Source organism: Prosopis cineraria, unplaced genomic scaffold (genome assembly GCF_029017545.1).
Source record: "Prosopis cineraria cultivar Desert tree isolate PC_DT_omini unplaced genomic scaffold, ASM2901754v1 PC11, whole genome shotgun sequence".
Taxonomy (NCBI): Eukaryota; Viridiplantae; Streptophyta; class Magnoliopsida; order Fabales; family Fabaceae; genus Prosopis; species Prosopis cineraria.
In genome coordinates, this window is record NW_026555342.1 from 6,206,523 (window position 1) to 6,278,226 (window position 71,704).

Sequence of the window (71,704 nt, forward strand, 5' to 3'; positions counted from 1 at the left end):
ATCAATTAAATACAGTTTAAAATCTTAATTTCATTATAAACTCTTAAAAATACATGCACCTAATAAGAGAAGGAAAAATAAATATATTTAACGTGTAAAATAATAAGAAATAATTTTAAAATAAGCTTCATTAATTAATTATTATTTTTCTCAAAATATCCCATATTACAGAACATCAAATTGCTAAATAAAAAAACAATAAAATGGAAGGGATGTGATATATTGTCCGCTATCGTCCCTGATAAATTCTTGTACTACGAATGGCTTCAAAATTTTAATTTTATGCACGTTGTCCGCATGTTTTTGCCTTCCTGGTAGATGTTGCCGCCAAGAAAAATGTTCATGTAATTGTAATACTTTTTGTTTTACAATAAATTAATCACAAGTTTTATTCTTATTGTATTTGGGGTTCTAGAAGAGGGCGATATTTGAGAAAAAAGGCCAGGGAGGGCAATGTCGGAACTTTGCCGTGGACAATTGGACATCGTGTTTTGAATGTCTGACTCGTTCACCTTGCTCACACAAAAAAAAAAAAAAAAAAATCGCTGACTCCATCACGCGCTGGCGTTCCCACTTACTCCGTTTTGGAACCAGCGGCTGCAAGTTTTTCCGTCGGCTATCGCCTTTTTCCACCGTCCAAAAATTTACCGAAACTTACAAAATTACATTTTATTTTTGGCTCCTTTTACGTCATTTTCTCTCTTTTTTTTTTTATTTCAGGGAGGATGTCGTGTGTATATTGAAATTTGAAAAAGAATCAGCACATGTAAGTTCTATGAAATAAGTTGATTATATTATTGTAGTTTTTTCAGACTTTGCTGACAATAAATTTTATTATCAAATTATCATAAAGATCCTTTGCATGATAAGTAAAAATTAAAGTAGTCCTCGTTGGTGAACTTGTAGTGGTTTAAGTAATAATCATACTTATAAGTGTTCTATTGAATTTGTCATTGAACTTTAAGTAAACAGCCAAGCACTAATCCTAAAAGGGCATTTGGTTGGAGAAATTTGTCGTTATACTTTAAGTAACTGCTCTCCTTTTCTCATTTGGTTGAGATATTTTGGAGAGGAAGGAAGCCAGGATTTAATCTGCCCTTTTCTGACTAATGATATTCCATTAATGCCCATATGATAAACCACGCTTATGAGTGACCGTACCTTCACCGGAAATGTGCTTGGTGGAAAGAGCTCCTCAGTCTTCAATGGATCAGTTTTCGTAAACCACACTGAGGATTGTAAACTTCTCACTCACTCCTTTACCTCACATAGTGGTTTGTGGTGTCGCCATTGTAATGTTTGTGGCAAACCTCCGCGGCGATGGGGCAGCCATAGATTGTAGGTCCACACTTTTCCTCCCCAATCGGAACCCACTACCTCTCTTTCTCAAACAAAGCTACTGTGTCTTTTCCTGTTAGGCATTGGCAAACCAAAACTCAGATTCTCCACCACAAGAAAGCCGTTCTCATCTTCATCTAGCTCCGGTGGAACAACTTGCTGATTCAAAGAAACTGAAACCAATTCCATCAAAGCTAAATTCTCAAAGGCTTTTGATTTCAATATATTATTATATATTTAAGGGAGTTACTTTATTTTCTTATAAGAGATTGTTATTATTATAATTGGTTTATTGTTTTATATAACATCATAACAACATGAGTGTGAATTTTTTTGAACCACACAATTTAAATTAAGGTATAAAATTATTCTATGCAAGGAACAATTAAAAATTTTAAATAGTGTGCATGAATATAATAGTAAATTGATTATTATTTTTTCTCTCCTTCCTTTTCCTCCTAAATCAAATAAAGAATACAATGTAGAGAAAAGATGGAACCCACATATGAGATGAGCAACAAATATCTTTGCAATTTGCTAATTCTTGCAAGGAGTGGAATGAGAATTTCTTCATTTATACGGAGAATAGGAAGAAACAACTTCTTTATAGATTGGATGGTATATCAAGGGCTATTGCGAGGGGCCATAATGTTGACTATTTTGAAAACCTGCAATTGAAACTTTCGAAGGAACTTGAGGATGTTTTATTCAAGATTCTCTCCTTTGGGCTCAAAAAGCATGATTAAAGTGGCATGCACTTAGGGATTGGAACATATGGTTTTCCCTCTCTTATGCCAACTACAGACGTAGAACAAACAAGGCGGAAGCTTTGAAAAGTGAGGATGGAAACAGGTGCCATGATTCTAATATTATACATTAAACGCATCATTACCTCATTTTTCTCTTCCTTATTCCTATAAGACATTAATGACCAAGACCCACTTGTGTGTGACATCACTTACCCACAAGCGGACACCGATTTACTGGCATGGTGTGGTCCTGCTGTTGATGAAGTGGAAATAAAAGAAGCAATTTTTTATATGGGTCCCTAATCCCCTCAAATCACTAAGACCAAACAGGTTTAATGTTCTCTTTTTTCAACATCAATGGGATAGAGTCGGAAAGTCTATGGTGGAGTTTGATCAATTTATTTTTCAAAGTCCTCAAGCTATTGCAGGCATTAATGGTACGTTGATTGTACTGATTCCTACGAATAACCCATTGGAGCTAGTGAGAGACTTAAGACCTATTAGTTTGTGTAATGTTATTTATAAAATCATCACTAAAGTAATCTTCAAGAGGCTTAGAACATTCCTATCTCATTTTATCTCTCATAATTAATGTAGTTTTGTTTCCCAGAGACATGACTTAGACAATATTATTGTGGCTTAGAAAGTGATTTACTCTATGGGAAATATGAGAAGGAAAAAGGGCTTTATAGCTATCAAGATTGATCTTGAGAAATTGCATGATAGAGTGAATTGGAAACTTGCTAAACATTGCTTGCAGGAATTTAAACTCCCATCCGATGTGGTTCATATTATTTATGTAGTTATTTCTAGTATTAATATTCATATTTTTTGTAATGGTGCCAGAGAAGGCTTTCATCATTCAAGAGGAATTTAGCAAGGGGATCCTATGTCTCCTTATTTATTTGTTATTTGCATGGAGAAGCTAGCTCACATTATCTAATCTCACATGAATTTGGGATTGTGGAAGCCTATCTCACTAAAAAAAGGCCCCATATCTCTCTCTCTCTCTCTCTTTTTTTTTCCAGATGATATTATCATCTTTGCAGAGGCAAGTTTGTAGTAAGCTGAGTTTATTAAAAGTTTCTTATAGTCTTTTATCAGGCTTCAAGGCTCAAAGTTAACTTTACAAAGACCCTGATGCTTTTCTTGAATAATATCAACCACGACAGGTGTCCTAAAATAAGCTCTTATTTGGGCTTCACACGCGTAGCCAAACTAGGAAATAAACTCTTATTCAGTTAGGAAAAAAACATTAACTAGGGGCTGTTTTTCATTCCAACATAGATTAAGGCCTTCCAAAATGCTAGAAAGTTTAGTTGTTATTTGGTTGAAATTCAAGATATTTCAAAAAACTCTCTCGCCACATTCCTTGCATCGAATAAGATTTCACAAGAAGCAGCTCCGTTAAGATTAATTGAGAAATCCACATCCATTTCAACAAATCTTCTATGAGATGTGAACTATCTAGAATGTATATCTTGGTTGAAGTGACAAAACATTCATCTTTTACACGCCTGTAAGAAGCTCTATTGATATTGTTTATATATATATATATATATATATTTGCAAATAAAAGCAATATTTTTTTCGATAAAGCTATCTTTGAAATATATGAAGTTGCATCTAGCCTTTCACATGTTCTAGCATGCTAAGGAAAATAGTGTCAGTCATTTGATTTTCCATACATATGCGCTCCTTCTATTATCACATTTTGGATGTCATAATATTGGACTCAGCTTCCTTTTGTTGAGAGAAGCCTCTTCCATTTCTCCCTTGAGGGAAGACTTAATTTAGACCATCGATTTCTATATTTAATGTTTCTTTTTTTATTTTACATTTTTTAAAATAAAAAATTTATATAAATTAAAAAAATTAATAAATTTGTTCATCATTTTGGACAATCTAAATTTAATATGAATTATCTATATTTAATATTAAAAATTTTATAAATTTTTAGTATTAAATTTGGACCATTTATATTAAATTTGGATTATCCAGACTAGTTGAAAAATTATTAAAATTGTTTGTAATTTATATGAATTTTTTATTTTAATAAATACAAAATAAAAACATTAAAATTGGATTGTCCATCTTTAATCTGGACATTTCAAATTGAGGAGGAGTAGAGGAGGCTTCCCTCAGCCTCCCATAATATCAGTCTTGTAAGAATTTGTTATACAATTTCAATTTCAAAATATGGCTAATACAATAATTTTATATCAATCTAAGATGCAACTAGCTCACTTCATGACTTATTATATATTAATGGATAAATGTACAATTTTAATCATGAATTATTTTTTAAGCAAATTAACTATTTAAAATAAAGTGCTTAGCGCCTCCTATTGAATTCAAAATGACCATGTCCATTTCTCTTGCGAGGCCAACCCAGTTTTCACATGCACCACTCCCATCATTTAATGGTCCATTTCTTTTTTCAATCTCATCTACTTGCTCATCTCCTTATTGTCCCACACATTCTTCACGCATCAAATCTAAATGTTGAGGTAGTGAACAAAATTAACATGTCGATGTTGAATAAAGCTTGCAAAATGACATTGTTCTTTCCTATGTTTGGTTGTTTGAAAGGCAATGGTTCAAGGGATAGGAGATAGTGGAAGATAAGAGAATAGTGGAACTATAAGCATTGGTATAGAAGTAATGGATTCCTTCATTAGATCGGACAAAATCACTGTAAAGGAGGTTGCACCCTTTCAATGAGGAGCCAGCACATAATCCTTCTATGACGATCTTCTCAAATATTGATCTCTTTCTCCTACTTTTTGTCATTCTTTCCTCCGTCTTTTACCAAAACTAGCAAACAATGATGGGTTTGGATTTGTGTTATGATAAATTTTTGGGAAAACAATATGATAGGTCCTTATAGTTTCAAGTCATTTTGGTTTTAATCCCTGAAGTCTGTTTTTATTGTTCCATGTCCCTATAGTTTCATGTCATTTTGGTTTTACTCTTTGAAATTTGTTTTAGTCCTAATTACACCTCAAAAATACTGAGGTGTAATTAACACTGTTAATTATTATGCATGTGTTATTCTTATACTTGGTGGGCAATATGAGTTATTAGTCATTAAGTTTTGATTTTCCCCAGCCCATAAGATAAACTACAGATGTGAGTGAAGGATTGCTTCAAAGATGGATGCTTGACTACTTCAATTAGAAGATGCAACGAGAAGATACAGCCAGTGAACTTGGGAGGAAACACAGAGAGGATGGCTAGGGTAGAGGAGACGCTGCGATTGACTGTGTAAGGTTTCTTAATCGCATGTATGTGCCAACTTAGCAAAAAAATAACACATTTGAATGACAATTAACACCGTTAATTACACCTCAACATCTTTTAGGTGTAATTAGGGACTAAAATAAACTTCAAGGATTAAAATCAAAATGACATGAAATTATAGGGACCAAGAACAACGAAATCAAACTTCAAGGACTAAAACCAAAACGACGTGAAATTATAGGGACCTATCATAGTGTTTTTCCTAAATTTCCCTTTGTGCTGCATCAAACAAGCATAAATTTAATTTTATGAATTAATTAATAAGGAAAGGGACATTCGATTTTTATACAATAAACAAGCACAAGTTATTAGCACTCTCATTAGCTTTAGCTTGATCTCATTTTTGTTTTTTTTTTTTGTTCTATTCTTTAAATTCTCTCCCAAACTCTCAATCATTTGTTCACATGCACAAGTAATGATCATTAACCATTCTCTTTAATCTTCCCTTCATAGCTCTCTAAGATTTCTAGGTTTTTGGGGTTTTGCCTTTTAGGTATAAACTTTGCTTCCTACTCTTAGACATATTGTTTAAATTGGAATCGAAATTCCTTCTAGTTGCTGGTGTGAATGTTATAAGTTATAATCTTAGGAGTTATGAATTTCAACCTCTTAATTTCAAGTGTTGTATTTTCATATTGTTATATATATATATATACATATAGCTTTTTGTGTGTCATCAAGTCTTGATTCAAAGCCTTGAATTTTGCTGTGAAATTTCCTTGTATTTTTTGCCTTTATATGAGGACTTCAATCGATCTAAGTTAACTTGTTTAAATGAGTTTGTAATTTAACAAGAAAAACCATGTGAGGTATAAAATCCAAGATTCTGTCTTTTACTTCCAAAGCAATACATAAGGAGTTGTCGAAGGAGAAGTGAGAGGCAAAGTCCATGAGAGAGAGAAAGTTAAATGAATGTGAGTCCCATAAGTATGAAAATAAGCAGACATAGTGAAAAATAGAAGGAAAGAGTTTGGCGCTACGTTTTAAACAATTAATGATTTATTTTACACCATCTTATAATATGTGATATTAGATATTTTTTTAAAAATAATTTGTGGTTAAATTTATACCTTTACCCATATATTAATAAGTTAAAAGGGTATTTTTATCCTTCAATTATTTACTCAGGAGCGTTTCATATTCTAAACTTACAAGTGGTATAATTTTTCCTTTAACATTTTAAAAGGGTGTGGTAAGCATTTTATTATTAAAAAAGACTTTGACTATTAGTTAGTCCAAAAAAGTTATTAAAAAAACTTAAAAAATTATAAAAAAGACTCATAAAATTACAACTAATTATCCTATAGGAATTAATATCAATTAAGTTCTTATAGTAATGGTCGGTCAAAATCATATTTTAACCTTTTACATGTTAAAAAATAACATCTGTGTCATGTTATTTATATGTAATTTGAGAAACTTAATTGATACTAATTTTTTATAAGATATTTATGTGTAATTTTATGAATCTCTCCTTATAATTTTTTATATTTTTTTGTAATTCTTTAAGTTAATTAATAGTTGAAGTCAACAAAATTATAATTATAATATACTTCCTCCGTTAAAAAATGTGAGGTATTTTTAATTGAATTTCACCCTTTAATAAAATAGCTACATGCTTTCTAACTAACTCTATCTTTTTATATTTACTCCTATAAAATAACGTACAATAAATATAAAGTCATTAATCAATAGGGATATTTTTATCAAAAGGATAATGATCACACCTTAAAAAATTAAAAATACTTTATATTTTTAAATATATAACTTTTCAAAAAATATTTTATATTTTTAAAGGGAGTATAAAAATTAAAATATTATATCCTCTTACAGGCTTATAGCTGGAGGGTATGTATCCGTTGAACTTGAACCCTACATTAATTCCTTGTCACATTGGTCCTCCTGGGTCATTCTCGCTTGAATTTGAGACCGGTAACCCAGCCCAAAGAAAAAAACCTAGGAAGGAGATTTGGGCATGCAAAGGGAAATGGCGAGAAACTTGATTCACCGATCGTCCACCTTTCGCTGGGCATTAGAGAACAGACTCTGCCCCCGCTTTAACCATGTTCGTTCAGATTCATTCGGAACATTGATTTCTGCACCCACAACTATAGACCCATCTCCGCCGTCAAAGTCATTCACTAACTCTTCGTTTTCTGCCATCGCCACCATCACTCCTCCGCAACTCTCCGTTCTGCCGTCATTCCACCACTATCGTCGCTTTGGCTCCTCTTCAGGTGGGTCCCTTCGGCTTCTCCTATTCTTCAAATTATTCTTAAACATATCGCAAGGAAGAATTGAGCAGCCTTTAATATTACTTTTAACTTTTAATGTATCCTGGTACTGAGTGTGGATACATCACTGTGTCATACACTGGATATCTGCGCTTATTCCTACTTGCTTATTACCACATTGTTATGCAGCAATGTTAACTGGGTCAAACTTAAGTGCTCAACGGTCGATGGGTTTAGATACTTCAGCGGCTAAACACTTGTCAAGCAGAATGTTTAGTCAAGCTAAAAGGAGTGTGTTTGCATTACATGTTGCTGTCAAAGTAGTTGTTATGCTATAAGTCATCCTAGAATTAGTTTCGACAGAGTGTGAATTACGTGTGCATTTTCTAATCAATCAAAATCATTATAAATGGTTTTCGTTATATTTCTTTAACGAATGTACTCCTTCTGAAGTCTTTTTTTCTTTTTCTTTTTTTTTAAAAATATTTTCAGGTCCTTCACACATTGTCCTTGTTAAGACAGAGGAAGAGTTTAACAATATCCTTAGCAAAGTACAAGGTACGTGTTTTTATTAGGAAAATTATACTAGAGACTCTATTTTGGTGAGTTTAAGTAAGCCCCTTTGTGTAAATGTAATTTATATAAATCATATAATTATGATTACTGGGCTAGGTAGAACTGAAATCTTCTTTCTTGTGAAAATTCTCATATTAGATCAATCATTGCCTGCGATCTTCTATTTCACTGCAGTTTGGTGTGGACCATGTAAGTTTATCTCTCTCCCCTCTCTCATTCCCTCCCCCTTTGTGGACCAAGATCTTATCAATAAATTGTACTCTATTTTTCTTTCTTATTAATATTTGCTTGTTTAGATGTGCTTTAAGTTTAAAGAAATCTTTTTTCTTTAAAATTATATCTTAAATTAATCCAAATAATATAAATTAATATTCCTCTTATTGCATCGCTTGTTTCTCTAAATATGTATATTCTAGAAAGCATTTCTCTCAAAATTCTTCCTGTATATATTTTTGTATAGGCAGGTTTATTTCTCCTGTTATCGAGGATCTCAGTGGAAAATATCCTCATGTAACAACGTATAAAATTGATATCGATCAGGTACAGCCTTCATAGCATGTTTTCTGGTGTAATGCATTTTGTATCTTTTTAACTTTTTACATATAAATTCCCATTATATTTAACTGCTTATCGCTCTATCACTCATCTCATTTTTGAATTTTATATTAAGTTCTGTATTGAATAATTTTAATAATGTTTTCAAGATTTTATTGAATCCCCATCTCATTCTGCTCCTGGAAAAAATTGAAGCTTTGTTTGGCATGAGTAATACTTGTGCTGTGTCAACATTTTTAGGTCCCATTTAATTCACGCATAGCCAGCATTGGTATTACTTTGCATGAGTGGCCTTTAGAAGTGCTAGGCTAGGAAGAAATTTTTAGTACGGGATGTTTCATTTTGGTCATGCTGTATTGTTAAAGGTTTTCTAAACATGAGACTTTTTGAGCTCTTCCGCAATTAAATTTTAATTGGTTTCCTTGGGAATGAAGGATTTGCCTCGTGATCACTGTGGCACTGAAAAGGGAAGCGTGTGAATTAAGTTAGTAAAGATGCAATGATTGGGTAATTGACACCTTCGAATTTAGAAGTTGTCCTTGTTAAAGAATAGAAGTCCCATATCTGAAATTGATTAGAAAAATAGAAGGGAACAGCTTGTGCTATTTTGGTGGAATGGACAAACTCAAGCACTACCTCATACAAATAGTTAACATGGTATTAGAGCAATTCAAAAGAAAAAAGTCTCAACCATAGCAAGATCCTAGACCCATAAAATAGAATTTTAGGACCTCGGGCCTTTGAGACTTAACAGTACAAGGTCAATAAATGAAGAAAAATAAAGGACTTCCCTTGGGCCTCAAAGAACACAAGCTTAGGTATATAGAGTTCGATGCAATGATAATTGGGCGCAAGAATAGGGTGAGTCAACTGAGATACATTTGGGGGGGGGAGTGTTGGGGAATAGAAGTCCCATATCTAAAAGTGATAAGTAGCTTAAGCTCTTCTTTTGGGAGAAATGGACAAGCCCAAAAACTATGCATACAGAATTATTAACAGTCCTAAATCGGAAGGTTTACACATTTCAAATCACCGAGCATGTTTGGGTGATAGAAAGATTGAAAGAAAGCTTTGTGTGACTTATGTTGATTATAGAGAGGGAGAAGGGGTACTGTGTAGGTTGAATAATGAAAGAGAGTTATTTAGGCTTGTCACTGGGAGAACTTCACTGATTTTTAACGGAGCCTGCCTGCACCTCTTGGTCATGGCAACTACCATACATATAAAAATCCTTGACTATTGTTTTAATCCTCCATATCTTGTGCATTTTTTTTCTTTATCCACTTTCAATATTTTGGGAGAAGAAAGTAGTGAAACCTGTCTTCTAGTTATGCTATATTTGAGCATGGTTCTGCATATGGTTTAAGATAGGGAACATGAGGGTTTGAAACTGATTTTTTTCCCTCTTATCTGTTTTTGACTTTTTGTTTCCTTCTTGTTCTTTCTGTATCCTTTCCTGATGAATACATTTATATCAATGAAACAAGAAAGGTCTAGAGACTCTTTTCTTTGATGCAAGTGAGGAGGAAATACTTGTTAGCTTACTTAAATTGTAAATATACATTATTGGTGGATATGTAAAATTGATGCTTTAAATGTGGTTTGTAAGCATCAAAGACCATTTTCTTGTAGAACTAGGCAGAACAATTGTGTTTTAATTAGCCTCTTCCATTTGACGTAGGTTTTATCTTATCTTGAAAATTTTATTGCTTTGTTGCATCAATAAATTGCTATGCATGAAATTAGCTGAATTTGATACATTGTTCTCCTACTTATCCCAGGAAGCAATTCAAGGCACGTTGGGCAAATTAATGATCACATCTGTGGTAATGTCTCATTTTGTTGGAAAAATATGTTTTACATTTAGAATGCAATGGCTCAATTCCTTATATGTGACTGAGTTGACATCTGGAAATTTTCATTTATTAGTTCAGTTGATTTACTAAATTTGTTTTATGAAACGGTGCCTTGCAAATGTGGACCTGCTGTTCTCTGTGTCTCAGATTTATTTATTTGTTTCCATACAGCCAACGCTCCATTTCTTTCAGAATGGAAAAAAAGCTGATGAGCTTATCGGAGCTGATGTTGGGCGTCTGAACTATATTGTGGAGAAACTCTTCAAGTAATTCCTTAGAGTTCAACTTCATTATACAGTTTGTCAATTTGATGCAGGGACTGTAAGTTAAAAAGACTTAAAGCAAAGCCCATTTAAGTAGTGATATTGTCTAATGTTCCTGGTATTGTTAGTTATATATGACGGGCTGTTGTTTTTCAGTTACAGATTTTGAGTTGTACGCACACTAGGACACAATCACATGCTAAAATATTTGGTAAATGAAATTCTTTGCTTGGTTGTGCATGTAAAGAATAAAAGAATGCATTGTCTATGGTTGCAAAATTAGAAGTCCTATGATAGAGTTGGGGTAAAAAAATGCACATTAGTGGAAGGACTCAACTCTATCTGACATGGGACTTTTCCCATTTTTTCGCGTCAATTCAAGCACTCACTTGAAATCCTTATAACATATTGATTAAGTATTGTATTTTCTTGTGATTTGATTTTTGGTATTGGAGATACTATCCCAGCTTGCTTCAGCTTTTAGAACGATTTATGTTTAATCAATAATCCATGGAGCTGATAAACAATATGCAGATTTGGGATTGAATGGATAATTACTGTTTTATGTGTTTATTTTATATGCCTCCTTTTAATTTTCTTGAATCCATTGAGCTGCTTTGACTATACAATTCAGCTAACTGTCATGTTGTGTTTCAGGAAGGACTGACTAAGATTATGATGCGAGGATTAATCGGCTGATGAAGTGGTAAATGATAAAGCTTAATTACTTAAACTGATCTTTCTTGGTCCCAAAAAAAGAAAATGGATCTTTTGGGTTTCACAACCGCCTAGTTTATAGTTGGGGAACGTCTCCTTGTTAATAAAGATTGAAGTGGTGTTTCTGTGGGTCAAAACAATAAGTGATGTTTATATATGTGTTCACTATGCATGTTATATTTTAATGGAGAAAAGCAGAGTGAAAGGAAAAAATGTTTAATTTATATTTGGAGAACAAAAATTTTTAAATCAAGCATTTCCCCATTTATTTTCCCGTTTCTTCTATTTTCTTCAATCCTAGCATAGCTTTCCCTTGATTTTTTTTAGTGCTTACCTGATTTTAGTCATGTTTAAGAATTGGTGCAAGCAAAGGTCGTATCAAAAAGTGATTACAGTGCCATGATCAACATTGGGAGCGTTTGCTGTAATGAAATAAAATAAAATGAAATAATAAAATTGAAAAGATGGCTTTGGAGACGTAAGATATTATTTAAATGTTTGAGTAAAAAGATGAAGGCAATTATAATAAAGAATTGTATGTCTCGTAATATATGTGTGTGTGTATTATGAAAAAAGAATAAATATTAGCCCTTGCAATTTTCTTTGAAAATAAACCCTCTTTAAACTTGATGGTTGAGTATATTCTCCAAACTCAACCATCATGTGGGACATGCTTTGAAGCAGCATCATGTTCCAACAACCTCATGATGCTTTTTCGGCTGTGATGATGAGGAGGCTCTTGACCATATTTTTATGTTGTGCCCTTTTTCAAAGGCAGTTTGGTTCAACGCTATGGGTATTAAGGCAGATCTTTATCAACATAATGGGATTAAAGAATGGCTTCCAAAAATGATAAAAGATCTTCATGCAAATAGGAATCTTGAGCTAATTATGGAGATTATTACCTTGGTCAATCAGATTTGGTGGGCTAGAAATCATGCAATTCATAACAAAGGACATATCACTCCAGATGAGGTTATCAATGTCTTCCGGGAGAAAGTTCTGTTTAATAACACAATATGGAACAATTAGGACCTAGAACATAGAAGGCAGGGCGATAGACAAATTATCGTTAACTCACCATGGAACCCAACAATCATCCAACAGGCTTGGACTCTATGGATGAAGAAGAGAAAATTTATGGGAAGAAATAGATGGTTTTGTTTGGTCAGATGCTGTGGTTCCTTGATTCGAATCTTTCCCAATCCTCTAAGCTTCAAGCAAAATGATCGTGTAGAACTGACTTTCCTCCTAAGAGCAATTCTGAGCTAGATTAAAGGAGTAGTGGAAGACTAGAACCTGCAAAATCTACTGATTGGAATTATTGGTTACAGAAAGAGAGTATTTGTGGGGAATATGCAATGGGCCGGTGAAAAGAACAGAGACATAATACAAGAGGATATTTCGCATCTTTTTTCTAATTTCTCCAAAGTGTATTTTCTAGTGAGTGATGCCTTGTCTTATTTTAACTTTTCCTTCTCTCTTGATTCGCCACTTTGAGACCTCTATTTAGTGTAATCTTTTTACTGTGTTATTTATTGTAATGATTTTGAAAAAAAAAAAAACTTGATGGTTGATGTAACACATGCTTGCACACACTTGCAAAGATGTAAGGAGAATGGGAGAAGAAATAGAAAAAGAGAGTAGTAAGGAGAGGGATGAGAAAAGGGAGTAGGGGAGAAGAGGGACAGAAAAAAAGAGAGTGGAAAGAAAGAGAGAGAATATAGAACTTATAGGAGGAGGAAGAGAGAGAGACACATAGTTGAGAGCGAGAGCATTCACATAATCCAAAAATTCATCCATTCAAATCTAAACCAAGTAGTCACACACTTAGCAATTTAGACTAATTTAACCAACTATATAGTTTAGTAGCAACTAAGGTTATCCCCCAAAGAGGTGTTTAAAGACTAAATCTAGAGTTTCTTAATGCAATTAAGTTAAAATAAAAATCCCAAGAATTAATTGATTTTAATTGATTTAAATTAAATACTAATCAACCTAATTAAAACCTAAAGACCTAAGCTAATGAGTTTGTGAAAATGGGATGGAATAGGCTACTTGGAGTTAGATTAAGGCTCAAATCCTAACCACTTAGGAAATGTGAATTAATCACCTTTAATTCTTCTCTTCCTAACCAAATTATGAAGCCATTAGGATAATTCTCTCCAGCAACCTAACTTCATTAGGGACTCTAATTAAGTTTAGGATTCTAGAGCCCTATTCAACTTCCTAATTTAGTTTTAGGCTCAAGTTAGATGATGAATGGCAAATTCCAGCAAGCATGTTCAGCCCCTTACAACCCGAATGACCCTTAAAATTATGGTAGATCACAAGCAAGCCCAACAAATACTCCTCAAGATTATGATGAAGCATAAACTAAGTGAAAACACTTAAGAACATTTAAAATTATGACATATTCAAGGGTGGCTGAAATATATAGTTTAACATACCAAATAAAATTTAACAATAATCAAATCAATCTCCATACAAAAGTATCAACCAAAATTATGGTTGTAAAGCTAAGACATAGCAATCTAATATTATGATCTTACAAGTCTATTAATGAAAAAAATAAAAGGGTTACAAAATTGAAGACTCAAGTAATTCATTGAGCTTCCATTCTCCTCCAAGCATCCAAAATGATTTAGCCTTTAAAATTCTTCAAGTCCTCTATAAAAAAAATCAAGTTGGCCAAACCCTTTCATAAAACCAAGTAGAGATTAAAGCATGAAATGGATGATTAAGTGGTAGGGATATGTGGAGGGGAGTGAGAGGAAAAGAATGGGAGTGATTTGGTGATAATCCAATAGTTAGATGAAGAGAAATGAAGGAGAGAAGGGAGCTACCATGGCTGAAAAAAATGAAAAAAAATGAAGAATAAAAGAGAGAATGTAAAATAAAAATGAAAGAGATAGTGGGAGATGAGCGTGTGGTGGCTTGGGTTAATATTTTAAGTGAAAAATGGTTGAGAGAGGCATGCATTCCAATTGCCAAAATGGGAAAAAAATAAAACAAAAAGAAAAAGAAAAGGCTAGGGGTGAGCTACACACTTCCTACATGTTCAAATAAGTGGCCTCTTCTCATTAGTTTAAAGGGGAATATTTTAAGTGAGAATATTCTCATTTATTCCATCAAAGGATCTTATTATTCTCTCCCTTTTTCAGCCCCAAAATGATGCCACATTTTTCTTTTTTAACCCTCTTCTATGATCCTTGATCAATTGTAAAAGTCAAGTCCACATATGCCACCTAAGTCACAAAATAAACATAAAATCAAAGTCAAATATTTATGTGACCTAATAATTAAATTCTTTCACATGGAATTATTTAACTATCATGGGAGAACATTAATAAAGTATAATTCAAGGGTAATGACACGTGAAAGCTCATGCAAACACATAAAACCCTAATTCGATCAACAAAGTCAATAACTTTGAAATGTGATTTTTATTTTATAACTCCTCAACCAGATTAAATTTTAAAAAAATAATCTTATATTCATTCTTTTGGGAATAAAACTCATGTAACACAACATTAACCTAATTTTTCATAAAAAGTGCAATTTTAGACCAAAATATCTCCAGTACACAATTTTTTCCTTAGGTGATTTTCTTGCTTTTAATACCATAAATGTATCAAAATGAGAAATAAAACATTTAAAAAGAATCCTAAATGAATGGATAAAGTGTGTAAAATATGAGTCTTATCAATTCCAATAACCGACTTACATGTGTTGCATGGTGGCTTTTTATAGAAGCCACAACTAAAGTTTCCTTTTTATGAAGGAAACATAAGACAAAATAAAATATAAGGTTTCCTCTCACTTTAAGGAAATATCCACTTGTAGCGTATTCAATGAAATGATAAAACATCTCACTTACTAAATAAAGTCAAAAAAAGAAAGTAATAAAATATAAAATTAAGATAGATTTCTTTTTATAGAAGGTTTCTCCAAAATATTTTATTTTTATATTTTATCATTTCTACCTTGTTATTTTTATATTTCCCTGCTTGATGGAACTTTTCTCAAGAGAGTAAAGAAGTTAATGTAACTCCATTAAAGCACGATGCAGGGAATCCCTCTAAGTAATAACTAATTTGGAGATCTTTTTCACCATACAAGATAATGGAAAATGAGACTATGTGGAGAATAAACAGTTTGATTATAGTGATTTCAAAAGCCTTTCCAATGAACAAGGTAGTTTAGAGGTTGTTATCAAAGAGGAAAATGATATGTTCTTTCATAAACAAAACAACTTTTGTAGTAAATAGTGTAGCACATGGTTGATTGGAAGTAGGAACCTGACAAAGTTGAACATTCCTCTTATCAAGATCCCTAACTTGATAAATCTTTAAGGCTTGTGACTCGAGCTTTGGCCACCAATTTGAAACCTTGATTTAATTCAAGACTCATACCTTCATATTTCATGGAGATTGCCTTTGAATCAACCTCCTTTTATTTCTTAATAACATTTATGCTAGTCTCAGTTATTGCTTTAACTTCTTATATTGCTAAGCTTCCAATTTCAAGACCACTAGTACTGTTAGTATCCTTTTTTTGTGTAACTAACATAGGTGAAGGCTTGTTGATAAGGACATTATTTTCTAGAGCCATGAAAGCATCATAATCCTCTCTAGATCTTGAAAAGTTTTTTTTCATAACACATTGTTCATTAAAACACTTGAGAGCTCTTGAGATTTTACCAACCTTATTATTCATATACTCCTTTAACTCTTGAAATTTTTTATCCCCATGTTCCTTATGAGCCTCACGAGATTCCTCAAGGTAACTATTACTAATTTGAGACATAATAAACACAAACTAAACTCCGACAAATGATTTCTTGCACATAGAATAGGTCAACATAGCTTTAAAAGCCTAAAAGATGAAATTTTACCCCAATTCGACTTTAGATGATGATCTTGATCTCTCAAATTTCCAAACAGAGGAAACCTTGCAAAACATCTTAAAAAGCACAAAAAAAGGTTTTATAGGCTTTTGTATAGACAACAGATAGGAGCATGAATGCTAAGCGTATGGAGTTGTTATTGGCATGTTCGGCATATGAAGTCCACAAATAGAGAGCATCTTTGACGCATGATAAAGCATTTAGTAGCTAACAGTTGCAAGGCTTTTGGGGTTGACATGATTCTTCCTTCCGAGCATGATGTTGGTGGTTTTGGTTTTTGACTTCAGGAAGTGTGTTTTTTGTTTCAAGTAGTGTGAAAACAAAAGGTATAAGGGGTTTTTTTCTAGTGAGTCTCTTTGGTTTTTTTTTAGGCTTTAGAAGCAACCAAGGATGGTAGAAACACAGGTTTTGCTACCAAATTGATGTAACACACATTCACACACACTTGCAAAGATGTAAATAGAGGGAGAATGGGAGAAGAAATAGAAACAGAGAGTGGTAAGGAGAGGGATGGGAACATGGTGGTGCGGGAAAAGAGGGTTAGAAATAGAGAGAGTGGGAAGAAAGATAGAGAATGAAGAATTGATAGGGAAGGGAAACAGAGGGAAAGAGATGCAAAGTAGAGAAGGAGAGCATTCATATGACTTAGGAATTCATTTATTCAAATTTAAGAACCATCTTACATGTCACTAGTACAAAAAAAAGAATATAAAATAGTTATTTTTACTAATATTTAATAGTTTCAGACCATTGAGTAATTTGACGCTGAATATTTTAACTATTATTGAATGTTATTCTTTTATTCAACAAATTTAACCAAAACCATTGAATAAATGTTTGCATTTTTTATGTGGGTATTTGGGAGAGAAAATATTTAATGGTTCTGGGGTTAGAACTATTGAATATTCTTGAATTATTCAACAATTGTATCCATACAATTGCTAAATAGTTTTCACTATAGATTTGATTATAATATTTAATGATTTTTTATGATAACCATTGAATATTATAATCAAATTTTTTAAAATAAGGAGGTTGCATTTCTAGCAACTCCCTACATTATAAATTAATGTAGGGTAATGAATAATAGTATATATGAAAATGAACAACTTAAAGTAATAGACAAATAACTATCTTTTAGTAGGAACAGGCAGGTAATTCTTTAAACATTTTAATTTCACTGCAATACCCTTGGATTGCAATAAAATTTCAAAGTATATGGGCTTCTCTTTTTTATTAACTATCATTAATGGTTCTTTATTGAAAATTTTCCATTTTCACTTCTTTGCTTTTTTTTTTTCTCAGGCTCCCAAGTTTTCATTTTTCTCTTTTCCCTTTACAAGTACAATGCATTGATCCCTACTAAAATCCAACATCCATCTTTTAGATATCCAACTTTTAAAAAGCTCAAATTCTCATATAATTTGTTATAAAAGTTTTTTTAAAATTATACACGTGTCTTTCTTATGGAGATAATTTTACTTGAGACATTATCGATCACTACATATAAGAATATCTTTTAACAAAAAATTTAAACTTTGATTCATCACGTGCCACAGGTGACTAGTTTCTGTTGGTTGTTATCATAGCTTTGCTTTACTCTCTAAAACAAAATTTAAAAAAAAGGTCAATTTTTTTTTGTTTGCACCAATTATCAAAGCCCCTAGTATTAGTGTTCACCCCTTTCTAAAACCAAAATTTATTAAGGGCTTGTTTATTTAAGATTAAAAAATAAAAGATTTTTAAATGATTTAGATATTTATAAAAAGAGATTTATTTTATAGAGATTTTATAAAAAAATATATACAGTATTTTGTACTTGGTTACAATAATAAAAAAGTGATTATTCGTTAGTTATTTTTAAATTTTTTTAAATTTTTTTATGAAAATAATTTATTAATTTTTTATTTTAAAATTTTATGATATCTCTGTGTATCTCACATTTTTAAAATATTCTTTCTCATCTATTGGATCAGATTATTTTAAGAAGTTACTCTCAAAATATATTATTAAAATGATCAAATTTTTTTTTTTCAAATTCTAATTATTTTTAAAATTTTAAACAAATAATATAAAACTCACATAATGGATTTTTTTAAAATTTGTTCATAAAATAAACTGAAACAAATAACCCCTAAATTCTTAATGTATTTTTTCAGTTTTCTTTTTTGTTTTCATTCACTTCACGTGTATATACTATGTCCCTTATGCTAAATTTTATAAAATTAAAAATAAAAATTGAGTCATTCGTGTATCTTAAAAGTTCACTGAATAAATTATTGAATTAAAATTCACTCGTAAGGTATGGATTATTTGGAGAATAATCCCTACTAAATTAAATAGATAAGTGCATCTCTAATATGACGTCTTGGAAAATGAATGACTGTACCTTCAGATCAATTTATAGGAAACAAGTTATATTTAAAATTTAACTTGTTTTTATTGGTGAGCTTTGAAAGTAACATTATTTATAAATTGAAAATAAAGTAATGTATATTAATTAGACCATGGCTCTAATAATTCTCACAAGGTCTAAATAAGCAGCACGGTTAATAATGCAATGTTTTTATAAATTATCAATATTATCAATATCATCAATATCAATATCAATCAATCATTATCAATATGTATATAAATCTTGGAGAAGGTCACACTGATTGGTTAGAATTTTTTTGATGCTATTGGTCAGTTAATTTTGATTAAATTTAAATTCTTTTCATTCATTGGTTCAATTTATTTGTCATGTATCTTATTATTAAATTTTAAATATAAAATTTAAGTTTTACTCGGGCAATAACTCCATTCATCTCAGCTTTTTTATTTATCTCGCGTCTCTTAATATTTTTCAGTCTCTATCTTTAAGAATTTATGCATGTCATTATTAAATTTTAAATATAAAATTTAAGTTTTACGACAGCAGTAATTCCATTCATCTCAATTTTTTCATTTATCTCATGTCTCTCAATATTCTTCGGTCTCTATCTTTAATAATTCACGTATCTCATTATTAAATTTTAAATATAAAATTTAAGTTTTATGGGAACAGTAATTCTATCAGTTTCAGCTTTGCCAATGGCATGAATTTGAGTATCTAAGGAAGTTTGTTGTACCTCTTAGTGAGCATTTTTATTGTCACTTGTACTGGATGATAAAAAATTATCTTGTACTCCACTGCCACAAAATGGAATAAAAATATGTCAATTTGTAGAACTTTTTTATATTGTTGATGAGTGTTTATTTATATTACTTGGCTATATCTATATTATTACTTACAATTTTTTATTATCAAACTTTAGCAATTTACAAAGATTAATTCTCTCACTTTTAAGTTATTAGATATATAATTATATACAATTTCAATAAAAAACATTTGTTATAATTTTTCTGACAATACGCTATAAACATGAAATCAAAATAAGAAATATAATAATGTTTTATATATTTCAAATATAAAAAAGTATATAGTTCACATTTTTTGCATCATTTTAAAAAAAATAAAATAAAAGGATACCTATCCAAAAGTTTTGGTACCATAATCATATATAATGGAATCATAAAAAATTTGATCTTTTCAAACTACATTTGTAATTTATTATAGACTTGAGAAACAAAGACAAAATGTATAAGAACAAAATATTCAAAAATAAAAAAATAATTAAATAGATAAACTTTTAAAAATTTAACAATCTTAAATATGTTGATATAAATAATATTCAAGGTGTTTGTTTCAAATTTTTTAAATTTAACTTCTGCAATGCATGAGAAACTATCTAATTTCACTACAAATATTGAAATACTGATAATGAATCTCGTATTTTTTATTATTCATATATATATATATATTAATTGTTCATAAATAATTTTTTATTAAAGATAATTCTATTTAAGGTAATAATATTAATAATTTTTTTTTTTTTACCATTGACATGCGTGTGTATCGGTGCACTCATGCAACACAAAGGCCCAACTAACGAATAAAATGTCATTGTCGGGTGAAAAAGGTTCGCAAAAAATTGTCAGGGTAAAAAGTGGTGGCGAAACGGGCCCAACAAAAGAACAAAGGGCCTAAGACCCGAACCCATATAAGAATCAAATAGATCCATCCGGATCATTCGTCCCTTCATCAAATAAAAACCCTAATCCACATATGCTCATAGTTACTATAAAGTCCCTCGGTTCAGGTTTCGTTCGCGCCGTTCTGATTTCTCTCAGCTCCATCAACTCGTAAGCGCCTACAAGACGAAAATGAAGAGCCAAGGAGAGCGTGTCAGGTATGCTTTGAAGCCTTTGAAGGAAGCCTTTCATTTACTTTACTTTTACTTATTGGTTGTGTACTTTGGGATCTCAGTAGGACTTCGTTCATAATCAGGTGCAATTTTTAGCACTATCAAGAGTATTGATTATTAGAAATGTCTTTTTCTTTTGAATTTCAATCAACAATCTCTCCATATTGTTTCGCATTTGAAATGCTCTGAAATATTTTTGCCTTGCGCTTTTCAACTCTACCACTCTCTCGGTTATCCCTACCTATTGCGAAGTACAGAGTCCTCATAATGCGATGATTGTATTTTATGTTTTGGAAAATTCTTGTCTTTCATGGTATCACGATCATGGCCATATTAGTTGATTTAGTTAATCACTTTATCTTCCTAGATCCTTAAACATTTTCGTGGAGAAATACGATGACATTAAAAATGTGATGGAGCACGGTTAAATTTTGACGGCTATCGGTAGGCTTAGCAAAGAGGATGCTTACCCTTCATTTATCACTTATTTTATAAAAAAGTCTTCCTATTTATGTAAAATAGAAATTGCTTCGCATAACCAAGAGCTATTCAGAGCTATACATTATTTCGGTGCAAGGGAATGCTACCTTTTGGTAACATTTAATTGATTAAGATAATCTTATTCAAGTCCATATTTGGCATTAATATGGTGCTGGCATCTGGGCTGACTTAATCACCGCTGAAGTCTACAGCTCTTTTTAATTGTTAAATTAATCATTGCTCTTAGCTATCTGCTTTTCACACGTTCTTTTAGTTCAAAGTAGAGCTAATGCTTTTCCTCCCTTGTGTATTAGACTGTACGTGAGAGGGACAATCCTTGGATACAAGAGGTAAATCTTTGTTGACCTTGGTGTTTTCAATGAACTTTTCCAATATGCTATCTTGTGATTTATTGTTGTAGTGTTGAAGATATCTAGTAGATTGATGGATAAAAGCTGTTGGATTGGAGTTGTTGTGTCTTATTTCTTACCAATCTGTCAGTAAGACATTGTAACATCAAGGAAATTGTGTTAAAAAAGGTCATGATATTTTTCAGGTCCAAATCAAACCAGTATCCTAACACCTCTCTTATTCAAATTGAGGGAGTTAACACCAAGGAAGAGGTAGCATGGTATTGTGGCAAGCGAATGGCATATATTTACAAGGCCAAGGTTAAGAAGAATGGATCCCATTACCGCTGTATTTGGGGTAAGGTTACCAGGCCTCATGGTAACAGTGGTGTTGTCCGAGCAAAGTTCAAATCAAATCTTCCACCCAAATCAATGGTAATAAATTGGAAACATTGGTTTTTTGTTTCTTGAATTTTGTGTGAACATTATTGAGTTCTGGAGTTATGGTTCCTTGCAGGGGGCTAAGGTTAGAGTATTCATGTACCCAAGCAATATATGAGGTGAACCCTTTTTTATGCTTGTTTTGGTGTTTTGAATTTTGCTTGACTCTGTATTCCTGTTCCTATCGCATGCATATTTTACATCAACTGCATGTTTTACTATTTATTGGAAATGGAAATATTTGTTAATGCATTTTGCCTGTTCATGTAATACCATGTAACCTTGGCTTTCTGATTGTGTTCGTTATGGATGAATATACAAGGTTCTGTTACTCTAGATTGCTGCTCGTACCCTTTTTTTCTTTTCCTTGTTTGGAGTGATATTTCTACACGTATAACAAACAGGCTGATATAGTGATGAATTAGATCTATAAGATTATGCCAATCTCTGTTATTTGGGGATATGTGGTTATTTATGAAGTATGAACATTGATACAAGTAGAATAGGCACTTCGACCATTTTAACTGAAAATATAGACAACAACAGAAGGCACTTGACCTAGAACTTCATTGCTGGCCACAGGGAAAAAAGGGAAAAACTTATAATTAATAAAAATACCTATAATTCATCAGTTATATGAGGTGCGTTCTTGCTATCATGAGGGGTAACAAACGTGCACAATGTCTAAATAAAATTCTATGCATGTTTGTATGCAGTAAATCTGTTCTTGGTCACTTGGTTGTTCTGAATAATTGAACATAGTTGCACAAGTTTTGATGTTCTGCTTTTCTGTTTTTGAAATTTCTCTTGCAGGTTCTCTGGAGATGATGCTTAGTAGAATTTCATATTTGACAAGTAGCACATGGAGTTCTGTTCTTTTTGTGAGCTAAATTTATCTGTCTTTTGTACTTTGGAGCACAATTAAGTTTTGTTAGGATGGTGATATGATTGAATGTTTATCTTCTGTGTTTGCTATATTCTCAATGAAGATTATATATCCGTCGCTGAAATGCGTTTGAGCTTGCCTTCGTATTCTATTTGTTGCAAGCTGACTTAAGTAGTTGGGTAGAGATAATAGGGAAATATTCTATAATACCTCGCAGGATTTGTTTCTTTTTACGTCATTGATTGTGCCATGATCCTCATTTGTGGTTCTCATGTGTTGGGAGTACAAATCAGACCGCCGATCAAAGAAACCTTGATATTGGATTCATCCGTCAGTTCATGCTGTGAATTTTTTTTTTTGGGGGTGGGGTGGGGTTTACACTTTGCAAAATCTCTGATGAATTTAGGGCATGTTTCTTGCTCTCACTTGTATCAGGTGGTTCGTCAAATTTGCTCCAGTTCTCTCTCTTCCTCTTTCTAACCATCTTGTCTCCTCTCTTTAAGTCGTGGCACAATCGCTGGTTTTTGAAATCAATTAACCGTCTAATATCTGTTACACTAACCTTGTCTGTCTGTCCCTGGCGTTACCGCCAGTGCGTCTTTTCTTTCTGGAGGGTTCATGTAAATATATGAACCAATCAATGTGATCACGGAAAATCTTATAATCGAATAATGTAGAATCTTAAAGTTGCGAGTAGTTTGTGTTGAGGACAGTTATAGTTTGTTTTGGCAATATAAAGCCTGCTAGTATTGTGATCTCGCGCACACAGTTTGATGTTCAATTCGATGCCCATTGCAGTAATGAGATCTGGATTGTCTAAGTTTAATTTAGATAATTCAGATTTGAAGGTTTAGATCTCTTATAGGAGGATATTGTGGGTAACAAAAAAAAGAAAATAAAATAAAATGCAATGATGCAGGTATTTTTTTTTTTTTTTTTTGTTTGCGCTTGCAATCATTTCGTTTGACCACAAGGAATCCAAAATGGTCTAACAGCTTGTACCATTAGTGGTGACTCGTCCATTGGCGGGATCGCCTTGTTTCTTTCTTCTTGTTTTTATTTTTTTAAGAAGGAAAGGGGAGAACCCCTAGAAACAGAAACGGAGACAAGGAGCCATGTAGGGTGCTTGCCTTCCTATATTACAAACTTTCTTATAAAATATACTTTTTTTGTTAAAAAAATATAAAATATTTTTAATTGAATCTTACTTTTTAATAAAGTAGTTATTTATTTTTCAATTAACTCTATCTTTTTATATTTATTTCTATCAAATGTTTTATAATAAATATAAAATCACTATTAATAAAGACACTTTAAAAAAAAAATAATGATTATATTTTGAAAGATTAAAAATATTTTATATTTTTGAACATTCACTTCTCAAAAAATATTTTATATTTTTAAATGGACGAAATAATTATTTTTCTTTTTCAGATATGTAAAGATTGTTTTTGGCCCCCCACTTTCTTGTAATGTTTATTTTAGGCCTCCCATATGTGAATTTCTAGATCTGTCCCTGCCTAGAAAGGATGAATAAGGCCCAAACAAAAAAAAATTTACTATAATCTTGATGTAGATCTTTTAGAATTATAGCCTCCGAATCAATTCTACGAGCAAAATTAGTAAGATAGTCAGGGCAATTCACTTCTTTGTAAATGTGCTCGTACCTAACCTCCCAATCTTTCATTATGAGGTTTTTGATATCTCGCACAATATTAAAAGTCGGATGATTTTGGTCACATATTCATAATTCCAAGTATAGCCTCCAAGAAGTCAGAGCAAAGCTTAATTTTCCTTAAACTGTGAAGCTTGTTTGGGATTACCTTTGATTGACAAACTAAAGTAGAAGATGACAGTTGAGTGGCTTAGATGAAATGGTGATGATATTTTTATCTTTTTAAACTAGAGAAATGTCATTAAAATACCAAGGACCTTTGGTCGGATGAAAACTAGAAACACAATTAGAAAAAGAGTTCTCTGTTGTTTCCTTCACCTTCCCTCTCTCCACCACTTAAGCTGGCACGCTGCCACTACCATTTGTCACCGTCACGATTACTGCTGGCGATGTTTCTGCCTTTGTTGCTAAAACTTTTGATAATATAAGTATCTAATTCTAATAATTCTTGTTAATCTCAAAAGACTAGAGATATAGCATTTAACAATTTGCGAATTTTTCAAACAACATCTAACCTTGGAATGTTGAGATTAGCAACTCCAATTAGAAATTTACACCTATACCTATGAAGTCCATAGATACAAGGGACAACGTTTGGTACTTACATGGCCAGTTCATCAAATGAGCGAGTGTCAAAGAATAACTTGTTAAATAAGAATTAAAAACTTGATAAAGTTCATTTCCGAAGACTTATACAGAGATATATAAACATGGTTCCATTTTTGGCAAAACCTTGTCTTTAAAAGAATCGTGGAAAGTTGAAAATATAAATATATATATATATATATATATATTATTGGGTGTCGTCGACACTAATTGCTGGACATGTGACAATCAATAACCACAAAAGCAGCTAGACTTGGTTTGAATGAAAATAAAATAGAGAAGAGATAAAATTAGGAGAGGAAATTTTCAATTTTTTTTTTACTATTTCTAAGAATTCTTTCTCCTAGCTTTTTTTTCCTTTTTATTTTTCTTCCCATTCGTTAGAAGAGTGTGGAAATTATAGAAGCTGTACTTATGGATGCTTGAAAAGGGAATATATGAATCTTCGCTTCAAATGGGTAAATATACATGCACCCCCGTCTCAAAAGCAAATAAGAATCTTCGCTCTAAAAAGACTTTGGTTTTTTATTGTTGATTCCCTTGAATTCTTACTCATTATCTAAAAAAGAAGAAGAAGAAGAAGAAGAAGAAGTAATGGTGCTTGTTGAGTGGGAGGGACTGATCCCCTTTACGCAAGATCAAGGTTGGAACCTTATGGATACACAAAATTATGTTAAGAAACATATCGACAATGCTCGTAAGTCGTAACCTTTTTCTAATTCAACTTGACAATATTTGAATTACACCCAATAGTATTTGATATCAAACGGTTGTATGAAAAAATTCAGTTAATTTTTTGTGTCATATTTTTAATAAAAAAATTATATACTCATTTTAATCCTTATTATAAGATACATCTATTCACCTCATAGAATCAAGAAGAGGTTGCTAGGTCATTAATTTTGTCTCAAAAAAGAATAAAATTTTAATTTTATTCATATTCAAATGAAAAAATTTTAAATTTATATTAAATTCTCTCTCATGGTTAATAAATTTAAATAATTGAGAAAATATTTGAAAAATATAATCAATAAGCCACCAAATATTTGAGGTTAAGGATCATCAATTTCTTTTAAAATATGTTAATAAGGATGGGAGGGAGTATAATTTTTACTGTCAAAAAATTTTTAAATCTAGGGTTTTGTGGCTACACTAAATTACTGCTCTTGCAAAGCTGGGGAAATTGATTATGGCATGTGGTGCTGAGCTGTGGCTAATCTATGTCGATATAATTTTTTTTTTGGAAAAAAAAAAAAACCATGACAATAGCACAGATACGCGGCGAACAGCAGCACAAGAATATGACTCTTCCCCCTGCGCGCGCGCGTGGATGTAATTATTAGGATTGACAATGGTTCATTGAATAATTTTTTCTGTGATGCATCCTTAAAAATTCACAATTAATTAGTTACTCCCTCCGTTTGAGAGAAAATAACTACTCCTTCTGACCCAATTCATAAGATACTTTTTTCTAAAAAAATTATATCTCAAAATATAAAACATTTTAATAAAAATAAAATTTTATTAATTATATTTTTTTAATATTAACTTTATCATTTATTCTCTCTTTTTAATGTTCTTTCAAAAATAGAATATTAAATAAAAGATATTTTTAAAAGTTTAAATTTTTATTTTTAACAAAGTAAGTTTGTTAAATATATTCAATAATTTTATTAGTATGTGTAATTTTATTCAAATGTGTCTTATAAATTGAAACAAAAGTAGTATACATATTATGCAATTTAAAAAATATAATTAGCACCAAATGCAAATTTCTGAGTTCAATTGCCCCAAATGCAAATTTCACTCGTCCCAAGAGTCAAAGAATTGAAAGGCTGGCTCTGCACGTACGCCTTGGCTATAATATAATTTTTTTCTTTTTTAATTTAATAATATAATAATTATATTTATAATATAAAAAAAACTATTACACATGAAAAAAAAGTATAGAAAAATAAATTTAAATAAATCCACAATTAGTTTATAAAGCTTAAACATCCAAATCCTATGGCAACATCATCAAAATCATGCAATTAATTACGAGTATAAATGATAGTCTCAATATTATTTAGAAGAAGAGAATTTTAATGTTTTGTCAAAACATGCAAAACAATATTAAAAATAGATTGATTAGTCACAATAGTGATTGAAATACTAAGAATATTAGTAACTATCCTTGAAAGAATTAAAAATTAAAGTTGATTGTTTCTCTATTAATTCAATACATTTAATTCTTTTTAATTATGACATTTAAGTATTGGTTCACATAGACAGTTCTCTAGTTTAGACTTATCCATAGAAAAATAATCTATACTTGTATAAACATCTTAACAATCTTTCATTATAATTTGTAAAACATTAAAGAAATATCATTTACTATTTAGTCAAAAGGAATGGAAGGGTGAAATTGGAATTGAAATTAGGATTGGTATCAGGCACTCTCATGTTTTCATCTTTGGTATGAAGGAGTGGGCATTTCAATCTCAATACCAATCCCATCTTACATGTGATTACCTAATGCCATTACCTCCAATATTACAAAATAAATCTTGGCTTGGGATTGATTTTTTTTTTTAAGGTGAAAATGTCCTTCCAACCTCTCCCTTTCTTCATCTCCATCGCAATTCATTACTTGCTATTGTCTTCGTCACTAGTCAACTCTTTCCCTCCAGATCGTGTCTTACTTCCTTTCCTGCACTCTACTTGTTCTCTTCTCTATTATCGCAGTAGATGCTGCATCAATCAAGAGCTCTCCTTAGTTGAAACAATAGTTATCACCTCTCCCCTTTGCTACTATTTCTCCGCCATTGAAGTTCCAGCATTGATAGAGACTTCATCATCATCTACTATGCTACTCGAGATTTCTATTTTAGGGATTACTTTGCTTCTTCTTTAACAATGTATTAAGACTGCTTGTTTATTGTGTCATTGCATCTAGTTTGAGATGGTTGATTTTGTCCATTTCTAGTTCCATGAGTTTGCCCATCAATTCGAGTTCCACAAATTTTGAGATATAGTTCTCCAAATTTGGTTAAAGTTCAAGATGGAGTTCACTAGATCTGGTTCAAGACTATATTTTTAATGACAAGGGTATAGTCTTTTGATAATTTCTAATTAGTTATAAAATAAAATTGTTGTGCTCCACAAATACACAAGCTATGACAAGTAATGAAATGTGAGTAGAGTATCGTTCCCACAAAAATTTATTTAAAAACAACGATCAAATAAAAGATTTAATAAATTCAATCAAGCTGAGCTAAGCAATATTAGGTGAACATGGTTTTACAAACTAAATTAACACTAAAAAATAAAGTAAAGAAAATGATTCAAGACTTTTGAAAGTAGTTAGGCTATGATTATTTATCCCCCTTTATACTTCAAGAATACTCAATCAACCTTTAATATATTTTGCTCTTAATGATGAATTATACTAGTCAATGATACTAAATTACCTACAAGTGCTCTCTCAAGTCTCCAAGTAGATGTTTAGTTTAATTAATCCTTTAATCAACTAATTAAACTTTAATTTTTCTTGCAAATCCTATGTGATTATGTGAGGTTAACGAGTGTATCTCTACCTCATTAACAAAACTATCTATTCAACTTGTAAACTTTAAGTTGTCACACAATTTAATTCAAGTTCTACACTTAATTTAACCCTCTCAAGCGTTAATCAAGTGAACTCAACGAACTAATGGCTAATCAACTAGAAGCATCATGTATGGAGTAAATCAACATAATCACATCATTTATCACAAATACAAAGGGAGAATGAGTATTTAATCCATATAAAGGGTTCAAAATAATTTTAGAATTAAGGATTTAGCTACACATGTTCATAAAACAAATGAAAAAATACAAATATATTAGCACGAACATTGAACAAAAAAAAAGGAAGTAGAATGGAGAAAAAGAATCAAGATATAGAGTCAAAATCTCTTTCAATCTTCAAATCCAAGCTCAATCTCCACCAAAATTCATGTTTTGGCATACCCAAAGCTCCCAAATACTCCCATGAAGTCCATAATGTTGGCCAAAATTAAAAATGGGTCATATATAGTTCAATACCTTAACTTTATCATATAAATAAAATGTTTTATTTTGCTGTCGCGTTGAAAGGTGAAACTTTGGGATGTTTTGCACTATTCTCTCAATTAATGAAATTTATCCTCTTTGCACATAATTTTTTTCACCCAAAAGCATCGTTAAGAGTTCAGAAATGCATCCAACCAAACTTTAAAACCAAAATATTAATAAAATAACTTCAAAATATCAAAATAAAGTTATGGTTTGAATTTTCAAAACAATATGTACATTTTTCTAACTTGAGTATATATTCAAAATATGAACACTTGTGCCAAAATATATTAAAAATCTAAGGAAAATGTGCTTAAATGACATAAAATTATGGAGGTTAACAAAAATTAATGCAAGTATTCCATCCAAATATTACTCCATACCAAACATATTTTTAAAGCCTCAATCCCAATTTGAATTTCAATCCACTGAAATTCATACTTTTGTACTAAATAAGGCCTTAAATACTAATAAAGTAAAACAAGATTAAAAAAATAACAAACGTAATTGATAAAATATTTAAAAAATATATATCAAATGCATCATCAAAATTGATTGTTGTTATTAAGAGAGTTGAAATATGAGAACCACTTGATGTTTTTTATTTTATATATTTTTATATTTTTTTACCTAATTTTTTTTTAAAAAAACAGTAGGCCTAAAAGGATAGACTCTTTTAAGCCTAAATTTCATTTTCATCTCCTAATTTAGCAATCAAGTCCTAGTTATTTTCAAACTCAAATAGGTTGACTGGATAGGCTTGACCTATTTTCTCAACTCTACCAAAGAATAAACACTAAAAGAACAGTTTGAATTAGAGTAAGATAGCCTCAAAATTGGCTCTGGCCAAATATTAAAGGTGGAAAATGTTATACTCTTTCTATGTTAAATACTCCCTTCATCCCAAATTATAATACTATGAAAGATTCAGCATCCTAAAATATAAGATACTTTAATAAAAATGAGATTTTATTAATAATAGTTTTTTAATATTACCCTTCCCACATATTCTCTCTTTTCAATATTTTTATCAATGGAGTATTAAATGGAGGGTATTTTTAAAAGTTTATATTTTTTTTAAAAGTAAGGTTGTAAAGTGTATTTAATAAATTTTATTAATATGTGAGATATTATTTAAAAGTATCTTATAATTTAGAACAGAGGGAGTACAAGACAACATTGTTTTTGAAAAGTCCTATATTTTAATATGGAAAGCATTCTATGGAAACGCCAATCATTAATTATTTGCTTTTAATGGGAGACAAGTAAGTTTAACATATTTCTATTGAAATTTCAGGTGAAAGGATATTAATTATTTCTAAAATTTTGTAAAATGCCTTACAAAAACATACAATAAGTTTCTTAAAAAAATGTGTAATACAACTTGGTGTAAAATAAGGAATAACCAAAAACAAGTTACCCTCATGGCAAAATATTTTATATATATATATATATATGATTATCTTATTAGGTTAGACTCGATAATATTGAGTCTAAATTAAGAATAGTTTTCTTAAAAATGTTTTCTATATTTATATGAACTCAAACTTTAGATCTAGTGTTTGAGAGGTCATATTCCCAATAGAAGGATATTTATATGCTGGACATATCTAGCATCAATTGCAAACTCATTTGGCATCAATTCTAACACTTACATTAGAACATCAAAAATAGGGTTTCTAGGGCCCATTGCTAATTTGCAATTATATTGAACTCATAAGTAGGATGTAATCTAATTGAAATTGACTATATTTTTGAACTTCTTGATCACTCTTTATTTGGATTTTGAACCTCAAGGAAATTTTACATATTTTTATTTCTTTAAATTATATTTTCCCTCTTCCACATTTCACATGTATGCCAAGCTTGAGTATCATAGGATTCAAGTAGTGAGTGAGTTTGATGAATTGAGGGGTGAACTATTAACTAATTTTAAAATGAAAATACAAACAACTGAATTTGACATTTATTTAAGGACTTGTGTGGGGACATAAATCATTGAAAAAGTAGATTTAAAAAGTGAGACTTCAAATTTAATCTCTTATTATTTTATTTAAAAAATAATTAATTTATTAAAAATATAATTATCATTTAAACAATAATAATAAGATATTAAGTTTCTAACATTATAAATTAAATAATTAATCATATTAATTTTTAGCATTAATGTATAATAAAAATTATAAATCTTTATCACATTTTTTAAAATTATAAATTAAAAAGTATAAATAATTAGAAATCAAATTTTTAGCATTATAGATCAAATTTTATGTTATTTAAAATCCTTATTGCATTTTTTAAATATTTTAAATATATTACATTTGTATAATAAAAATATAAATAATCATAAATCAATGTCTTTTTTGATAATTGCACATTTAAAAGCATATTTTACTGTCATAATCTAAATAAATTTTAGTTTATTAAATTGACTTTTAAAAAAATATATCTAAACATAAATTTTGTTACAACAACTAATTTTTACTAAATTAATTTTTGTCAAATAAATTTTTAACAAATAAACTTTTGACAAATTAAAAATCAAATACACACTAACTTGTACACTCATTCAATATGTCTCACGTAATATAATAATAATATTTAATTTAATTGAATAGTAATAAGAGATTTTGTCATATATAAAACTTGAAAAATACCAAATCTCAAAATTGTAAAGCTAACAACATATAAAAAGTACTTTAATTGTGAGAATTGTTTTAAATTTTTAAAAAATATATCTTGATAATTTTTAAATATTGATAATATTTAATTGTTGTAATTGAAATATTCATTGAACGAATAAACTTATATTACTTACTGAATCTAGAACTCACTATAGGGCTACGTACAACTGTGTTGCTATCATCGTAAAAGTGCGTTTATAAGTTGCCCTACACACCATTTTATCAAAGGCTACATTCTCTCTCTCTTTCCATCAATCTGCTGCTAAACATTAAGATGGAAAATAATTATCCTCCTCATCGTCAACAACCTCGTGATCTCTTCAACGTATTCTCCGGAAATCATATTTCTACGGGTTTGCAGGAACCCACATCATCGTCATCTCCAAACTTAATGCTTCGTACTGAATTATCTCTTTCCTCTACCTTCTCCTTCACCAAAACCAGAGCGTCCAAACATACCCACCGGAATTTTTCCAGTGGAAACCGGATCAAGAGAAACTCATCAAAGCCTTCTTATTATAATCATTGCCATACAGAGAAAGAAAAAACCAGCAATCATGAGAGTAACATCTCGACTGCTTTGAAGCTTTACGATGACCCATGGAAGATCAAGAAGGTTCTAACGGCCAGCGATCTGGGGAAGCTGAATAGGTTACTGCTGGGCTCAGATTCCATGGAGGATCTGGTAGTTTCAGTGCTGGGAAATGATAGTGATGTTGATGATGAGGAATTATTATTCAAAAAGGGAATGGCAGTGAGAGTGTGGGATGCAGAAACCGAGTCCATGCATGAGCTGATTCTGAAGCGATGGGCTTCGTTCAAGAACTGCGTTCTGATTGGAGATTGGAATCAGGGTTTTGTCAAGAGAAGGGCTTTGAAGAAAGGAGATGAGATTGGTCTTCAATGGGATCCCTACAACTTCTGCTTTAATTTCTCCATTCTCAAGAGAGTTTTGGGGTAAGCATATTACACTTAATGATTTAATTTAAAAGCTGGATGATCGCTTAAAATTATATTAATATATTATTTGAAGTATTTCAAGGTGTCGAATTCATGAAAAAGTTACACTTTTACTAATTTAAATAATTAATAGTTTAAAAAAATAGATAAAATGAATAATTTTGATAAAAATGTAAAGACTAAAAATAAATAAAAAAATAATGGTGATAAAAATACAATCACTTAAAGCTTTGAAATTTAGGATTCACTCTATAGGTTGTTAGTCTCTACCTTTCGCGTTGACTCTGATCAATTATAGTGACAATTATTTTTAAAGTGTACTAATATTCTCTCGAATTATTAGTTCTTTTTTAATTAGCGTTGAATTAATTCCCATGATACCCAAGCAATTAATTAAACTATGAAGCTATAGTTTAAATCACCACAAATTTCTAAAACTATCCCTATCCTAGTTATTTATATTTATTTTTTTAGATTTAGGTTCACTCTTCACCTTTCAATCCATCAAGATTACCCATAAATTTGATTAAATGGTGGCCAGTTATTAAATCAATATAAAAAATAAGAGAAATAAATATAATTGAAAAAGGCAAAAATATTCATAAATATTAATGCAAGGAGTCAAAACAAAAAAAATAGAAAACTAGCTTCTCAATTGAGCTGCATCCCTACCCCAACTGGATAATTTAGAAACACATAATAAAATTAAATAACACCATTCTAAAATCCTCAATCATAAAAAATGATAATATAAAAAATTAAGGAGTACAAAAAAAAATAATCATGATTTGTAAAACTCCTCAAGGATCTCATTTTCAGCCTTTAAAATGTTTCTACAAGTTCTAAATATCTCAGAAAAAATTATTAAGATATTCAGATAAATAATTGGATACCTCTTCTTTTGACGAAAGGAATATTTATAGTTAAAGTGAAGGCTCTTTTTTTTATTTCCTATTGATGTAAGACTTTAATATATATATATATATATATTTTTGTACGTGTCACCTCTTTATTCTTTGAAAATCGCGTCCTCTTCGCTGTCATCTTTGCAGAATATCTAGTCTCCATGTATGTATTTATATCCTTGTGACAATAGCCTCCCACGTTTCCTTCTTTCATGTATTATATATAATCTTTTCTCTTTCTTTTATTTATTGCATTTTCCTCTATTATTTCATTTATTATTTTCCTGCAAAATATAAAAAAATATGAGTAAATTTTATATTAAAATTTTTTATTTTATAATTAAGTGATGGAAAAAAATATAAATATTAATTAAATAAATATAAAATCTTAATAAATATAATCAAATCTAAACTAAAATTTATATCTATTTAATCATAAAATATGCATTTATCACTCGACCAGACGTCGAATCAAAAAATTTCAGCAGCATATCTTTGGTTTTATAGTATTCAATCAGTTGGATCGACAGCGGAAAACTTAATAACGAGACATCCCAGGTTGTGATATATATGCAATTTGATAATAATTTGAGCGCACCACTTGTGAAAAATGAACAATGTCCAGACGCGACTTAACCATTAACTGATTATACTTTTCATGTTTGCCGATATTCTTCCTTTTCTTCTTCTTTCTTGCAACATTCATATTGTAATGTATATATATTTAATTTATATAAATAATGGAACAGCACGGCTTATATAAAGAAAAGTAATTAGTAAATTTGCCAATGCGTATGCTAAGATGTACAATCTTCTGACATGTTTTGGGATATTTCACGCCAAAAAAAAAACCAATTGTGATAAAATGCTATACCTTAAAACCTCTCGTACGATGAAAATAAATCATTGAGGGACAGGTTTTGATATTTCATTTCCTGTACTTCTTCCGTTTTAATCAAGTATATAAGTTAGATATATGATTATACGTACGTTATGTATGTATATGTATAGCACACAGTAAGAAGAATATATGCATATATTTGGGTATATGGGAATTCCTGTTGAAATGGCCAGTTTCATAAAGTTGAAGTTTGCATTGATTCTTTTGAAGCTCTTCAAAACGTCTTCATCCAAACTCATCTTCTTACAATACACAACCAAAGAAGATTAGAGACATCATTGTATAAAATTGAATTATTAGTTTTGACCAGGTTTATGCAAAAATAAATAAATGTGCTAATTGACTTGCTCATAAGACACACGATACTTTTGATATGATATCAAGTTTCACCTTTAAAGTATAAAAGTTTGTTAAGTTTTAATGTAATTTGATTTAGTTGTTTCCTTGAAAAAGAAAAATATTGGAGACATTCATTAATCCTGGTATACGGTATTTGGTTGATTAGTTTCAAATTACATATGGAGCGCATACACATTCTAAAAATTTAGTCTCAAAAACTTTGATTCTCACACTAATTCATTCTCAAAATATAATATTCAATTCTAACAACAAGTACATATTTTGTACTTTAAATTATGTTGTACTTCACTTTGTTGCTGGTACGTTTCTAACAATTTATAATTTTTATTTTAAATTTTTTAGATTTAAAAAATTATTTTTCTTAAGTTAATAATATTTAATTAAAAATAATTTATTATAATGATTAAAATTAAAATTAATATAAATTTTTGCCCCTTTCAGTTTTTTTTTAAATTTTATCTCTATTTATAACTCATCATTTTTTTATAGCGTGGCAATTTATGAGCTTATATGCTTGTTGTTTTCATTTTTTATTTTCAAAAGTTGTTTTACAAAAGAATTTTAAAAACTGTTTTCAAGAACAAATAAAAAAAACTTGTTTGATAATAGTAATCCAAAAACAGTTTTATAAATTTATGAGATGGATGATTCTTTTTTATTGGGACAAAAAATACAACGTTTGTTATTAATGAGAACAATTCTCATTTCTTGTTTCCCATTTTTTATCTATAAAACTAAAAACATAGGGATAGAAATAGCTAAAAATTGTTTTGGTTTTCTTTTGTTTAAAAACAAAAAATTACAAACTATTTTCGAAACAAAAATTAAAAAATCATTAAGAAAACAAGTTTTTTGTTTTAAAAATATTAAAATATAAAAAACAGTTTTTAAGAATAGTAAACAAACAGGCTCTATAGCTCATCTTCTAGTATCTGCATGTCAATTACTCACTCCGTTAAAAAATATAAGACATTTTTAATTAAATCTCAACCTCTAATAAAATAATTACCTACTTTTTAACTAATCTTATCTTTTTATATTTATCCCTATTAAACACTATACAGTAAATATAAAGTTATTATTAATATAGGCACTTTTGAAAAGAAGGCAATAATTACATCTCGAAAGATTAAAAATACCTTACATTTTTTAACATCTAATTTTTTTTAAAAAAAATGCTATATATTTTTAAATGAAGGGATATTTAATATTTATAACTCACTTTTTAAGATTTTTCCCTCCCTTCTTGCACGTGATAACTCTAACGTATTATACATGTCACGCTCTTCTTTCAAAGAAGAGTTTCAAAGCTGCGATTGGAGATGCAAGATTAGGAAATAATACAAATTTTAATTCCTAATATTTATTTTAATTCTTAATTTAGTTTTTTAAATTTAATTTCTATCAATTTAGTTTATTAAATTTATTTTGATTATTAATTTGATCCTTATTATCAATATTTATCAATTTGCTAACTTGGATACCAGAATTTTGATAGCAGCCATGTAAATTAATAAAAATGAATATAATTATTTAGGTATAAAATGATTAAAAAATTCTAAAGTTTTAAGAAACAAGATAACACAATGCATTGTAAGGAATTATATTGATAAAAATTAAAGTCATTTGAAGATTAATTTATTTTCATTTAGCTACATGTATATGTCACATCATTAATATACTTCATATGTTAGATTATTTTGAGAGTTAATATGTGTTTTAAATCTTAAATAATTTACATAATAATTTAAAAATTAAATTAATAAACATTGAATTTAAGGGACCAAATAATAACTTAGACCAACTTGAAAAGCCAAAAGTTTTATTGTATTAAATGGGTTGGGCTTCGTTGTTGAGCTAGGTTTCTATGCGATCTAACTTGGTTCGTAGAGAAATTGAAAAGCACCCTTCTTTCTAGGGCTTAATTCTTGCGCTGGCCCAAGAATATGAAAAAAAAGGGCTTTTCGGGGTTTCGAGCTTCGACGCAGTGAGGGGGAAATGGCAGGCGGATTGGGAACAGTAACAAAGAAGGGAGCGAAGAGGGATGTCTTCTTCTGGTGAAAACCCCAAACGGCGTTTCAGGGTTTTAGGGAGCTTGAAGAGCGACGAGAATTGATTTTCATCAATGCTCATGGATTTTAGCTCTCAATATCTCATTTTGTGTGATAAGAGGAAAACACGGAAGAGAAGAGAAATTCAGGTTAATTGATCCTTACCTGCTAACGCCCCTAAACTATCATCATTAGCTATTCCCTTGATTACTACTAGCCTTCTTATCACGGTCTTTCTTAATCTTCAATGATTTATCGTTGGAATTTAGTTTCTGGGAATTTCCATAAACTCACCAAATGCCTTCGTTTTTGCGCTCCCTTTAACCGCATTAGTTCAGAAAAGCTAAGGTTTTTTAGCTCCACAGCGAGATTCACATTCATTGCTCCCGGTTTTTCTGTTCCAAACACCAATTGCTTTTGGAGAAACCCTGCTTCTTGTAGAGATCCTAATCTAGTAGGTCTGCCTAGTTTGAATAGAAATTACTGTCATGGGAGGAACGGTGACAATGGGTCTGAGGAGTGGACTGAGGAGATAGATTACTTAGATGAGTCAGGTAATGTTATTTACAAGGGTAAAGGAATAAGGTCGGTAGAGCCTGGGCTTGATGACCATGTAATGATTGGTGAGGTTAAGAAGCCTTTTGCAAATGCCACAGCTGTGGCGAAACTAGTTGAGGTTATTAAGAGGTGGAAATGGGGACCAGAGTTGGAGAATCAATTGGACAAGCTCCAGTTTACACCAAACATGACTCACATTACTCAAGCCTTAAAGATTATCGGTGAAAGTGATGCATGTATAAGTCTGTTTAGATGGGCTAAGCGGCAATCTTGGTATTCACCAAATGATGAATGTTATGTTCTTCTGTTTGATGGTTTGAACCAACGTAGGGATTTTGATGGGATTCAGTCATTATTTGATGAAATGGTTAGTGATTGCAGTAATAGCAGAGTCTCCTCATTTGTTGCTTATAATCGGGTAATTCAGCACTTGGCTAAAGCTGAGAAATTGGAAGTCTCATTTTGTTGCTTTAAGAAAATGAAAGACACAGGTTGTAAAATTGATACTGAGACATATAATTCCCTCATCACTCTGTTTTTGAATAAGGGATTGCCTTATAAGGCGTTTGAGATATATGAGAGCATGGCATCAGCCAATTGCTCATTGGATAGTGCAACTTATGAATTGATGATCCCGAACTTGGCAAAAACAGGCCGTCTTGATGCTGCTTTCAAGCTTTTCCAAGAAATGAAAGAAAGAAATTTCCGGCCAGGTTTAAGCATCTTTGCTTCTCTTGTTGATTCATTGGGGAAAGCTGGGAGATTGGATGGTGCAATGAAGATTTACATGGAGATGCAAAGTTTTAGGTATCGGCCTCCTCCAACTGTATATGTTTCTTTAATTGAATCTTATGTGAAGTCTGGGAAGCTGGAAACTGCTCTTAGGATTTGGGGTGAGATGAAGAATGCAGGATTCAGGCCTAATTTTGGCTTGTATACAATGATCATTGAGGCACATGCAAAGTCGGGGAAGCTTGACATTGCTATGTCTACTTTTTCAGATATGGAAAAGGCTGGATTTCTACCCACTCCATCTACGTATTCTTGTCTCTTAGAAATGCATGCTGCATCTGGACAAGTAGATCATGCCATGAAGCTGTACAATTCAATGACTGATGCTGGTCTGAGACCAGGTCTCAGCACATATACTGCTCTCTTGACCCTGCTGGCAAATAAGAAGCTGGTGGATGTGGCTGCCAAAATATTACTAGAGATGAAGGCCATGGGGTATTCAGTGGATGTGACAGCTAGTGATGTTTTGATGGTTTATGTCAAGGAAGGTTCAGTTGATCTTGCTTTGAGATGGCTGCGTTTCATGGGTTCATCAGGGATCAGAACGAATAATTTTATAATTAGGCAGTTGTTTGAGTCATGCATGAAAAATGGCTTATATGAGTCTGCCAAGCCTCTTCTTGAAACTTATGTTAACTCTGCTGCAAAAGTTGATTTGATACTTTACACGTCCATTTTAGCCCATCTTGTAAGGTGTCAAGAAGAGCAGAGTGAGCGGCATTTGATGTCCATCCTTAGCGCAACTAAACACAAGGCACATGCTTTTATGTGTGGACTCTTCACAGGCCCTGAACAAAGGAAACAGCCTGTGTTATCTTTTGTGAGAGAATTCTTTCAAGGTGTTGATTATGAATTGGAGGAAGGTGCCACAAAGTACTTTGTTAATGTTCTTCTCAATTACCTAGTTCTTATGGGGCAGATAAATCGAGCTCGATGCGTTTGGAAGGTTGCATACGAGAATAAACTTTTCCCAAAGGCCATAGTTTTTGATCAGAACATCGCATGGTCCCTTGATGTTAGAAACTTGTCAGTTGGTGCTGCTCTCATAGCAGTGGTCCACACTCTTCATAGGTTCAGAAAGCGAATGCTATATTATGGTATTGTTCCGAGACGTATAAAATTAGTGACAGGACCAACTTTAAAGATCGTGGTGGCACAGATGTTGAGCTCAGTAGAGTCTCCATTTGAGGTCAGTAAAGTGGTTCTGAGAGCTCCAGGAGACTCAGTCATGGAGTGGTTTAAGAAACCGATTGTTCAGCAGTTTCTGCTGAACGAGGTTCCATCAAGGTCTGATATCCTGATGCACAAGCTGAACATACTTTTCCCCAGTTCTGCACCTGAAATTAGATCATTATCCCCTCCTAAGCCTCTCATGTCAAGTAAGGCAATATGAAGAGTCTTTACATCTAAAATGAGTTCCAGGCATGTGAGATGGAATTGTAAGTTCGTGATTATTTAGTGGGGTGGTATTTTTTTGTACTATTGTTTTATTTTGTCATGTACAGCAGTAAAATTTATGGTTCTGGAACGAAAATGCTTGTGTCAGTATCACTTTACAAGTATAATATCCATTTCGTCATTTTGTGATCTTTCAACTGCCTTTTTTGTTTTATGTATTTTCTATCTCTATTTTCTGAGTGGACTCTTGACCTGATTCTATGGACTTTGACATATTTCGTTTTCTAGAAAACTAGATGATTTTCGAGGACTCCTCAGAACAAGATAAACTTGTTCTGGATCCCTTCTTCAAAGGAATCTCTGGAAAGTAGCATTGAGCATTGCTTTGAAGTAGGTCGACTTGAAAAAGAAAACGAAACTAGTGTCCTCAATATTAGTAGACCATTCAGTACCTGAAATGCCAATATATGTATTCTTCAATGCTTTGACTTTTTCTGGGGTAAATATCATTTAATGCTTTTGTTTTATTTTTTTTAAAAAAATATAACTTTGAGTTCTTATACTTTTTTTTTTTCAATGTCCTAAGTTTCTACATTTTTGTTTTTTTTGGTATTCTAAGTTTTTTCAAGATCCCTACACTTGTTCATTTAGAGATTTAAAACACCAAAAAACAAAAATGTTGGGATTTAAAATATTGAAAAAAAAGTGCACGAACTTATAACAAAATGTAAAAAAAAAAATGTAGAAATTTAAAGTTATATTTTTTTTTTATTTTTGGAAAAAACTTTTGCAAAGTCCTGAATGTGTAAGCTTTCAGCTTCTATAATAAAGCATTGTATGGATTGTGGATAAACTTCTGTGAAGGAGAGGAGCATGGGCTTCAATTAAATAACGGAAAACTTATTCCCAAGAATCGGTAAAATGCAACAAATGACAGAGGAAAACAAAAGATAGGAGAGAGGTGCTCCATCTGGCAAGACCTATTAATAATTTCACTTATATTAAGGAATTCAGTTAAAATTGATTAATAATTTAAAAATGTAAAACAATTATTAACAAAATTCATTAATTAGAAGAGACTGTTCAGTAAATTAGGAACAACTGAATAAGAAATGAGAGGAGCAACTTGGCCCAAGGTGGGGTAAAATAAAATGTTGATAGGAGGTACAGACACAATTTAGCGACACTTAATATGGGCACGATTATGATCATCCGTGATAGCCATGGCAAATTTCTCTACACAATTTACAGGCACCGACAGCTCTAGAGCCAAGGGAGTTGATAATCGTTATATCTTAGTCAATCTTTGAGAATGAGGAATGTGCAAGCCATGGGAATATTAGGTGGTGCTAAACTACTAAAAGGGAAAAAAAAAAAACAATTCACTTGATGTATGGTATAAGAAAAAGTATTTTTTAAAAAAGAAAATAAATAGTATTTTTAAAAAGAAAATGAAATAGATGTATTTTTTACTTTTTAAGTAGAAAACACTTTCCACCTCCTAAAACATTGCATTACAATCTAACACATAGTACAAATGAAACCAACCAGCAGATTTGGCAAAAGAGGATCAAAAGAAAATTGAGGGACTTGAATATGATATTTGTTTGGTGATGTTTAAGATAGACGATGGAGTGATAAATTCTAACCAGGCGGGATGAACATCTTTTATATGATTTTGCTTTTATCCATTTGAGCGGACAAAAGTTGTCCCAGACAAGCAATAATCATTCATCAATTTATATGCTGCGCTTGGTAAATATTGGGTGCCAATAGTTCAAGAATGGCTCAGCACATCCTCATCTTCATAAGCCTGTTGGTGGCATTTAAAATGCCTTGAGGCACTAGAGATCGCCATTTTGGTGGGTGTTTATGTTATGTCAAAGCATTGTCGCTTTAGCTTCACAACAGTCTTACTACACAGGAGCAGAGAGATGAGAAGAAAATTAAAAAGAGTGGATATGACAGCAGGCTCAGAAATAGAATCGTCTTTTTTGAATGGAAATTACAGGGATGATGCTTTCTCGTTGATGGATTCTTTAACTGCTCTCAGAAGCTGAGGCATCAGTTTCTGGTTTGTGACAATAATGCCAGAAGCGACATCAAGAAACCTTCCTTTTGAAAAGTCCAAAGGGTTTCCTGCAGCATCAGTGACGAGACCTCCAGCCTCTGCACATGTTCAATTGTCAAATGAATCATATATACAAAAAAGAAAACACACAGGATCGACCATCAAACCTTTTAAATAGACTGAACTAACAATTTGGTCCTAGATTGTTATGTCTGTTTTTGCTTTAGTCTCTAACCATTTGTAACTGCCCAAGTTAGGGCATGAATATACCAAATTCTATGCATATTAAATATTTTGTCAAGTAATCTTTAGATGCCAAGAGAGTTAATATCCAATGACATCTTTTGAAGCCTAAGTACCAAATAATTTCAGTAATTTTACCGCTTATGTCTCTAAAGAACAGATTCAGGAAACTGAACGTAGGAACATACGTGTTTTTGAAGACACTACGTGTGACTTGTAAGATTCTATACATGATTTCTTTCTTTCTTTTTTGGCCTGAAGCAGACATGATTAATGGTAAAGTATCAAATTGAATGACTCAAATTTCTACCTTCCAGGAAAAATATGAAGAGCATGCTCTATGGACTACTGTGAGATGAAAGAAAAAGATTACAAAATTTACACACCAGTCACAACGATGCAGCCAGCAGCATGGTCCCATATTTTTTCACGGTATCCCTTGTGAGGAAAACGCAAATATATAGCCCCATCTCCTCTTGACAGCGCTCCATATTTTGCTTGGCTGTCAATTCTAACTGGTGGTGCCTTGACGCCAAGTTTCTGTTCATGAATTGGTCATAGCATTGTGGGAATGTCAGCAGAAAACAGCTAATAGAAGAAAGGAAAAAGGGGTTGGAAGATTGTTTGAATAACATTACTTCAGCAATGGAACTAGACAAGTCATGAGAGGAGTGTGCGGCTTCGAAAGATTCAAAAAATGATGCTTCTTCAGGATTCTCAGTTGCACTGACATGCACCTGGACAATGATAGCAAGATAATTAATCTTAGCACAAAAATCAAGGACATTATCAATAATATCATATAAACACGAACCCTAGTTTTTGAAGAACCAGCCAGAGTCTGCATATATGCACCATCACCAACTGTGGCAAAGAAAAGACAACCAACTTCGTTACCAGAATGTTCCTGATTGCTGCCAATGGATGCTAGTGGAAGATTTGGACAAGCCAAGACTCCCAATACAACTTTCCCTTCATGCAACAAAGCTAATGCTATAGCATATTGGTCTCCTCTAAGAAACCTACAATGCCATCATACAAGCATGCGCCACTTGGTGGTCATGAACACGATATAGAACAGCAAACAAACAGATAAAATTAAAGGATCTAAACTTGCCAACCACAAAATGAAACTAATCGAGAAAGGGAGCTATTTTATAAATTGTTTAATTTACTTAAATATGTAAAAGAAATTAATGAAAGTGCAGTACTTTTTTTCATCAAAGTATAGTGATTCCGTTAAAGATTAAAAGGCCTCCTTTTAAAAAATAATACAGTACTCTTTTTAGCAGACCAAAGTGTTGTAAGCAATCTCCATTGTTAATTTCATAATGCCTCGTAATAGGTAATGTTCCTAACAATTAAGTTCGGCTTCAGAATTATTAGATGGATGAATAAAAGTCATGGCAAGTGAATATGAACATCCATCATCGTTCATGTCTTTCTGGTCTAGGAGAGATTTTAACAACTAATGAAACCTTAGTACATCATCCAGATCAATAGCACTGGAAAAAAGTTGCATGTTTATGATAATACTAAAAGAAGCTTCATTGCATAAGATTCTGACTTGTTAGATAGACGAACTTAAAAAAGACATTTCAAAGAAAGTATTCCCTCAATTTAGTTTTGAGGATGCTTACCCTTTAGTTCCATCTATGGGGTCCAAAACCCAATGCCAACCACTAGAACCTCCTTCAGACCTACCACTGTCAATGGCTCTAATAACATCTTCTGCGGTTAAAGTAGAAAAACCATCTAATACTTCAGTAGCTAGAGTGTCATTTACAAGTTCTGTAATGCGCTTTAATGTTTCTTGACCACTCTCTTCAAGAAGATCCCCTGAATCCTAGAATTTTAAAACTGAACTTTACATTCAAGCATAGAAAAACAAGATTCTGCATGTTAAGTAGAGTTTTCAAATCCACCTCCTCAGCTACTAACGAAAATGGTTCAGAAGGAAGTTCTCTCTCAAGTATAAAGCTGACCAAAGCTTGTGAACCTGGAAGCCATGTATAATCAACATCAAGTAATATAAAATAAATTTGTAGTTTGCTAAACATAAATTAATGAAAGAGTGTAAAGCTAGCAAACCATCAAAATTGTGAAAAGCTATGAAAGTTGTATGCAGCTTTTTCTTTACAAGCTACACTACATGGATAATGAAGCACATGCCCACCAAGCACATGATTATTCAACACAAAGTATGTGACCAAATGAGAAATCCACTGATTTCAATACAAAGGGACTGGTTTGTTACGATAGAGAAAAATATTCCAAGAACTCAGTTGTTCAACAAAACATAATTTATCTATATCCTTTAACTTTTTATATTTATACAACAGTCATGATATTAGAAGAATCATCAATGATGATGATATGTTGCAATTGAAACATGAAATGATGGAAGAAAGCACACAAACCAGTAGAGACCCATAAGAAAATAACAGAAACTTTATGATTTGCACAAGGAAACATCAGTTCAAATAGATGGCTTGTCAACGTCTTTATCTTGCAAGCCTGACTGCTTTAAATTAGACACACGGTTTATGCATTGTAGATCCTCCAACAACAGATGTGTGCTCCGAACAGAAACACCATCAACCAATAGAGGGTGCTGCTAATAATAATCGGGATACTAGATCTAACAACAAGATGCAAATATTTTTTTTTTTAATATAATGAATTTGCAGCCTGTAGATAAAGCTACAAAATTATAGGATTGATATGATACCTTATGCTCAAGAAAGAAAGAATAAATCAAAGCTACATGATTTTCTTGGAATTAGTGGCCTTCCCTGTAATGGGTATCAAGCAAGTACTAAAAATATGTATCAACTACCCACAAGGAGTGAATCAAGTGGTAAGTTTGAGCTCAGCAGTTGAGGAGCCTCTACAATGTCAAGTGTTTGAGCTCAATACCCAAGATTAGTACAAGGCGTGGGAGTACTCATGAGAAACCAAAAAGAAAACATATTAATCCCCATGTGCACAAACAAGTTTTAATTACAGACCTTATACATGAGAAAATATTGTTAGACTAGATGTTATCCCCAAAATGACAAATTTTTAATTCACAATCAACACAATTTATATACAGAAGGTGAAGGTCCAATGCATTGTACTATGAGAAGTGAGAAACAAGGTCTTCCAATTGTAAAATAATAATTAATTCTTATCATAGGCTTGGAATCACAGTTACATTATTGGTTTTTCTGACCTGTTCTGTAATACATCACAAACAGGACAATAGACAATGTACCGTATGATACGGATATTCTTGATCATTTTTTTATTCAAAATATTAGATGTGGCAAGTGATTAGAAAAGCAACTAGAGAATGCACACCACTGCTTACTGCGAAGCTTCAATTTGTCAATCCCCACAGTATAAGCATCAGTATTAGCCAGTAGAAAGGAAAACACTGTACCTACTTGTTACTATTTTTACTAGGTTGATAGATTTGTGTAAGAAACAACAGTGGGTATACTGTACAGACCGACTATAAGAAATGTTACATGAATAGTGTGACTTGTTGGAATTTTTATATTATATATAAACAAATATATAGATTCAATCAGCCACATAAATTATTCCAAGGAAAAAAAAAATTCATTTCAAAATCACCATAACGCATATACTAAAGCAGCATTCCCTGATAAGTAATTCAACTAACCATAATCAGCTACGGTAACAGGACTCTTGTCTGATTTTGAATGGACATCAGATTGCAGCAGAGCCTTTTGCACTTTCTGGACAAAACCACCGAAGGTATCTTAACCGGAAGAGAAATAGAAAGAGAAGAAAGAAAGGATACAGAGACAGAAGAGAGTTTTAAAGCAATCTCATTATGAGTTCAGATTGTTTTACCAGCGGTCTCCCATCCATATATATGTTATTGGTTTGTCTCACCACCCTTAACTTATCCGTTCACTAACTAGCAGATATTTAGAATCTTATCAAGTGGAATCAGTATCCATTAGTATTCCATCGCCACTTACCCATTTAATCTAAGAATTCAACTTGGATGCTTACATATAAATTAAGCAATATTCAGCGAAAATGATTTCAGATTCTCAATTAAGTTCAAAATTACAACTAAATAACCCAATGAGCTCTCAAGTACCGATCCCCAGTTGTAATTCGAATAAAGAACCCAAATTACGAATGAGGAAGAGGGTGGGATAATGCCTGGCAGAGACGAGCAGCGAGAGTGGCTGCTTTCTTTGCAGCAGCGAGCTCCTTCTCGTAAGTCATCGAAGATGCAATAACCCCTTGTGAAGAAGATGAAGAACTGAATCTTACTGCCAAACAAGAGAAATTAACAGGTTTTTTGAATTTGGATCCGCCAATACAATAACGAGTTCTAAAGTCGACCACTCTCAAACTACACAAGGCCATTTTCTTAAATTTAATCCGATAATAATAATAGTAATAGTAATAGTAATAATAATTGCATGCCTTCTTTAAAATTATTTGCTGCTCTGGACGTTCAATCGGTCTTTTCCTTTCGATCCTGCTTGCTTCTTATCTACTTCAATAAATGACAATAAAGGACCAAAGTCTTTTATCTTGTTTCTTTGGATCCCTATTAACATTTTCAACTACTTCCACAAAAATTTGGAAGACAATTAATTCATTAAATATCTACTTCAATAAATGAAAATTAACTATCAAAGTCTTTTCTCATTATTTTTTTAATCCCTCTTACAAAGCATTTTCAACTACATTGCTTATCTTTAAATCCTTATTTGTTTCATTTGATTTTAAATGTTTTGGCTTAGCATATTAAAAAAAAACTCTAAATGCATGCTTTTCATAAATGATATAGTTCTTAATGTGAAGATAAAAGAAAAAATTAATTATAAACTTAAGCTATGTAAGAGAACATTGGAATAAAAAAGTTTCTATCTGAATAGGAGTAAAATGGAATATTTACATTGTAATTTTGCTGAGAGGTCAATCAGTAGTAATTTAGAATTAAAATTGAAAGATCAAATTATATCTCAAGTAAAAAAGTTTAAATACTTAGTAGCTATTATTCAACATAATAGAGAAATTGATGAGAAAATTGCACATAGGATACAAGCAGAATGATTTAACTAGAAAAAGAATAAAAGAGTTATTTGCAATTGTAAATTACTTAATAAACTTATTAAGGAAGTTTTATTGAACTATTTGAAGATCAGCTATATAAAATGGTTGTGAATGACTTTAACGGGACAACAAGAATATAAAGTTAAAATAAGAGGAATGAGAATATTGAGATAGATTTGCGGGCATAGCACTTATTGAGGAGGAAATGATAGAAAATCATTTGAAATGGTTTGAACATATATATAAAGAAGACTGAGGGAGGCATCGGTGAAAAAAGCGAAGCAGATAATTTTGAACCATGTTAAGAGGGATGCAGAAAGGTCAAAGAAAACACTTATGAAAATTATTGATTAAAACATTTTAGTTAACAATATTTCTAAAAGCTTGATAAATAATAGAGTACAATGATTGTATCTTACAATTCATATAGCTGATTCTACCTAGTGAAATAAAACTTGTTGCATAAAGCATTTTCACTATTCCAATAGAGACATGAATGATAATTAATTCATTAAATATGTCTTAAAATAAGTAAAATGTTCATGCAATCAATTGGAAACATTTAGTTGCTAACATAAATTTAAAGCTTAATTAGTCATAAATATTAATACGAGGTCCCATTTTCAATTTTTTATATATTTTTTTGGTAAAAAATTTTAATTGAGTTGATTTTCAAATTTTTATATTAGTCTTTTTAAAATCTACAAGTTTAGATGAAAATCATGATGAACGATATGGTTATAAATATTAATTGGAAGCTTAATTATTTACAACTGTTTTTCGACCAAAAAAAAATATATTTACAACTGAACTTTTTTGGCCATTGAACTTTTGGTTTCTAGTTTATACTACAATGTTTTTAACGTACAAGGTATGTTTTGATCCATAATTTTTAAACAAAATTAATAAAAGACCCGGGTCCTAATTGCTATTTCTTAGATTGTGGATTCTTTGATGTCGTTATTTTACTGTTAAGGTAATTCCTTGTCTTTTAAGCTCGTTATAGCATTATGATGTGATAAGTATATTTTTCTCATGTTCATCATGCTCATACCTATCCCTACCAATATATAATAAAAAAACATTCATTTCAACGTAAAAATAAGTTGAATGACTAGTTGTAATGAGGTGTTTGGCAAGCAATTATGGACTATTTGCCCATAATATAAAGGACATTATTGAGTTTTTATTATAAAAATAGAAAAACCTTGTCTCTTTGTGTATGATATATATAATAATCGTGGAAGAAGACACATCGGGGGCAAGGCAGGTATACCTACCCAACCTGTCTCCCTTGTTCATGTTCATCTTCCCAACAAGGCACAAGCAAATCAAAATCCTTCAACCCTTTTTCAAATTTCACGTATATGAAGATATGATGATGGTGATGGCGACAATGATGAAAAAGAAATTAGTTATTTTATGACAAAAACTTTTAAATTGCGGTTGGCAACGGCAATTGCTTCACAATTTGTGTTTTGAGGTAACTGGAATTAGAATTAGAATTGGGATGGCAACCGCAATTTAAAGGACAAGGCTGGAAATTTGTGTCAGAGAATTTCGAGAAATTAAGGTAAGAAGAAGAAGAAGAATGGACATGAACAATATGAATGGAACAATGATATCAGGAGAAAATGCATCGGATGACGCAATAGTTTGCTATCGACCATCAATGATCACACCGTTTAGTGTCTGGAGAGGAGACAACCCTTTGAACTACACCCTCCCTCTCTTTGTCGTCCAATTAATTCTTCTCATCGCTGCCACTCGTCTCTTCGTCCTCATTCTCAAACCATTTCGCCAACCTCGTGTTGTTGCTGAAATCTTGGTATGTATGTTTCATTTTCATCATTTATTTTTAAAATATATATACATATGGTTGTTTTTAGTGACAGCACTACCTCTCATGCTTGAAAGAAGCCATAATTTAAACCTAACATTACATTAACATGTTTGCCATTAATTTCAAAAGATATTGTTGTGCAATCCATATAGCTTACTCCATCTAATGGGATAAGATATTTTTGTCTTAAACATAGATGATCCGTTAGTGATTGTGAATATTAACTTGATGTGGGTTTTTATGTGGACATGTGTGTGTGTGTGTGTGTATTTTCTTTTTGCAGGGTAGATTGTTGTTAGGTCCGTCTTTTCTTGGTCAAAATGATTCATTTGGAAGATTGATATTCCCTCTAAGCAGTGTGTTGATACTAGAAACAATGGCAAACATAGGCCTGATTTACCTCCTCTTCTTAGTTGGCTTAGAAATGGATATTTCAGCCATAAAACGCACTGGAAAAAAGGCCATATTCATAGCTATGGTTGGCATGGTCTTGCCCTTCATTGTAGGGGCTAGTTTCTCCTTCTTTAGCAACCATACTGCAGCTACGAGCCATGGAGCCAACATTCTCTTCCTCGGTGTTGCCCTCTCTGCCACGGCTTTCCCTGTGCTCGCCTGTATCCTCGCGGACTTCAAACTTCTCAACACTGATCTAGGTCGGCTAGCCCTCTCAACTGCCTTAATAAACGATGTTTGTGCTTGGATTCTCCTTGTTCTTGCCATTGCCCTAGCTGGATCCACCACCAAAGCAGCTAGTAACCCATGGACTTGCTAATGTGTGATTCTTTCAAGCTTAGCTTATGTTGCTGTATGTTTCTACATTGTCAAACCAGCAATGTCATGGTTCTTGAGTGGAACCCTAGATGTAGAATCCTTCAGTGACTTTCAAATATGTGTGATAGTGACTGGTGTTATGGTGTCAAGCTTCATCACAGATGCTATAGGGACGCATGCCATTTTAGGAGCTTATCTCTATGGTTTAGCAATTCCAAAAGGACCTATTGGAGTCGCCATTACAGAGAAGCTTGAGGACTCTGTGTCAGGGATTCTTTTGCCTCTGTATTTTGCCATTAGTGGGCTTAAGACTGATATCACAGCAATCCATGGAATCACAAAATGGGTAGGCTTAATGGTTATTCCTCTTGCTTGTGCTGGTGGTAAAGTCTTGGGTACTATTTTTGTTTCTCCCTTCTTCAATATTCCAGCTCGTGACGGTGTCATTCTTGGCTCACTCATGAACAGTAAAGGGCTTATTGAAATCACGGGGCTTAATATCGCTAAGGACCTAAATGTACACGCTCAAAACTCAGAGCCATGATATTGAAATTGGGGAAAATATAACTATTGCTGCTATACTTTCACTGTGTTTGGGTACTACTTCCTTTTTTTCTTAAAGCCAAAAAAGTAAGTTTATCTTTTTACAACGGTATTCTTTATATTTTTAAATAGAACTAAAGAATTAAAGAGACACATGATATTTTAAATTTTTATTTAAAATATTATCACTTCAAAATTTAAAAAAGGGTGCAATTTTTTTTATTATTAATTTATATTTAACCATTAAAATGAAGCTTGACTCGAGGAAGGACACATGTCATCTTCTGTCTCATCTTTCTTCTTCCTCCATCCTCCCCCATCATCACTTTTCTCTCTTTTCACCCAAATTTTCTACAACTAATCTTTTATCAGCAACAAGTTATGAAGCATCCAACAAAACTCTTGAAAGAAAATGACCTAGAAAAAAATTATTGGTCAAATAAAAAATGAAATTCCCACAACAAAAATCTCTCTCATTCAAAACCACAATCCAATCATGGAAGACGCCTTCGATCCAGCTCAAATCTCGCTTTTTCCCCTCCTGCTTTTCGACACTGACGATTCCATGGTCTAGGTCGCTGATGAACAAGTGGCCAAATTCTGCACATGGGAACCCTACAAAAGCAAAGACACCGCTGTTGATTTCATCCAGAACTTCTCCACGAAGTGCTTATTGTTTTGAGCAATTTGCGTCGACGATTCCACGTCGAGTTGGTTTCTGTTCGATTCTACTCAGGGGACGAGAAGGCTAGAGTAAAATCTGCTGAGCTTAGCTATGTTTGGGGTTGAAGTATTTGGATTGCAACGAAGATGGTGAAGCAAGTGGTGGAAATGGCATTCGTTGAGTTGCCGTATTTAGAGAGGCTTGAAGCTCTGGTTGATGTTAAGAATGTGGCGTCTCAGAGAGTTTTGGAGAAGGCTAGGTTTCAGAGAGTTGGATAAACTATCTCTACTTCTCCATCAAGAACGGCAACTTATTTATGTGCTTGACATGTGTTGCATTTGCAATTTGCTTGTAAGAACTCATGTATTGACCGAGATGAAACTCAGGTTGCATAACTTGGGCTAGATTATTATGACTAAACTCGTTGTCCTTGTGTGATACTTAGATGAAATAATGACTAGCAAATAATAGTCATTGCAAATGAATCTTTAGACCTCCCACTTTCCTAATCTTCAGATGTCTAGCCACCCTGTCCCCGCCCATGTTTCGGGCCAAAATGAAGTTGCAAAGAATTTGGGCAAAGAGAGAGAGAGAGAGAAGTGACAACAAGGAAAGATGGAGGACGAGGAAAATGAGGCAGATGATAACACATGTCCTCCCAAGTTCAAACTTTACTTTTAACATTCAAACATTAGTTAATGTTAACAGGGCACGAAATTGCATCTTTTTAATAGTTTTAAGACAATATTGTTTCAAATTAAATAAAAATTTAGAATATTAAGTGTTTCTTGTAAAGAAATTTCAAAGCATTTTGTCATTTAACCCTTTTTAAATATAATTATAAGGACTCAATGGTGATTAATTATGTTATTTAAATTCTGTTACTTCTACTGTTAACTAGTTAAAATCATGAAGACTAGTCATATAAAAAAATGAGTAGAAGGCAAAAAAAGAAACAAGACATAAAATTAGAATCCTTAAACAGTGGATGAACCTTTAATTAGAAAGAAGACAAAGTGACAATTAGGGCATACAAGCACAAATTATTAATAGTTATTTTGCTCATATAATATTCAACTTATTATAATTTTATTATATCAACAATAGAATTAACAGAATTATGTACACATGAACAAAGTTAACTTTGCTGATGATGACTAGGATTAACGTTGTAAATAGATAAAACTTATAAATCTTGGAGTAACAAGAACATATAAGAACTAATACCAAAATGCATTAAAAATATGGCCGATTGTTGTATTTTCCCTTTTGAAAATCAGGTCAACCCTTCCTGTTAAATCTTTGAATCAGTATCTAACCAAACTGTAATTAATATTTATCTTAATCGTTGTGGTACTCTATTTTACCGATCTGCAGGTGATGGGGGATGAATCATTTGCGATGATGGTGATTATAACTGTGGTGATGACAGGTCTTATTGCACCCATTGTTACAGCAGTTTATAAGCCAACAAGAAGGTTTATTCCATTCAAGAAAAGAACAATCCAGGGCTTAAGACAAGACGAAGAACGAAAATTCATGATATGCGTTCACAATACCAAAAAACGTGCCGACAATGATCAACCTTCTCGAAGCTTCCAATCCTACCAAGAAAATCTCCTCTCAGTGTCTACGTCCTCCACCTCGTTGAACTCACCGGCCGGGTATCCGCCATACTCGTCGTCCCCGCCCGTGGCGGCGTCAACGGAACCCAAGAGGCCGAACACATCGTCAACTCCTTCGACAACTTTGAGGAAAACATCGACAACGTGTCCATCAATTATTTGACCGCTGCGTCACCGTACTCCACCATGCATCAAGATATATGCACTTTAGCAGAAGACAAAAGGGTCTGCGTCGTCATCATCCCGTTCCACAAACAACAAGCCGTTGACGGAGAAATGGAACACACCAACCCAGCCTTGAGAATAGTGAACCAGAAGCTTCTAGAACATTCACCTTGCTCCATAGGAATCCTCGTCGATAGAGGCCTCAATTCTTCCTTCAGATTAAGCTCAAACCAATTATCTTCCCCTTTTCTTCACGCCGCCGTCTTGTTCTTCGGTGGAACACATGACAGAGAAGCCCTAGCCTTCGCTCTGTGGATGTCGGAGCAACCCGGGACGTCTCTGAAGGTGACCCACTTCATCCCCGGCGCCGCCGTAAAACCAGCCTCCGACAATGAGGACGATCATCAGTTGAATATATACAGTGGGAAGGAGAAAGAGAAGAATGAAGAGTACATAAGCTATTTCAGGAAGAAGACAGGTAACATGGAATCAGTGGTTGATGCAGAGAAAGTGGTGAACAATGGAGAAGAAACAGTTTCAGCGATAAGGGCAATGAAGAACGGGTTTGACTTGTTGATATTTGGGAGGGATCAAGGTGTTTCGCCATTGATAGATGGGCTAACAGATTGGAGCGAGTTTCCAGAGTTAGGCGCCATAGGAGACTTGTTAGCTTCATCGGATTTTGGAACGACGGCTTCAGTGTTGGTAATGCAGCAATATGAAGTAGAAGGAGGAGATGAGATAAATAAGAGAATAGAAGAAGGTGATCAGAGTACAGTGCAGAGTAATACTGATTACGGCATGATGCAAAAACATTTTGGAAGACATACAATTTGAAGGAAATAAACCTCCATTTGATAGCCTTTATTCAGTCAATGATATCTAATAATCGTCTTTTTAGTTAATCAAGGGAAATCAAAGATGGACTGGATTGAAATTTTAATTTTTAATTTTGCATTTTTTTGTCTATTGAGATTAGAAAGTACATGTAGATAAAGGTCTTCAAAGATATTTATATTAAAAAATCTTAAAAATATAATTCTTTTCCATGTCCTACGGCCTAGTTTCCCAACATGCATGTTTTATAGGATTTACTGTTGAATTTTCATAAAAACAACCAATTTTTTTTAAAAAATTGAAATTGTAGCTTTTTATTTTTGATGATAGATTTTTTTAAAAAAGAGTATGATATTGTATAAACAAGGGTTTGCAGTTGTAATCACTACACGAATGAACAAAAAAAATAAATGAAAAACAAAACTAATAAAAATTAATTCAATTGATAAGAATTTGACTCATAATTTATAAAATTATGTGATCAAATCCTATCTTCTGATATTGAGGATTTTTTGGGTAGGTGCTCTTTAAGCTTAGATACATACCTGATATTAATGAACTTCTAAATCCAACTCACTTTTTTCTTCTACCAAAAAGAAGGGAAAACAAAAATCAAATTAAAATCAAAATTTTCTACAATTTAAAAGGCACTAGCTAGCTAGATTTCATATAATGCCTGTAAAATCTAAATAAATATTTTAGATATATAATTACATATTTATTATTAAATATAATTTAATTATTATTTATCACATCCTTTTTCTTCCCTCTTAAATTTTTTTATTAAAATTTTTCAACATATTTATCTGTGTTTTTAATTAAAAATCATTAAGATATTCACCATTCTTTCTTCTTACTGACAATAAAATTGTACCAGCTAAACCAGATTTTTGAGTTTAAATTCTAAGAATGAAACTATATTTGATGGTATAATTTTTAATCGAAAGGATTTCAACCAAACTCAATTTAAATTAGTCAACACTGTCGGCTTTTCAATGAAGGAAGGTTTAGTGCACGGAAAAAAATAATAATAATAAGAGTTAAATTTCTCGTGGATTGCACAACACTTAAACTCTTTTTTTTTTTTTAATGTATTGGGTTGGGGTAGGGCTTGGTGGGAGGGTGCGGAAGGAAAAGCCTAGGAGCCGTCACAGTCACAATATTGGAATGCACTTTCTACCTAACGTGCTGGGCCTAGTCTCGATTGCGAAATCTATCATTCACACAGAATATTTATGATTAAGCAAAATATAATTAAATGAAAAATAACATTCAAGAATCGTCTAAAAATATTAATTACAATTAATTATTTTAAATTTTTGAAAATTCAAAAGAAGGATTATGGTTCTTTTTGGGAATTAATTTTCTTTTACATGAATTTTTTTCAATAATCATCTTCCATATTTTTAATACTCAATTTTTAAATTTTTAATACTCATTTTTAGTATTTTTGACACTTAATTCTTCACTTTTCAATAGTCGTTTTAAATTTTCAATACCCACCTTAATCATCCATTCCTTTTAGCATTGAAAACATAGAAAATAGCTATTGAAAACTTCTGATATGACTATTGAAAATATTGAAAAATTGAAGATTAGAAATATAAAAAATAAATACTAAAAATACAAAATGTAAGTATCAGAAAAAAATTAACTCAATTTTTTTTAATTTCAGTCAAGAACCCTGACTCTTATTTAAAATTTCAAATTTTTAAAATTCTTAAATATAATTAATATTTTTATGGGATATTTAAATGTCAGTTTTCCTATAATCAATGTATCTAAAAACTTCTCTAACTACCAAAGAATTGGGAAAAAAATAATCATGTGACTTAGAATGTGGGTTGCAAGTTTCACGATTATAACCTCTGAACAACAACTTCAATTATTAGTATCATTTCAGTCTTGAATTATAAGATAGAATAGAATTGGGTGAATGATAAATAAGGAACTCATAAGAACATTAATGTCTGGTTAAATTTTTTTTTTTGAGTTAGTAAGTTAGAAATTTTCTTTGCAATTAAAAAGTTTTCAAATTTAATTTTTCTCTCTTATGTTTCAGTATTAAAATTTTTAAAAATATTTTGATTTAATATTAATTTTCTTTTGAGATAGTTACTTGTCATTCCTCCCATTTATATATATTTGTTCAAGTTAATAAGGTTAAAATAAAAAAATTATTCAAGAATTTACTTCCCTTTTCTAGCTCTTTTATCTGTCTTTTTTTTTAAATCTAAATCTATATTGCTTTAATAGTGTATGGATATCAATATCATTCAACATTTATAAAATTAAATTTATACAGAATTGCATTACTCACTGGAAAAATATCATTCAAAAACTATTGAAGCAATTTAATATCAAACAAGAATAAAAACATTTTGAAACGTCACTATAGAATTAGGAGACTAATTTGAAAAATGATTTTAAAAGAAAAAAGAGTAAAATACTCTTTCTTTCTTTTTTCTTTTTTAAAACTTATCAACTAGAAAATAATTTTTTATTAAATATAAGTGGGTACTTATTAATTAATGAATAGTTACTTGTTGAAACATGATCTATACTTATCATTTCTTACAACCAAGTTCGTTCGAGTTTTTAAACTTGTTAATTAGTGAATGACTTATTATTAAATGAAAATGAGTATTTACTACTTATTGAAACATGATTTACACTTATCCCTTTTCACAATCAAGCTTTTTCATATTACTGAACTTATTAATTAGCAAATGATTTCTTATTAAATATGAATTAGTATTGATTAACGAATTGTTAGTTTTTGAAACCCAACATACACTTGCTTCTTCTTACAACTAAATTCTTTTATATTCTTGAACTTGTCAATAAGCAAAGAGTATATTATTAAATAAGAATAGGTACTTATTAATTAATGAATAGCTACTTGTCAATTAAAAAATAAAGGTAGGGTATTATAGTCAGTCCCCTGATCCTGCTGTGATATTTTAAAATCTTTTAATCCTTGATTGATATAAAATATTTTTGATGGTATGTTCCTTATTTATAAATTATATTACTCTGTGCAAATTTTTTAAGGAGAATTACACACAAGTCACACTTAACACAATCAATTACTCACAAGTCTATTAGTAATTGAGCTTAGGAGAATGATAAATGAACCTGTGAGTAATCAATTATGTTGATTGGGACCTTAAAATAATTTTCTGAGTTTTTTGTTTTTTTGATATACTTTTATGCATCTTACTGACAGGTAAAAAATAAGACATTGACAGGGAAAAAATAAGTATAATATTTCAAAAACTAATTGTTATACAGTCGTACGTATCATGTGTATATAGGGAGACATGTAATTTTGAAAAATAAGATTTTAAATGCCTTTTATCTATGTGAGATAATGATTTGTTCTTAAAATCATTTTAGGAGAAATATCTATCTTACCTAAATATAACTAAAAAATTATTAAGCAAGAAGGAAGATAACAGCAATGCGTTAGCATGTAGTTTTCGAGAACAAATTGCAGAACATGCAACTATCTCCTGATTTATCAACAAATTAAAGGCAATAATAGACAATGAAAGCTCTGTTATTTTTTCAAGATAGCAATAATGAAATTTTCAGTAATCCAATTAATTTTAATTTAATTTTTGACATTTAATCTTTATCAATTAAGTTTTTAAATTTTTAATATCCATACATAATTAGCCCTTATGATTCAAAGACATATATAATCCTAAAAATACATATAGTGTAACTTTTTTTATTACTCATGTGTATCTTTCTATTAGAAGCAATTCTATTTGAGGTAAGATCATACATTAAATGTGAACACTTCTCCCACTAAGAATTCAAAACTTAATTCATCATGATGAAGTGTAACTTTTAACTCAATACTAACAAAACATCTTCATGCATTGCCAAAAAAAAAATGTTGGTCAGTTTCATGAGGGTCAAATAAAAATATAAAATTATGTTGGAAACTCTATAAGCTTAATTGATAAAAAAAAAATATATAAGAGGTCAAATTGATAACCAACCTAAATTTGAGGAAGAAAGTTTCATTATATATATCCCTTCTTTTAGATATGCATTTTACATTATTAATAATCACAAAATGACATTGAATAGACCATAGAGTATACATTCAAAAAAATTACAAAAGAGAAAATAAAGAAATAATGCAGTTCTTTGTACTTATATTAAATATGGGACTACTTAATTAGTTATAGAGAGAATTTAATTTATTAGATACATGCATGTTCTAGGTTTGAAAATCCATGGCATGCATAAAAAAAAGAAAGAAACATATTTAAAAAGAATAAAATTAAATTACAATCCCCTCAATTGGTTTGTATGGACAAGATTAAATAAGAAAAAGTAGGAATAATTATTTTTTTTTAATACTGATTCAGATTTAAGATACAGACAGGTATATAAATATCATTAAGATTGAAACCAACTGTTATTGACAATGATTGATTTTGCGAGCTCTATTATAAAATACCACCAATAAATGTTTCAACTTTTATATTTTAGAGAATACTGACTTGGTTAATTAATCTTTTTTCTGATTTCATTTAATTTCAATATCTTCAGCTCATAATTTGAGGCATGATTGAAAATATATGCTCCCTCTAATTCCATTTGTAAGTCAACTCATTAGTTCTATATAAAAGTTTAATAAGTTTTTAAATCTGCTCATATTAAATTTTAACCACGTGTATATTCTCTCACCAATATTGAATGATAATAAAAAAAAACTCATGATAAAAACTTAATCACATGACTTGTAAATAATAAAAAAATCATTCTCTCTTTATGTTATGAATAAGAATATAAGATTGAAGTAAGTAATATACAGTAATAGAGAGACATCAATGTTTAATATTTTGAACGTGCTCATTATCTGATGAAGTAGAGAAACCGACCTGGAGTGGTCAAGACTTGTCCCAAACTCACTAAAAAATTATGAATACTTGTACCGACAAACACATTATAAAAGGCAACATCAATTAATTACGACTTCATTTGTTATCTGCTTGGGCAGTAGTACAATGTTTCTCTTCATAATTTCACAGTACTATAATTTCCAAATTATTAGTAGGACTTTTTACAAAATTAATAAAAATATTTATGACTCATTTCTAAAAATACTCAATTTTAATGAATTTCTTCAATGTATACTATAAAGAAGTTAACGTATAGTTATGTAATAAATACCCGAGGGAGTTAATATGTACTGGTACATATGTAATACAACCAAAAAAGAAGAAGTTATAACTAACAAATTTTGATTCAGTTAATAAAAATTTGGTTATAAGATTGTGTTATCAAATCTAATTGTTGATATCAGAACTTTATTAATGAATAATCTATAATATATTTATAAGTGCTCTTTAAATTTGGAGGCACATGTCTTGACTTTGATAAGTCCCTAATACTCAATTCATTTAAACTTTCATGTGCAAAAAAGGCATGTTACACTAATCAAAATCATTTAATTAATTAAGAAAATTATGTAATAAACTTTTTATATTAATCCTTGTGATTTGAAAAGTAAAGGTCTAAAAAGTTTTTTTCCCCCTATTTTATGTCTCAAATATTGGTATTAACCATCCTCATTTTCCTCAGTTACGTTTGCTAATTTAGACGCTAATTGTTCAAGAGCTTTCTATACGTGTAACAAATTTGTTTTTCAAGTTTAGCTGTTATGAGGCGCATAAATAATTGATAATTGATGCTATTCAATAAAATATATCTTCCACGTCTTTCTCCAAGTTGTTCAACACTTTATTTTGTTTTTTAAAAAATAAAAATTAAGAATATCAATAATATTACTTTGATGATAAACAGTCACACTAGGAAATAATATTACTGTCACAATTAACATTTTTTTTAAGAAAAAAACTATAAAATTTTAAAAATATTTTTAATTTAATACTTCATTTATAAAAGGATATTAAAAAATATAATTAGATAGGTAATATTTAAAAAATTATTTTTAATAAATTTTTATCAAAATGTCTTATATTTTAAAAGATTAAATCTTCCCAAAGGTGTCTGTGTCTTATAAATTAGAATATATAATTTTAGGTGAAGATATAATTTTGGGTCAATTTACTCTGCTTAAGTTTTAATATAAATTCATGTAGTATTTTTTAAATATTTTAAATTTCTACACTTTTATTTTTTTAATATTTTAAGACCCTTAAAACATTTAAAAATTTAAAATATTAAAAAAATATAAAAATTTATAATAAAATTTTAATAAAATATAGGAAGTTAAAGTTCTATTTTTTTTTAATTTTAAAAATTTTAATTTTTAGGACGAAATATTTTTCTTTTCGTGAAATGTATGCCGTTAAGATTCCGCTGTTGCCTCTGGAGTTAAAAATTCGAAAGCCGACGAGGCTTCATCGTAGTCCTGACTTTTTAGGCAATGTATGAAGGTCATTTACGTCATTTCCGAAGATGCAGGTGAGGTTGTTACTCTGATTTGATTCTTGTCTTCCTCCCCACTGTTCCTCTGTCTCCAAAACCAACAAACACGATACACTTCACACAAAGCACAACAGAGAGAGAGAGAGAGAGAGAGAGCGGAGGAGGAAGAGAGAGAATGAGGGAGCCTTCGTCGGTGGGATTGGATGGAAACGGCGTCGTATCCTCGCCGACGCCACCACCGCAGCATCTGCTCGAGAGGCTCAAGGATTATGGTCAGGAGGACGCTTTTGCTCTCTGGGACGAACTTTCCCCTGAAGAACGTGACCTCCTTGTCAAAGACATCGAAGTAAACTCCCATCGCACCCTGTTATCTTTTCGATCCGGCATTTCGGTTCTTTCGTTCTTGTTCAGTTGGGAAGTTAGATTTCCATGATTCGGAATTCTATATCCTGTTTATTCCCTCAATAATTCTTGGTGATTTGACAAAGTCAGCTTGTTTCGCGTTCGAATGAATGCCAATTATTGCGAGTTCAGCGCATCGAAGTTTAAGATTTACTCCTCAACTTTGTTGTCTATACTTCTGGGCTTGGAATTTTCATTTATGTAACTATTGGATGTTAAGTCCGGTTTTCAGATCAACTAGAGATTTCTTCCGTATTGAATTGTTCCATATGTTGGCCAAAAAAAAAACAAATTATTCATTTGTTTAATTTGACTTTGTTGTAATTGATGACTTCAATTTGCAGAATCTGGATCTCCCGAGGATTGATCGGATTATCCGATGTTCTCTTCGATCTCAAGGTCTATCCATATTTCTCGTCACATACGCATATAAACTTACTCCGCGCATGCCAGTACTGAAAAGGAAGTAATTTTGACGGGCGTTCTTTGTGTGAAATCACTTCAGGACTGCCAGCAGCTGCCATTGAGCCGGTGCCAGAGAGTTCTGTGTCGACCGTGGAGGAGCGAACCATAGAAGAAAGAGAGAGATGGTGGAAGATGGGTTTGAAGGCTATATCAGGTGGGAAGTTGGCTGTATTGCTTTTATCGGGTGGCCAGGTACTTCTGCGATTGCTTAGAATCGTTGTTATTATTATTATTATTATTATTATTATTTTCATGTTCTAATTGCTAAAGAGATCCTCGATGCCTTTTGGCATAATCCTTCTTTTGATATTTTGTTTGTTTGTTGGTTTAATTGGGTGAATGAGTGCTCTGTTATCTTGTCGATTTCTCTTCCCCTTCAGAAGTTGGTGCAGTGATTAGTGAACTTTACTTCTTTGAAAGGGGCATTACTTAGATGATAAAGATAGTAATTCACAATGCGATTTCCCCTTTTTTTTGGGTACTTCCTGAAACATTATTTTGGCATGATGTTGCCTCTTTTTGGAAAATATCTACATTCGGGACAAATGGGCGGTGACGATTTTAGTCTCCCTATTGATTGATTGTCTCTAAAGCCCACCCAGCATTATTCCCTGAAAAATTGTGCTTGCTTAATTTAAAAAGCTGATGCCTTTTTCACTTTAATAAAAAAATTTTTGATGTATCGTAGTACATAATTTTTTTTGATAAAATCGTAGCATTTGGAGTAATTTATTCTAGAGGCTGCGATGATTGATTTAACTTTTTGGTGTTCTTATTATTATTATTATTATTTTTTTTTTACCTCTGAACTTTTTGGTGTTCACTTGTAATAACATGTGTATGATTTGTTTGTAGAAAAGTAGTGGCTCTAACTTTGTTTATTGTAGTAATCATGAAGCACAATAAAGTTGCTTTATGGGGTTCCCTACTCTTTTCCCATCGGGTTTCACCAAATTTAAAATAAATCACTATTATTTGTTTAGTGGGGATCTGACCAAAAGAAAAAGCGGCCTCAATATATATAACTGTGTGTGTGTTAATTAAATCGTAATAATAATTTCAGTTCTCTATTTTTTATCAATTCAAGATTATTTGAATTTTTCTACACCTGTTTATTCACATCCAGTCATTACCATGCTTTTAATTTTCTTTTTTCATATTTTTCATTGACATTGTTATTATACCGATGCCTTCAATCTTGATAATTGCTTAGCATGTGAACTTTACTTTTTCTGTTTTCAATCATTTAAAAGCAGTCTGTATGTTAAATTTCTATCTTACCATCCAAGATTTATAGTTTGCATTTTATTAATTTATTTTCTTTTTATATAATTATTAATATATTTTCTAAATATATTAATTCAGTACAACATCCTATACTAGAGGAGTTGACTTGAGAGTTGAGACATTTAACTCAGGCAGGGTCCTAAGCCTCATCTGTCTCCATCAGAAAATATCCCACATCATCTAATTATAATTTGAATTTGAACTGCAATTTTCCTTCTCATCTTGCCTCCGTTAGAGTGATTGAATTTCTTTCTTGATGGCAAACACTGATCTGACTAAAACATGTCAAGATAAAACAAGAAGCTAACTTACATTTTGACTTCTACTATATTTTGTTACCGATTTAAACTGGAAGATCACCAAATGATAAGCGGTAATAAATTATAATATTTTCTTCATAAAAGCTGTTTTTATTTAACATATTAAACTTCACAAAAATTCATCTGTATGGCTGTCTCAAGGATGTCTTGAACCTGTAAATGCAGGGGACTCGCCTTGGAAGTTCAGATCCAAAAGGATGTTTCAGTGAGTCATCTCAATTCTGGAAGCAACTTGTTACAGTTCAAGTTTCTTTTATAGCAATTTTGTTATATTGGAAATGTTATGAGACTCATTCTGGTGGTTAATTAATTGACTCTTCTTTTCAAACTCTTTAATTGAATATGATAAAGCCTATCAATTCACATGTTATACATAATTTGTCTTGAGGTCCAATTTGCAATTCTTGGCCATTGATGAATTTATTCTCTACATTTTATATTCTTTGCATATTCTTTATTCTTTTTTTAGTCATGATGATTTTAACATGAAATGGAAGGCCTGTCAGTGATGTACTGGACCTTCTATTTATGGTGTAATCATTGTGGTCATATATTCTTTTCATAGATGCTTCTTGCAGAGGAATAAGCTTTTTGAAATATTCAAACCTTTTTGGAAGACAACTGAAACACTTGGGGTGTATTTGATGAAAGTGAAAATTTTAGCACTGAAGTTTTAGTGATGAAATAAGCATTGAGTTTTAGCACTGAAGTTTTAGTGATGAAATAAGCATTGAGTTTCTATTATTTGAAAAGATCGAATTTCCAGTCCTGAAGTTGAATTAAAGGAAAGCTTTGGCATTTTATATAGGGAAAATCATAGCCAGCCCCCTTCCAAGAGAATTAATTACAGATAAGGACCAATATAGAATGGATTGTTGTTAAAATGAGAACATGACTTTTTTTTTTTTTTTGAATGGGACTTATTGTTAGTCTTTGCCTGTGATAAATTTTCTTAGAAGAGGGCTGAATGTGATTCTCCCTTTTATGTAATAGGGCTACACCCAATACTAGATAAAACTATTTTCATTTAATAATGTATATAAGAAAAGGAATTTTGGCCAATGCAATGACAAATTACATTTTTCTTCTTTCCTACAAAAAAATATGAATATTAACTACAATATCAAGCATGTGGACAGGTTTTCTGCTTGACATGCAGATTAAAGTAACTGGAGCATAGTTTTCATTTATGTGCAATGTTTAGAGGTCTTCCTTTGTTTATGTATTTAGTTATTTATTATCTATGAGATAATGGTTCTTTTGTTGCTTGAATGTTCTTTCAGAATAAATCATAAAAAATTATCGGTTCCTTGTGTTCTTAATTTTCTTTTTAGATATTGGACTTCCATCGGGAAAGTCACTTTTCCAACTGCAAGCGGAGCGAATTTTGTGTGTACAGAGACTGGCTGCTCAAGCTACAAATGAGAGTGGGTTCCTTTTGTCTTGGTTAAGTTTATTCATACGCCATTCCATTTGTCATCCTGGCCGATCTACCTGGTGTAGGTTCTGCTTCTTCAGTGCAAATACACTGGTACATTATGACTAGTCCATTCACTGATGATGCAACACGGAAATTCTTTGGAAGTCATAAATTTTTTGGTCTTGACCCAGAACAAGTAAGAAGCCTCGGAACCTTTTCCTTGTGCTATTACTACCTGTTTTTCATTGGGTGAGGTTGCTTACTTTAGATTCACCTCTTTCATATAGGTTACCTTCTTCCAGCAAGGGACCATCCCTTGTGTTTCCAAGAACGGTAGATTTATAATGGAAACTCCATGCAGAGTATGGTCTCTTTCATTTAACGAGCCTTCTCCTTGCAATGCTTTTACTTTCTTTTCTCTGAAATTTCCTTTCTTGGTTTGAAACTATTCTGCTATGCTGGTGGTTAATATTTCAAACTCCTAAAGCCAGGTAGCAGAGGCTCCTGATGGGAATGGTGGAGTATATTCAGGTATTGTAGTTTATTGAAGCTTTTTATATATTCTTTGAATTTCAAATGTTAACATTGACTGTACTTTTCTTATTTTTCACTTGTTGCATGAGTATTTATTAAAATGGCAAATTCTTTTCTTGTTCAGCTCTGAAATATTCAAGGTTATTGGAAGACATGGCCTCAAGAGGAATTAAGTATGTTGATTGCTATGGTGTTGATAATGCCCTGGTGAGTTTTCCTTGTTTTCTGTTTTGAACTTGAATTAGTCATGTTAACAGAATCAGTCATCCGTCACTCCCTTTTATTTGAAGACTTAATTATTAGGACTCATGAAACAGGTCCGAGTTGCTGATCCCGCTTTCCTGGGTTACTTCATTGATAAAGGTGTAGCTGCTGCAGCCAAAGTTGTCCGCAAGGTAACTGACCAGTATCCAGTCATCCTTGTTGCTTTTATTTAATCATCGTCCATATACAAAAGCATGAATTTATGATGCCACAAAGTCCTAGGGATTGGAAGAAATGAGGTGTTATTAATACGTGCTCTCATAGAAAAACAGTAGGACATAGATAATATATAAAATACACGCGTCTATAAAAATCCAACATGTTTGGTTGTGTTTATTTTTCTTAGACCAAATTTTAGGCTTTGCCTGTCATGGAAATTGCGGTAGGCAGTGATCTCTTTTTTGATATATAACTAAGTTACCCTCGTGCTTCTTTTCTTTTTTGCTTACTATTTCTATTTCTGTCGTCATATAACAGGCATATCCCCAAGAAAAGGTTGGTGTATTTGTACGTCGAGGGAAAGGTGGACCTCTTACTGTAGTTGAATACAGTGAGTTGGATCCATCTCTAGCTTCTGCAGTCAATCAAGAAACTGGCCGTCTTCGTTTTTGTTGGAGTAATGTGAGTCTTTTGCCACTCTAGCTAGTTTCATGGTCTTGAACCTTTTTTTCCACAAATCGTGCTTTTTTTTTTTGAGGCCCTTTCTGATCCCTACGGATTATTGGTTCTTTTAAGTTTTTATGATCGTCTTTTAGAACGGAAAGACAGGTTATCAACTAGATTAATGATAAGTCCTGGCGCTGCTTAATTCAGTGGGACTACTAATTTTTGACAGTGACAAAATGTGACTCAAACTGGAGTTGGTGCTTTTTGGCCAAAAAAAAAAAAATGGAGCTGGTGCTCTTATACCGATGGCTAGAAATCTTAAGCTGTTAGAAAGCATAGAAGTTTTATTATAATGAAAATGAGTGGAGCAGGAGTTTAAGCTTTTATGGAGGGAAGAGTGTCAGGATGAGGCAGGCTGGCAACATTTTGGTTAGCTAGTGAAGGAGAGTTCCGAACTCTCAAAGGTCAGTAAGCGTGTGTTTTATTTGTGTTTGCTGGGCTTGCTGTTCCTCATTTTCTGGGATAATTTGGCTGGAACAGGGGATAGTTTTCTATGTCCTTTTCTCACTTTATAGTGAAGAAGTGTTAAATTCCCAATAATACAAGTATTATTCAGGTTCCACCAGTGCTTTTACTTTGTTCTAGGATGGCACATAGGACTTTTACATTTTAATTGTTAGTATATGCAGAAATTGATTGGCGATATGTACAAGCACATGCAGACAATGCTTGTGTTTAGACTTCTTTCTGAAAATTGAATGTAATTTGTGTTGGCTGCTTTATAAATTGTCTTCCTTGTTTATCATCATCCTTGTAATTTCAGGTGTGCTTACACATGTTCACTCTGGATTTTCTGAACCAAGTCGCTAATGGCCTTGAGAAAGACAGCATGTAAGTAAATTGCCTTCTCCCGTTCATTTTCCTGACTAGCTTCTCATTGTTATTTAAATTCCAAGTGTTACATTTATTTCCTTGTGATGCACTGAATTTGTTATTCTTAATGTTATATAATGAAGTTCAAGTTTAAAAAAGAAATTCATAGGTGTGTATGTAACTTGACAACTTGAAAATAAAATATGGGTAAAGTAATAAAAAGCCAATGCTGCATATCATCCATAGTAATTCATACACTTGGCCTATATCTTTCAGATGTTTTATCGATCTGATCCGCACATGGATTATATGTGCAGTTACCATCTTGCAGAGAAGAAAATCCCTTCCATACATGGATTTACAATGGGATTAAAACTGGAACAGTTCGTATTTGATGCATTTCCTTATGCTCCGACGACTGCACTTTTTGAGGTATTTATAATTCTCTTCATTTGACCGGAAGTTGGGTGCCTAAAGGGTAGTACTACTATTGCTGATGGCTATTGTGCATCCATGTACAGGTACTTCGGGAAGAAGAATTTGCGCCTGTGAAAAATGCAAATGGATCCAATTTTGACACTCCAGATAGTGCTAGACTTCTTGTTCTTCGACTCCATAGTCGTTGGGTGGTTGCTGCAGGTGGCTTCTTAACACATTCAGTGCCGTTATATGCAACTGGTATGTTATACCTCTTTTCATATAGGCCCCGAGGAAGGCAATAAAATCTTGGGTTAGTTTTAAGTTCTAGTTTTTGGTACTCACCTTTGCAAGTACCACAAAAGAAATGGAATAGCTTGATTTTGTCCAATAAGCTGAATCAAGTGAAATAAAATTTAGACTTTTTGAAGAAGAGGAACATTCTTGGGAAGGATAAATAAGTTGTTGAAAATAAAGTTGATTCTACTTTGAACACTACAAGCACAAGCGGTTGTTGGGCAACGAAGAAAATTAGCATTAGCATTTTCCTTACTAAGAAAAGGTTATCTCGTTCAACTTGGTCATTGTGTAACGTAGCTGCCTCTTATTCAGGTGTTGAAGTCTCGCCGTTATGTTCATATGCTGGTGAAAATCTAGAACCAATCTGTCGAGGAAGAACATTTCATGCACCTTCCGAGATTACATTCTAGTTCTAGTCTACGCTCCTAATTTTTGCGGCCTTGTTGCGAGTTTGTACGAGTTCTTGGTGTAGTACATATAATGAGACAAATTTGTGCATGCTAATTGCCATTCGCTTGTATCAAATATCAATATATATCTCTGCCACAATCTGCTTGATTGGCTGAGAAATATATGATTGTCTCGTCATCTTGATAACATATATTTTGTGAGCAAATTTAACAAGGAGAAAACTTTATTCTGTTCCCCGTATGCTTTAAATCAGGTTCTCCCCAATCAAAAGTTGACTCGTGGATTTTACTTTTTACATCATTCATTTAGTTACTAACCCTTTCTCTAACGGTGTTAGCTCGCTAAACGTAAAGAAACTCTCGAAGTAGTAAATAAAAAAAAAACATCTAAGTTCTAATAGTATTCACAGGAATCATTCTCGGCCATCTTCACGCAAAATAGAAACCAGTTCTTGCTTGTTAGTCCTGCGCCCCTCCGTCACTTGACAACAGAACTGACGTGAGTTGTGACCGTTTCGCTTGTTATTACTCAGAAAGTCAGAACTAACTCTTGCGAGTTGCGACCTAATAACTTATGGAGGTCTAAAACAACTAAGCTTAACGTTCCAAAGATTATTACCTGGCAATGAGCAAATTGGAAATGCACGTGAGACATGGAAATGGCAGATAAATCTTTTTCCCTCGCAGGATTCAGATTAATGTGTTCCATGCAATAAATACGGGTTATGAGACACGTGAAAAAAATATCATCAGCACCTGTCATAAAGCTTAAATTACATTCAACTGTCATGGGCAACATAGCCAGAGAATGCAACTTGTCCCACAATCTAAATTTATACATCAATCACAGCCAAATGAACAAAAGCAGCTGCCACTCTGGTATATCCATGTATAGGGGGAATAAACTCATCAACTGGTAAGTTTAGAAGCACATAAACAAAAATACTGATGTCAGCGCATAAACAAAATAAACTCACCCAATTTAAGATACCCACATTAAAACACTACTCCCTAAGTAAGGCATGACAAATCCACTTCACCCAGCACAACGCACACCAAAAGCAATTTATATGAGATCAGCAACATTCATTGGCATTTCATCAATCTGTGTACTGTAATATTGCTCAATATCTCTCAGGATCTTGATGTCATCGCTCTTGACGAAGTTAATAGCAACACCCTGCAAACCATGACAGGGCCAATCATAAAGATGTTTTAGAGTAGAAAGCAGCTGGGAACTGGGAATACAACAATGGGAAAGAACATTAAACCAGGATTCCCCACCCCCCCCAACAACAACAACAACAAAAAGAAGACAAGAAAAGTTGGGTAGCCCCAAGCAGTCAATGAACATTGCAATAGGTATTGCATCAAGTACCTTGCGTCCAAAGCGCCCAGATCGACCAATACGATGAATATAAAGCTCTCGATTATTTGGAAGGTCATAGTTTATCACTAGAGAGACCTGATACAGAATATAGATATTCATCAGTATTTCAACAATTGAGTTCTAAAAGAAATGAAAGCCATAAAACATAATAAATGAAAACGGAAACAAAGGTCTAAACACTCGCCTGCTGCACATCAAGACCACGAGCCCAAACATCTGTTGTGATAAGTACACGAGTTGTACCAGCACGAAACTCTCCCATGATCGCATCTCTTTCTTTCTGAGGCATGTCCCCATGCATTGATGAGACAGTGAAATTGTTGTTACGCATTTTCTCAGTCAACCAGTCAACCTATTCCAAAAGAAGGAAAACAGACAAGGAAAGATGAAAAGCTATTGAACAATATTTAAAACATAGTATCATGAATCAACAATTCCCCACAATTTTGGAGACTGAATGGGAGGGCTTAGCCAATGATGCATGGAAAGTTTCTGCTTACCTTCCGCTTGGTGTTGCAAAAAATAACAGCTTGTGTGATGGTGAGGGTATCATAAAGATCACATAAAGTATCAAACTTCCAATCTTCCCTTTCAACAGCCACAAAAAATTGCTTGATGCCCTGTCATAAGGGAAAATTTGCATCAAGATCCAGCAGGCTCTTGAAGGAACTAAGATAATGTAAAACTATTGCTTACCTCCAAAGTCAATTCATCACGTTTTACGAGGATCCTTACAGGATCTGTCATGAACTTATTTGTCATCTCCAATATTTCATGAGGAAGGGTGGCAGAAATCAAGACAACCTACAGTAAGAGCATAATGATTCAGATGCTGACATACGCCAAAATATCACAACTCAGAATTTGAAAAGTCAATGATCGTACAATGGCTAACACTCTATATTCCACCAACAGCCTGAATACGAAAGCAATACACACACTATTTATGTAACTAAGTTCCGAAAAGATGCATACAATTAGCTAAATATCATAATCACCAGACAGTTCGTTAAAACTGTGTTACTAAACATAAAAAAGATTTTTGAGGTAGAATAAATTCCAAAAGATTTCTGAGATAGAAACATTCCAAAAACAAAAGGGCAGGAAAGACAATAAAGGAGAAAGAAAACCTGAAGCTCCGGAGGGAGATATCTATACACATCATAGATCTGATCCTTGAACCCTCTGCTCAACATTTCATCAGATTCGTCCTGTTATTGAAATGATGTTAACACTTGGCAATATAAAGAGGCCCAACAAAATGCAGTGGATAGCTGGAAGACGCATTGAACTTACAAGGACTAACAATTTGATGGCTCTAGTTCGCAATGTTCTCCTTTTTATCATGTCACAAACTCGTCCAGGAGTTCCAGAAACCACATGAACCCCATACTCAAGCTTCCGTATGTCTTCACCTACACTTTTACCTCCAATGCATGCATGAGCTTGTATATTTATGTAATCTCCAATAGCCAAGATAACCTTTTCAGTCTGGGAGGCCAATTCTCTTGTTGGTGACACGATCAACACCTGGACTCTGTAACAGAATTATTAGGATGGAGATCATAAGATGATAATACATGTTTACCAGAAGATGACAAAAATAGAATACAAATCAACTCTTAAAGGCATCAACAATTACAATAAGAACACATTGACTGAACCACCATTTACGAAATGACAACCTTAATGAAGTCAACTGAGCTGTAAACTTACATGTTTTGACAGTGAAGGACAGAACTTTAACTTGACACAGAATAGAACACATGGTGATACGCTGAGGGGGCCATTAAAAAATGCAAGATAAATAGTAGAAATCCATCTAATCGTTTGCAAAAGCTACTATGTGGGCATGCTCTCTATTCCATCTCTTGCTCCAAAAACACACTACTTGAATAACAAGGACCAAGAAATTAGTTAATTACACACACATCCCAAAGTTTAAGAAAAACAAGAAGAAAGTTATTCATCGTATTAAAATTATAAAGGTTTGTTTTATTTTTTATATTACAGAAGTGCTCTTCCATTGAGCTCGTTTTGCATTTCCTAAAAGAAAGCTAACATCAACTTCAATATTGTGAAGGAACTTTATTTTAGTCCCCTTACATCGAGTAAAACAAGCTTATACCATCCCCACTACGACAAATGAAAATTCGATCACGATCACCTGTCTCATTATTACAATACATGAGAAGTGCTATCCATGACCTACTGTTCCACATCTTCATTCACTGCAATCCCCTCAATTCATCTTCATTTACACATTCTTATGCATTAAACCAACATGAGGCATTCAAATTACGATTTTCTTTGCTAAGAATGAAAATACCTTGAGTTAGCAAAGTTGCAACATAAAGAGAGGTCCAGTACAAGTCAGGTTGAAAACAAGCGGACCATATTGCTCTTTCACATATAAACTTTTTGTAACCTATAATTAGCCTAGGGAAGGAAATTCTTGTGATTCCTGAATATAAGCATGGATATATCTATCATGTTGCTCGACATGAAAGAGGAGTAGATGTAATTCACTCTAGAAAAACAAGAATTGATCTTTGCTTGACCATCAGAGATGCAGGTTTTCCACGAAACTTCATTATATATCCACAGTGACGGCAGTCTTAAATCTTCTTAATAAGATTCCAGACCTAACATGGACCAAAAGTGAAGTTCAGAGCTGAGTTTTCCCTTTAATCCTAGAATTTTCCGTACCAAAAACTACGTTGAAAACTCAAACTTATTTTGCAGGTCTTTTCTTATATCTGAAATCCTAAAGCCTAGCATAGGAAATTAGTCAAATTACAATCAAATATAGGACTTTCCCATCTAAAACTGA

General features: G+C 32.1%; 7 protein-coding genes and 1 pseudogene across 7 annotated transcripts in view; 6 read left to right on the plus strand and 2 right to left on the minus strand.

Annotated features, from left to right (window-relative positions):
• The first annotated feature begins 7,289 nt into the window (after window positions 1–7,289).
• Window positions 7,290–11,859, plus strand: LOC129285083 (thioredoxin O2, mitochondrial). Its single transcript, XM_054920629.1, has 7 exons — window positions 7,290–7,627; window positions 8,117–8,182; window positions 8,339–8,389; window positions 8,661–8,740; window positions 10,537–10,581; window positions 10,783–10,877; window positions 11,532–11,859. Exons 1-7 carry the CDS (start codon window positions 7,366–7,368, stop codon window positions 11,539–11,541), a joined length of 609 nt encoding a protein of 202 aa, XP_054776604.1. The 5' UTR covers window positions 7,290–7,365; the 3' UTR covers window positions 11,542–11,859.
• Window positions 11,860–20,650: 8,791 nt separating this feature from the next.
• LOC129285177 (60S ribosomal protein L35a-1-like) lies at window positions 20,651–23,079 on the plus strand. Its single transcript, XM_054920751.1, has 5 exons — window positions 20,651–20,771; window positions 21,581–21,616; window positions 21,823–22,051; window positions 22,134–22,176; window positions 22,871–23,079. The coding sequence occupies exons 1-4, from the start codon at window positions 20,746–20,748 to the stop codon at window positions 22,173–22,175; spliced, it is 333 nt and encodes a 110-aa protein (XP_054776726.1). The 5' UTR covers window positions 20,651–20,745; the 3' UTR covers window position 22,176; window positions 22,871–23,079.
• Window positions 23,080–32,259: 9,180 nt separating this feature from the next.
• Window positions 32,260–32,946, plus strand: LOC129286047 (B3 domain-containing protein At2g33720-like). The gene has a single exon (XM_054922089.1). It carries the CDS (start codon window positions 32,260–32,262, stop codon window positions 32,944–32,946), a length of 687 nt encoding a protein of 228 aa, XP_054778064.1.
• A 4,139-nt stretch (window positions 32,947–37,085) lies between these two features.
• LOC129284900 (pentatricopeptide repeat-containing protein At1g79490, mitochondrial) lies at window positions 37,086–40,101 on the plus strand. The gene has a single exon (XM_054920415.1). It carries the CDS (start codon window positions 37,410–37,412, stop codon window positions 39,903–39,905), a length of 2,496 nt encoding a protein of 831 aa, XP_054776390.1. The 5' UTR covers window positions 37,086–37,409; the 3' UTR covers window positions 39,906–40,101.
• A 1,539-nt stretch (window positions 40,102–41,640) lies between these two features.
• Window positions 41,641–46,643, minus strand: LOC129284969 (SAL1 phosphatase). The gene is made up of 8 exons (XM_054920493.1): window positions 46,413–46,643; window positions 45,898–45,973; window positions 44,150–44,223; window positions 43,865–44,070; window positions 43,039–43,246; window positions 42,863–42,961; window positions 42,611–42,764; window positions 41,641–42,079 (listed from the first exon to the last, which is right to left on the minus strand). Exons 1-8 carry the CDS (start codon window positions 46,620–46,622, stop codon window positions 41,916–41,918), a joined length of 1,191 nt encoding a protein of 396 aa, XP_054776468.1. The 5' UTR covers window positions 46,623–46,643; the 3' UTR covers window positions 41,641–41,915.
• A 1,952-nt stretch (window positions 46,644–48,595) lies between these two features.
• Window positions 48,596–53,766, plus strand: LOC129286048 (cation/H(+) antiporter 15-like; annotated as a pseudogene).
• A 6,488-nt stretch (window positions 53,767–60,254) lies between these two features.
• On the plus strand, window positions 60,255–67,716 carry LOC129285269 (UDP-N-acetylglucosamine diphosphorylase 1-like). Its single transcript, XM_054920866.1, has 15 exons — window positions 60,255–60,529; window positions 60,930–60,984; window positions 61,091–61,242; window positions 62,823–62,862; window positions 63,992–64,084; window positions 64,161–64,273; window positions 64,365–64,439; window positions 64,569–64,608; window positions 64,736–64,818; window positions 64,929–65,006; window positions 65,353–65,496; window positions 66,305–66,372; window positions 66,672–66,786; window positions 66,876–67,032; window positions 67,384–67,716. Exons 1-15 carry the CDS (start codon window positions 60,359–60,361, stop codon window positions 67,479–67,481), a joined length of 1,482 nt encoding a protein of 493 aa, XP_054776841.1. The 5' UTR covers window positions 60,255–60,358; the 3' UTR covers window positions 67,482–67,716.
• A 500-nt stretch (window positions 67,717–68,216) lies between these two features.
• The window catches only part of LOC129285270 (eukaryotic initiation factor 4A-3), a 4,347-nt gene continuing 859 nt past the window's right edge, over window positions 68,217–71,704 (minus strand). Inside the window, exons 2-8 of the mRNA XM_054920867.1 lie at window positions 70,168–70,408; window positions 70,002–70,082; window positions 69,568–69,675; window positions 69,372–69,491; window positions 69,056–69,223; window positions 68,860–68,946; window positions 68,217–68,661 (exon numbers count right to left, since the gene is read on the minus strand). Coding sequence (XP_054776842.1) covers window positions 68,548–68,661; window positions 68,860–68,946; window positions 69,056–69,223; window positions 69,372–69,491; window positions 69,568–69,675; window positions 70,002–70,082; window positions 70,168–70,408 — 919 coding nt within the window. The 3' untranslated portion in view covers window positions 68,217–68,547. The remainder of the gene's footprint in view (window positions 68,662–68,859; window positions 68,947–69,055; window positions 69,224–69,371; window positions 69,492–69,567; window positions 69,676–70,001; window positions 70,083–70,167; window positions 70,409–71,704) is intronic.

Excerpts from the sequence above, each read along its gene's own strand:
- LOC129284900 (XM_054920415.1), top strand. The coding sequence starts at position 37,410 with ATGATTTATCGTTGGAATTTAGTTTCTGGGAATTTCCATAAACTCACC.
- LOC129285269 (XM_054920866.1), top strand. The coding sequence starts at position 60,359 with ATGAGGGAGCCTTCGTCGGTGGGATTGGATGGAAACGGCGTCGTATCC. Across the intron at positions 64,819-64,928 it reads ATGGTGTTGATAATGCCCTG|GTCCGAGTTGCTGATCCCGC; the intron begins GTGAGTTTTCCT and ends CTCATGAAACAG. Across the intron at positions 66,373-66,671 it reads GGCCTTGAGAAAGACAGCAT|TTACCATCTTGCAGAGAAGA; the intron begins GTAAGTAAATTG and ends TTATATGTGCAG.
- LOC129285177 (XM_054920751.1), top strand. The coding sequence starts at position 20,746 with ATGAAGAGCCAAGGAGAGCGTGTCAG. Across the intron at positions 20,772-21,580 it reads AGCCAAGGAGAGCGTGTCAG|ACTGTACGTGAGAGGGACAA; the intron begins GTATGCTTTGAA and ends CTTGTGTATTAG. Across the intron at positions 22,052-22,133 it reads ATCTTCCACCCAAATCAATG|GGGGCTAAGGTTAGAGTATT; the intron begins GTAATAAATTGG and ends GGTTCCTTGCAG.
- LOC129284969 (XM_054920493.1), bottom strand. The coding sequence starts at position 46,622 with ATGGCCTTGTGTAGTTTGAGAGTGGTCGACTTTAGAACTCGTTATTGT. Across the intron at positions 44,224-45,897 it reads TGTTACCGTAGCTGATTATG|GTTCACAAGCTTTGGTCAGC; the intron begins GTTAGTTGAATT and ends CATGGCTTCCAG. Across the intron at positions 43,247-43,864 it reads CCCATAGATGGAACTAAAGG|GTTTCTTAGAGGAGACCAAT; the intron begins GTAAGCATCCTC and ends ATGGCATTGTAG.
- LOC129285083 (XM_054920629.1), top strand. The coding sequence starts at position 7,366 with ATGCAAAGGGAAATGGCGAGAAACTTGATTCACCGATCGTCCACCTTT. Across the intron at positions 8,390-8,660 it reads TGCAGTTTGGTGTGGACCAT|GCAGGTTTATTTCTCCTGTT; the intron begins GTAAGTTTATCT and ends ATTTTTGTATAG. Across the intron at positions 8,741-10,536 it reads ATAAAATTGATATCGATCAG|GAAGCAATTCAAGGCACGTT; the intron begins GTACAGCCTTCA and ends TACTTATCCCAG.
- LOC129286047 (XM_054922089.1), top strand. The coding sequence starts at position 32,260 with ATGGAAAATAATTATCCTCCTCATCGTCAACAACCTCGTGATCTCTTC.